Source organism: Xiphophorus maculatus, chromosome 13 (genome assembly GCF_002775205.1).
Source record: "Xiphophorus maculatus strain JP 163 A chromosome 13, X_maculatus-5.0-male, whole genome shotgun sequence".
NCBI lineage: Eukaryota > Metazoa > Chordata > Actinopteri > Cyprinodontiformes > Poeciliidae > Xiphophorus > Xiphophorus maculatus.
The window spans coordinates 21,919,154-21,980,101 of NC_036455.1; the positions used below are offsets into that span (position 1 = coordinate 21,919,154).

General features: G+C 38.4%; 1 protein-coding gene across 1 annotated transcript; it reads left to right on the plus strand.

The window, feature by feature from the left end:
• Positions 1-20,005: 20,005 nt before the first annotated feature.
• On the plus strand, positions 20,006-60,367 carry cdk6 (cyclin dependent kinase 6). The gene is made up of 8 exons (XM_023345530.1): positions 20,006-20,290; positions 21,143-21,492; positions 28,254-28,389; positions 34,162-34,329; positions 50,581-50,690; positions 59,533-59,583; positions 59,722-59,857; positions 59,980-60,367. The coding sequence occupies exons 2-8, from the start codon at positions 21,269-21,271 to the stop codon at positions 60,130-60,132; spliced, it is 978 nt and encodes a 325-aa protein (XP_023201298.1). The 5' UTR covers positions 20,006-20,290; positions 21,143-21,268; the 3' UTR covers positions 60,133-60,367.
• The last annotated feature ends 581 nt before the right edge of the window (positions 60,368-60,948 follow it).

The window sequence follows — 60,948 nt, forward strand, 5'->3', positions numbered from 1 at the left end:
TTCTGGGATGCTTAATTCCAGAGGAAAATAAGCAAAATTAGAAGCTTGAGAGATATATGCATATATTTAAACAGTTCCAACATTCCTTAAAGGGAAAGCATTGTGTTGGCAGCTTTTATCCAACCTTAAGCCCAAACATAATTTCTGGTTTTGAAGTTTTTATACTAAAATTGAATGAAAGTCAGATGTTTTTCATGTTTTCCCTTCTAACAAACTGAAACCTCTATGTGTGTCTCTTTTTTTTTAGTCACCAGAGACTGCATGGTTCTGTTTTGCCTGTAGGTGGGGTCAACACATCAGATATTCACTCATGTGTTCTAGCTAAGAGACCTTCACAATTTTAATACTTAAATCCTACTTTGTGTTGTAGCTGCTCAGTTTTGGTCGGCTTTATCTTGAGAGCTATTTGCTACTTTTATTTTGACCCTTGTAAAGAGTGAATGTCAATGGTTTTTCATACATACTTTGGAAAGACTTTTTCCAGTTTCATAATTTTTTTAACTGAAAAATGTATTATTGAGAAAACCAATTTCATTATCACCACTCAAAGAACTGTCTATTAAACTGTCTTGTGATCATCAGGGCAGACAGGATTTATCGAGTTTTGTTGTTTTGATCCTTAAGCTGAGATACTCCAGCTAAAATGATAATTTTGTTACAGACGCTCAAGTAGATTCAATGCAAGACTATGTAATTGATGTTTACAGTTACTTCCCATTTTGCAAAGAAAAACATATCTAAACGTTTGCATGCTCAAAGCAGATGGAAACATAAAAGACTTGCAGCTGCACATGCAGTTACAAGTGGCTGTACAAAGTCTTGATTCAGGGCAGAGAGACAAAAGCAGGTTGTGATTTGTAAAAACAGAAAAACAATTAAGTATTTCCACCTCGCAGTCCACTTGCTCCCGTTACTAATAGCTACAAAAGAGCATACAAGTCAGTCAGTTGTGTATATTTTTAGTAAACACTGAACATTTCAGCATAAAATGAAGGGATATTGAGAAACGCACATAGTTCTTACCTAATGACTGGGTCAGGATGTTTCTCCTTCTATTCTAAGCTGTTGAAAAAACTCTAAACTGAAGAATGATCAGCTAGGCCAACCATTTAAACGATACAAAGTGAAAATGTTAAGGAAATAGCCAGCATTACTTTATTTGACAGTCAGGTGCACATATCTGCCGACACAAGGGGGAAACTTTCTTGTCTGATCAGTGACTGAAGCTCTGCAGATGCTTTTCTGTCTAAAATGATCTTATGTATCGGTCTAAAATCATCCAGTCACTATTTTTAAAGCAAAGACAGTCACTTTTGCAACTGTCAGAGGGTTCTTGGATCTAAAGTGATCTTTAGCCAATCAGCTTCCGCCTCAAATATTTCACCCTAACTCTAAATCTCCTTTCGAAATCACTGATAAACTGCACTTCATCTTCACTTATGGTGCCTTGTTACTTATTTACTCTCCCATGAAACTTCTCATCTGTTCTCCTCACTTCTTAATCTTAGTGTTTGTGCATGCTTCCTCCTTCCGTTGCCTTCTCTTTCATTTCTCCTCTCTTTTAGCAACCTTGGCCTCCAGCTGCTGACACTGAGAGCAGACACAGCACACCAGCCCACATCAAGGCCATGCTATTGGCATACAAGTGTCTGAATGAGCATGTCTCTGGAGCAGTCGTTATAGTGGGGCCCCATGGGGTGTCACTGCAAGCTCTTATACATATTATTTTCTCCTTTCATTGCGGTAAAAAAAAAAAACAGGTAAATATAGCTGTGTTGTAATGTTAGAGGGCCCAGCAGTTTCATCAGAGAGGATGCAGAAGTGTGGAAGTAGCCACCGTACATATATATGTTTATAATCTAATATATTACTCAATGCCTTGCCAAATGATTCATATCCATTAAATTATTGAAGAAATGTCCATGCTACATCATCAAGGCTGAGTTAAGATTGCTTTAATCAAGGAAATAGCCAGTAGGCCCATTGTGATAGCACAGGAGGAAAAATCCGTCAGCAAGACAACAATTAGTCGCTCCGCAAATCTCGATTTTATGGTAAGCAGAAAGCCACCGGTGAAAAAAAGTCACAAGAAATCCCTTGTGACGCATGGCAAAAAGGACACATGGCTTCTGTGTCCTTTTTAAAGACACAGAGGCCATGTTTAAGAGGGCGCTCTGGTCAGAAGGGATGGAATTGGAACTTTTCGACCTACAGCTCAAAACAGTGTGAGGCAGAACGCTGACTCTGCACCTGAAAATGCCTTCCCCATAGTGATACATGATGGTGGCAGTGGGAAAGCTTTTCTTCAGCAGGGACAGGGAAGCTGGTCAGAGTTAGTAGTTTGAGCTAAAAAAAAAAAAAAGGCAGGATGCAGAAGAATTTATATTGAGAGGAAGTTTATCTTCCAGCTGGTCCGAAAAACATGACCAGAGCTAAAAAGGAACAAGTAGTTCTGGAGGACTGCTGTTCTGCAACTTTTAGACACAACACTGGTCCAACACACCTTAAAAGGGTTAATTACTAGATATCTTAAAGCAGAAACATATCTAAGTTGCATGATGCTGGCGGTCACAGACTGGAGCAGCTTGATTTAGATCAAAGCATATTCCTGAGAAAGAATAGTACAGTCGAAGCCCAGACCTACATCCAAGAGAAAATTTGTTCACAGATGCTCTTTCGCTAGTCTGATTGAGGTAAAATTATTTTTTCGTACAAAATTGCCCAAGTTTCCGCTAGATTTGGTAGGAACACATCCCAAAGTTGTAATTGCAGCTTTCAGATACACGGCGGCTGAATTCATATGCATTCCACACCTTTCAGATTTTTGAAGGTCAAAAATATTTTTCTCTCTCCTTTTGAAAACTCTGCACTGCTTTGTGTTTCTTTGTCAAAAATTCCAACATACGGTGAATTTCATGGCTCTAACTTCAAAAATGTGAAAACATTCCTTGTGCAAGGACACTTTAGCAGGGTGTTGCGTATGAAGGCAGCGGGTGGACACTTTCTGATTTAGCTGACTGTCAGTAGCAACACAACAAAGTCTTCTTCACTTTGATTTATGTGAGCAGGAAAAACTGAGTGTTAGACTGTGTGGGTGTATCCAAACAACTTTTCCTTATGTTCTCATGTGAGCAACCATTTTTTTTTCTTGTTTTTTTTTTTTTTTCTTTTTTTACTGCTGCACCATTGAACCCTTTTATCACCCGGGACCTGACTTTTTGTTGCCTGTGTCAACTTTTCTACATGAACTGACTGTTTTCCCCAGAATGAATGAATCAGATGAATCTTAAAGAACTTCTTTCTGTCCCCCAGTAGCAGCCAGTCAGAACGGCGTGTGTTCAGACTGTTGTCATGCACTGTGTTGATAGTTTTTCCCCTTAGTGTGTATGTGCACAAACCTCACGCCTTTAGCTCATTACACTATCTTGCGCCCACGCAACATGTGACCAGCAGTCAATGGCAGGAAACAAGCCGACGTTGAATCCTGCTGCCTGCAACCCAGATCCTCTTCCAGTTTAGCGCTTAACTTTGAATGTTCAAAATTGCATCCAAACATTGTAAAGCTCAGTGCATATCTGTTATATCTGGTCAGCGTGGGTTATGCTTATTCAACAACATCGCTTGAGTCATTGCTATTCTTAATTCAAAGGCAGAGCTGTGAAAATAATTAAGCTTACACCTTATCTTGATCTCTTACCAGCCTCAATCCACATTGACCTAATGCACGTGACAAAATTTGTCAATGACAGGTGTAGCACTGATAAAGCCTTTCCTCAACAGTTGTGTTTGCATAGTTTACACCCATATAATCCTGTTTCCTGCTCTTAAGGCTTTAGGCATATGGAAAATCAGATATTATAACTCTGGATGGATTTTTCTTTTTCTTTTTTTGAGTTGTACTATCATGCAGGAAGGTAGTGAATATGAAAAAGTTTAGTGTTCGCTCCAGACATGACCGAGCAGTATGTCTGTGCAGTGGAGCATTTATATTTACTAAACTAGAGAAATGAAAGTGCACGCTTATTCCATTTAAGCCGCAACTCTTTGATTAAAACTCCAGCAGGATTCGATTCAAAAACACACATGCACACATTCATATAGCCAGATTCATCCATTTGAAAAAGGTGACTAGTGTTTGTGTGTGTGTGGGTTTGTGCATGTACATGTGCATGCATACAGAGCTGAGTGGACACAGCCTCCTCTATGTTCTCTGCTGCAGAAAACTGTTGGCCTTCAGGACAGATCATGATCCCAGCGTGAAAGTCAGTTCTGGCTTTACTCAGACCTGAGCTTTGTGGTTTCAACTCATACTGCGGCCCAGAGCTCAGAATCACATCATGTCTGCAGTAAGGTAAAAAAACTGACCAGCTTCTTAAGAGCAACCTCAAGAAGAAGACAGAGCAATACTTTAAGCCTTGCTACGTCACTCCAGCACATATTTGCAGGTATGAAACACTACTAAGACGACACATAAACCAAACAAATGCATAAGAGTGGTTTCCTCTATACTCTGTAAAGCAGTACAGAAGATTTATAAGGTCATAGTGTCTTTGTTTAAAAATTACAGCAGTGTACTTGCATTGCCTCACAAAAGTATTCATTCTGCTTAAACTTTTTGATGCATCACAATCATATAGTTAGCTATTTTGATCTTTCAATTTTGTCTTTTCTTCTTCGAACAGTCACTCCTGCTCATTCAGATGGGATGGAGAACATATCTGAACACACGTTTTCAAGTCTTACAAGGTTCAATATATTTAGGTCTGGACCCTCCTTGAAATATTTCAGCAATAACTGCGGTAATGACAAGCAAAACACTTAAACCTCACCCGATCTTTTTAAATGACGAGAAAAGGAACCCTTACAGTTGCAGAAACCCTGGTTTAAACAGACTCTGCGTGACCCTGACCTGCTGTCAAGTTTCCGTTCACTGATCATTCAACCACAAATATGACTAAGGGGTTATTCCCAGCAATTACTGTGCATACCCCTGTCATCAAAATACATATGTGTGCAACTAAATTAGAATATTATTGAAATGTTCATTTATGCTTAGAACACAACATTTAAGATTAGATTATTGCAACATTTTTAGACAGAAATATTGGCTTTGTATAAAGTATGTTCAATGCCTGTTGGTAGGTTGAAAAGGTACTTTTAATCTGACATAAAAACCTCATCAGAATGCATACCTTTATGCGATAATGGATATTTATGGATATTTTAGACTGGTATTACTTGACTGTGTGATGTTAAATGCAGTTAAGAAATCAATTTCATCCAGATTCTGTGGTATCTGCTTGTTAACTGCAGCACTTAACACAAAGCAAAAAGCAAAAAAGGGAAAAAACAAAATCTTTTAATCCATTGAAAACGATCAATCACTTAGATGCATCCTCCTCTCTTTTTTTTGGCAAGTTCTGAAAGATTTAAGACCTAAGAAAAAACCCAAGTCATGCTGTTAGCCTGTTATAAGCTTAAGTGAGGCACAGAAAGCCAAGAAAGGCAAATTATCCACAGAAAACAATAAACCGTGAGGAGTAAATTTAAAATGGGTGAAAATAAATCCTGACCCTTGAACTCTGTGGATGTCCAGGCAGTCATGTTTTGCCCTGGTTTGATTAGAAAGTGGGTTTAATAATATTATTCAAACCTCTATAAGTCTAAATTTTGTGTTGAAAAGCAGTCCATACTTCAAAATCCAAAATGGCTGCCGTGTGTATTAAACTTTATGAGACTGCAGAAATAAACTGTTAATTTGCACTTCTGACAGTTAGTAACTTATTAAATCATCTGAAGCATCTTTAACTTAACTCAAGAACATGTTGCATTCATTTTTGAATACATGGAATAGAAAAAAAAAGTTCTGCTGTGTGGTTAGCTTTTTAGCTAATTCTATGTATCAACAATTAGCAGATCCTTTTGGGTCTTGGGTTGTTGTGACATAAAGATTCAGGTGTGATGTCATTCCTAAATCCTGCTTTTGATTTTTTTAGGAAAAAACTAAGATGTCAAAAGATGGGTTTAATTGAAAAAAAAAACAAACAAACACAAATACAGTTCGGGCCAACTCAGACAAAGCATCTGTTGCCCGGATATAAAAAATAGTCTCTTGAATTTAGGAGAGGTTTGTGTTTAATTCTTGCTCCTCCAAAATTCCACTTTGCCCACAATCTTGGAATATGTGTCTCAATGAATGCATGTGATTTTTAGTATAAAAGGACTGATGCGATTAGTGCCTTATGGTAATTACCATAGATTAATCTATAAATCCTTTTTTGGGTGGTTCATAATTTTATTCCGACTACATTTCTATTATTTTGAGTTGAAACCTTTCAGCTATGCTGTGCCATAATTTTGCCAACTTGCAGAAAAAGCTCTACCATTTACTCCAGGCAGTAGTTCTGCCTTCTGTTCTGCTTAAAGTGTATTAATATAAAGAGCTGAAGGACCCACAGTGAACTTTACATCCATTATAGTGTCAGAAACCTCTGAAAAATGAGTTTTAAGATGGAACCCTAGCTGGGAAGGTTTGCATGTCAAGACGTCTTTCTAAAGAACTGCATGTGTGCTAAAATGTGGTCTGAAGATCTTGACATTCTGATATAGTGATGGGAAACTGCATGGTTAGGTCTGTATTTCTTTAAAGCAGTGACAAATGAGTACCACTTTGGTCAGGGTCAGCCCCCCAGCCCTCCAATTGCATGCAGATGAACATACAAACACCTCTTCTGCTATTCCACTGAGAGGGACGGAGAACAGGCACAAGGAGAGGATTGCAGCGCATATCTGTGCGGTTCATATGCAAGTATTGCATGACTTAATGTGAGCTGTACAGAAAAGGACCAAATGACTAATCTGAACCAAATGCAATGCTGCAGCATCTGGATGGTTTGTTTTGGTGCCAAAAACAAGTGAAATATATTTGCCAGAAAAACATGGTATTCAAAAAAAATATATATATAAAATAGCAAAAATGAATAAAAAATATAAAAGATCAAACGTGCGAACAGTCCACACATGTCAATTGAAATTATAATCAAAATCTAGAAACAATTCTAACTTTGACAATAAAATTTTTATTTTATTTTATTTTATTTTATTTTATTTTATTTTATTTTATTTTATTTTATTTTATTTTATTTTATTTTATTTTTCTACCAGATAAAAACCCATTAAGATTAGGACCTCTATCACTGGGGTCACCTGGCCAAGAAAGGCAGCAACTCAGTCATGATTCACAAGACAAGTAAACAGGAATAACAAAAATAGACATCAGAAATATATAAACGCCAACAGTTTGACAATGAAGGGCAGTACTAATGTTAATAGAATACTTTTGACAGAAAATTTGTTGTTAGTTTTTAAAATTTTATATATATATATATATATATATATATATAAAAAAAAAACCATTCAGTGAAGCAATTTTAATTCAGCTCCCAAGGCATTTCAACCAGAGGGGACAGAAGAGCTAAAAACATTCTCTTTTCTAATTGCACATGAGGAACATAGAGATGCAAATTGTCATTACCGCATAAGGCATAACTGCTGCCTGTTTTCCAAATGCATGCATAAATAATAAGGAGGCAGGCCAATAAGAGACTTGTAGATCAGAGTCATCCAGTGTCTATATCGCCTGATATACAGGAAGACACACCAGCTTTAGACTACAGATCAGATCAGAAGTGGTGGGTGACGTTGCTACAACTGACAGCTGTTTAAAGGACACATATGAACAACATCACCATAATCAAGTACACACTTAAAAAAAAACCCATCTCTAATTTAATTCACTTTTTTTTTTTAAATAATTGCTTTATCTGTTGAATCTGTAGAACATTTAATGAATTTCTGTATTTGTTGGTCAGAAACATTTAAATGTGACCAAAAAACCCCCCAAAAACTATGTGACCATCTTTTCACTTCAGAGAATATCAATTCTTTATGTTTTCCATCAATTTTCATTCTGCTTAAACTGTGTGGGATACTTTTAGCAAGTATCAAAAGGAACTGCATTGTGGCATTCAAATAAAGTGAGCCAAAGTTATTCTTTTTTCCCCAAGTCTGATGGGTGAGATGTCATCAAACAGACAGCAATTTATTAAAGCTCCAGCAGACCCAATAAAAGCTCCAGTCAACAGTTGTCAGCTTGGGGTCAGGCAGCAAGCTGAGGCTTCCTGCGTCTTCCTGTTGAGGGCTGAATATTCTGGAGAGACTGAGGAGTGAACCTCTGGTGCCTGGCTGCTGTTCATTAAGAGTATTAATGATTAACTAAGAGTGCTATTGTCCCCCTGGGCCCAGCTGTCCCCGCTCTGCCGTTGATCCACTCTGATGCCTCTGGGCCGCTAAACTGGCTCCATTCATGTGCTAAAGTGACAGCTGCTCCTTACATTCCACAGAAAATTAACTGCAGGCACCGGAAAACAAGCCGGGAGAAAATAAATAACATTTGACAGATTTGCTTTGTCTTTTTCCTGAAGAGATGGATCGGTGATGAATGAGGGCATCGGAAGGATTATTTCAAGCCTGTCTGATAACAGTTAAAGAGGTGCAGGGGGGAACAGATAGCATCTGCTGGTGATTCAGAGAATGTGCAGGCAAAGTACCAAACATCTTTCCTGGTGAGGGAGACGCTGTCAAAATCATCAAGCAAATTGGTACATTCTGAATTTGTTTTACAGCTAAATTGAGTTGATTTTAACTGGTGCGAAATAATCTACAGTATGTGGCAAATATATTCATAACCGTTCTTCACATACCTCATATTTATACCTGATAGATAAACGTAAAACATAGATGTGAAGTGGAAGGAAATTGACACCTGACTAAATTGTGTTTACAAAAACACAAACTGTGCCCACATCTTTTGAATTCAGCCCCCCTGAGTCAGAAATGTTGTTTGTGCTGGCAATTACAGCTGCAGCTTTGTACAAATAGGGACTGAAAGTTTTGTTCATTCATCTCTGAAAAACAGTTCAAGCTTAGTCAGGTTGAATGGAGAGGTTACTGTGTAAATCAGCTTTCAAGATTTTCCCTTGGCCAAATCATATCAACTTCTTTATTATAAAGAATAATATTACAAAATAAGAAGCTCGAGATTTTACATGTAGAAGTTTTGTGGCTTGCATGTTAGGTGCCACAAATAGAAGTATAGTGAAAAGTTTTATCAAATCAATATCAAAAGTGATATTGTGAGTGTAAAATGAATATTGTTTTATTGATTAGTGTGCAGGACACAATTATTTAGCTGTAAGAGTACCGGTTTAAAACAATGGTAAGCTAATTGGTCTTAATGTGCAAGCCATAAATCTAGATATGCTCAATGTATTGCATGCACCAGTGCAATGTGGCTAACAGCATGGCAACCTTCTATTTTGGCAACCTTATATGTTGGGTTTAATATGTGCAACAGGAAGAGGACAATGAACACTGTCAGTAATGTAAACCTGTATCACGTTGGATTTTTTTTTACAACAGCTGTCGATAAGAAATCCGAGTTGCTTTATCTTAGCGCAAGAGGACTTTAATTGGCCCTTGAAAAGAAACCGCAGTTTGTTTTATTGGCATCTGTAGCTCGTATACAGTCAGATACTTTTGATTCTTTGACCTGGGAATGATTACTCCATCCTTCTTGTTTGTAATTGGTTGAGTGTTCACAGATACTATGACTCTCTGAAGCAGGTTTGTGTTACTAATGCATATGGGCTTAGTATTTTTACGCCAACACTCTTTGCTCAGAGGTGGGATGTCACTACAGGCATGACGGTCATTTTCACTTTCTGTTAAAGGGCCTCAAAGTACGGTACTATTTTTGTATGCATGTAGAAATTAACAAACACGTTGTATTCCAGCTGTTTACTTAGATTTAGCCAGAGATATGCAAAATGCGAGCACTACTTGCAAGACACAATAATTGAATTTACAAACAACAAGGCTTTCCCCAACTAGGTTTAAGTATATGTATTATATTCAATAAAATTTTTGTCTATTTATAAGGAGTCATTTCAAGTCAGTTTAGACTCCTCCTGTGTCACTTCCTGCCTGAGGCCTACAACAGATCTGATTGGATCATCACGTGGTGGCTCCACCAATCCCTGAAGAGGCCTCCCTAAACCTCAACTTCCTAAGAAGATGGGGTTGTTTCTTTGTTGGAGCAGTTTGCCTCTTTGCTCTGTGTTTTTGATTGTTTTAGTAGCTTTGACTTGCTGTGGAATTTTGTGCACCTTGAATGTTCTCCTGGAGTTTGTTTGTAGCTGGATTGTGACCCATGTTTAGTTTGTTTTAATTATTTGTTTCACTTCTGCTGGTTTGTTTAGCTGTTAAAGTCTTTGGTCAGGTTATGTTAACAGCTCTCGATTACAGCTTTGGTTTTAAGACATAAATTTAGTTTTGTGTGTTTTGGTTTCTGAGACTAGAACTTTTGATTAACTTTCACTCTTTAAAAAAAACTGGAAACTGGATGCCCAACCAAATACATCAAGCCATCAACTTTGCAACAATCCATCCTGTATGACAGATCATATATGCTGACAGTGGAATGTTGATTACATTGAGTGGTTAACTTTGCAGCAATCCCTCACACTGAAAAAGTTTGTGGTGACAGTGGGAAGGAACAAAGAAACCTCCAGCAGAACCAGATTCAGTTCTAGTAGATTGAGGATTAGAGGTGACAAACAAAAACACTTAAGCACTGTTCCAGGAATACTTCCTGTGTTAAAGAAAAAGTTCATAGCAACAGAAACATCTAAATGATTTCACCTAGGAGAGAAACACAGGTAAGCTACTACACTATCTCTAAATCAATTTTTTTCAGTGTGCTGACTGTTCATCATACGTTACAATTCTATTTTAGAGTTAAAAACACCATATGTTGTTCACAGTCGACTAGTCAAAATGTAATATTTGTCACTGGTTTCATGATTGTTGACTGAATGTTGTTTGTATGACTTCTTATTCTTGTTTTTATGATGTAAATCACTTTAAAAAGCCTTGTTGCTGAAATATGCTTTACAATTAAACTTGATTGTTTAATTATAAAAATATTATATTAGTGGGATTGGGCTTCTAAAGGATGGTCTTGCCACATAAATAATTTTTTGGCAACATTTTTGTTGATCGAAACAGAAATTCTCCTCATATTCAGTCAAGTTGATAGTAGTTCTATAGAATAATTATATAAAAACAGTCTCTTGCAATATTATTGTTAAATATTGATTTGCATTTTCCTCTATCTCCTCAGTCACTCCAATGCTTCCATCTATATGTACTTCATCATTTCAGCCCGTAGATGATAAAATGCAATGAGAGTTCACCTGGCTGGCCAGGTACAGTATGTTACAAGCATTCTTTGCATCCATATTGTCCATATTAGTTCTGGAATCTTTTTTTTTTTTCTTTCCCATTTTCCAGCTTTAAAATTGCCATGAGTGCAATTTTCAGCAAAAAAAGTTTTCGATCAAGTGATCAGAATCGTTTTTACTGTTGATGCTTTATTTATTTATTTTTTCTTAAACTCATCTTTGTATTTGTTAAAGTGACAGACCTAACTGGGATGAGTTGCATTTACAGAATTACAGCAAAAGTAAAGCTAGCAATTTACAAAACAAATTATTCTGATTACTGTTCTTTTAACCACTATCTGGTTTTTGTTAGTTAGTTAGTTTGTTTGTTTGTTTTTTAAATAAGAAGAGTAAAAGGCCACAAAAAGAACATTTAACTTCTTGAGATGGACAAAACATCATTTACTGGACACTAAAAATTCTTTTATATTAACTCTAATAATATTTAAAACTGACCATTTTACCTAACACCAATTCAACATTTTCTTGTTAGCATTTTACTTGTTAAAAAAAACAAACAGGTGAGGAAATAACACACCAATCCCAGTCTTCCTGAAGGAGATAAATGAGCTTCTGAAGAGGAGCAGATGTTTGGTCTCATTTGAATGTCACACTGACTCTCTGTTCATGACTGAATATGTGACTGCATGCATTTGTATGTGACTGCGTCCGCACGTGGCTGCGCGTCCAGTCCGGCCCTCCCCGTTGCCCGAGGTGGCAGGTGTTCCTGTGTCCCCTAAAAGAGCAGGTTTTATGTCGCCTCCTCAAGTTAGTGGCTTGGTTGCCATGGGGATGCCCCAACAGAAAGAGGCCTGTGTCTGGGGGGCCGGTGGTGGGGAGAAGAACAGGACGAAGCAGAAGAGAGAAGGGGCTTGTGGCACACTCTGCGCTTCATCCTGAGGGGTAAAAAAAAGGAAGGATCAAGCAAGAGATACAAAAACATAGTCTTTGAGTAACTGTCAGGACATTATGATTGTGATGCTTGATATTTAAAAACATGGATTACCATAACCTCAAGTGATGCCTGTGAGTCCAGACAATTGGATCGGAAACTTGAAAAGGCATCCGATATCACACATCCTATCGGTTTTCCCTGTAGGTGTGACAGCTGTTTGCCTCAAGACATCTGCTTATTATTACTACCTAATGCCTCGGAGCATGGACGTCCCCCTCTATTTAGGTTGGATGCTGTGGATCGGCCCCACAGTCAATGTCTCCTTCTGAATCCATGTAGATCCTTTGCTGTGTGTGGGCAGTGGGAGTAAGCAGATCTGGGACAGACTGGGAGTCACCTGTCCCTTGTTGGCCTCTATCATGCCCCCATGGGAGAGCTGTAATTCTCTCTTGGCCAGGCTGGTCAGCAGCTGCCATGTGCATGAGCACAGTCATACAGATACACACAGACACCAGTGATGCACATGTGCAAAGTGAGAACTGCATTGAACCACAAGAAACTTCTTGCATTCTTATCCAATTGGCCATGAGAACGAGATTAAAGCTGATTATTCTACATGTACAAAAAACATGTTGACACTGGCAAATTAACCCACCTTATTATTAAATTTTACATAAACAGTTTTTTTTTAAGTTGGCTGCTTGTTTTTACTTGTACAACTTCATTTTGTTGATCTAACAAGTCTGGTATTCCCCCAGCAATTTGTGTTTTCAGGCTTTTTTTTTACAGTGTTAATGGTGGAAGTGAGACTCTTTTTGCTTCCTGTCATTCGGCGATCTGCTCTGTTTTGCAGTGCTCAGCTGAAGCACTGGTCTTTAAATTTGTCGACTTTCGGAAAATCTCTTGGCTGTCAATATTCGATATTGTCTTATTACACATTTGGCAAAGTAACATCCACAATTTGTTCCCCAGCTAACCAAAGCTACCAAGCGTTTATCGGTTTCGTCCAAAAATTGTGAAGTCTGAAGAGCCATCTATCTACTGTGTATTTGACGAAGTAACATACAGAAGTCCAATGCATGTACCAGAGCAAACATTCAGTACTCAATTCTCTTTCTTACTGCGTTATGCAGACGGTCTGTCTGCACCGATGAAGCTTTACCTACCTCCACATGCTGAACAAGAAATTAATACTGTGATGCAAGTGGCGCCCAACATGGCTTTCAACGGAATAAATTACAGATATTGCTTCACTGCAACCCGTATCAAGAGGATGTGAAAGAAAAAATAATATTCTTCAAATTAAAAGGTTTTAAACAACTAAGCCAAAGCTATATCAGAGATAATTATCTCTGTATATACCGATAATAATAGGTATAATGAAGGGTAATTCAGTTATTAAACCCTGGAAGAAGATCACCTTTCACTCTAGAGGTAATACTGACTGAAGCAGAACAGGTAGACCTGTCCAGGATAAAGATGGTGGCAATCATTCAGTTGGTATTTAATCAACTTACTAATCATTTTAGCAGAAGAACAGATTGTCTTAATACTGTTGCATAGAGATTGAAAGGTGTGTCCCCATCAAACGGTATTCCAACTATGCTTTGACGAAGGTACCAAACCTTTTGGGCCATGCTGCAACTTGCATGTCATTCCACTTACACTCTGAAAGTGTTTATCTAATGTAGTTCACATGTGTAGCCATGTAGTTACTTTTTATAGCTTAGTCCAATTAAACCAGTCATTTTAAGTTAAACTAAATGTTGTTGAATATTAAACAATCCTTTCAGCATTGCAATTCAAAGAAATTAAAACATTAGACACCACTGGATGAAGAAAATCACTTACTGTTCTCATTTATTATTGTGCTCAGACTCATAACAATGTTATCTCTTTAACATTAGCATCTTACTGATAGTCATAATGAGAGTACAAATTGACACAGGAAAATGTCCAGCAGCCAACAGTTCAATTAGGTACAAATTGCAGAAGGGGTAAAATGATCATCACTCCTGTCTTACGTAGTAAAGGAAACAGTGGCCATGTGGCTTCTAATGAAGCAAGTAACATTAAAGAACAAATTGTGTGGCACAAATTATTACAAAAATGGTGAATCTAAGCTTAGCGTGACATGTTGAGCCAGAACCAGTGGGAACCTAGTTGATCACAAAACAAAATGTGATGCAAAGTGACTAGAAACAGAAATACTAAACAGGGCTGCTGATAATAAAGTCATTGATTATCTAGACCACAGGTGTCAAACTCCAGTCCTGGAGGGCCTCTGCCCTGCAACTTTCAGATGTTCCTCTGTGGCACCACACCTGAATAGAATAATTAGGACATTAGCAAGGCTCTGGAGAACTGATCTACACAAGAAGCAGGTAATTACACCATTTCATTCCAGTGTTTTGTGCCTGTGGCACATCTAAACACTGCTGGACACCGGTCCTTGAGGACTGGAGTTTGACACCCCTGATCTAGACATTTTCGCATCACCTGAAGACGGTTTTCAACAGTTTTGGTTAGAACAGAAAAGTGGTTACATCTGTGAATGCACAATTCAGTTCAGTTCAAAAGTTATTTAAGAATCCCACTTGCAGAAATTAAGTTGTGTACAAGTCAAAACTATACAAGTATTCTTGAAGCGTTATTATAGATGGTAATGGCTCCGGACTCACTTATTTTTGCTACTATGAAATGCATAGAAGAAATTTAACAATCAGAATTCTTAAAATATTTTGGAGATGAAAAGCCTTTTTTTTTCCTTCAGACAAACTCTCACAAATGAATTTACATTTATCCGAATTCTCCATAAAGTGATTGGTGTCAGAGAATATTTAAGAAGCTGGTATTGTATGCAATTCTTATTAATAATGTTATAGTAGTAAAATATTTTTTTTGTGCATGTGGGTTGCATTTTAGAACATTTCGAAGTTAGAGCTAGTCTAAAATCTAACACTGCAACAAAACTATACATAGTACTAACTTGAGCTTTTAATTACTTATCCCCTTGTTTTCTTTTCCCCTGTGCAGGTGTTTTGCACTTTAAAGATGAAAAAATCAACCCAACGTGTTTTAAGAAGCCATCATACAAATAATTCCTCATCAACCATCTTTGAGCAACGGCTTCTGCTTTAAAATCCAGATGAACTGGTTTTGTGTTTTCACCATGCTCAGATCATGATGACAGAATTATGTTAATAGTTCTTTCCAAATCTATGAATAGAGAAAATAAGGCCATAAACATTATATCATGATGAAGGAAGACTAATTGTGTTATCTTCAGAGGTGGCTCTTTTAGAAGTACTTTATTACGCAATACTTTTACAGTACTTTTAGTTGAGTAATGTTATCGTGAGGTATTGCTACTCTTACCAGAGTAAAATGTCTGTGGAAAAAGTGCTTCTTTTTTCTGAAATTGTTAGTTTGTGATGATGTTGTTTAGTTTACTTTTGTTTCTCATTTTAGTCGTTAAAGTAACATAAATTGCACAAAACAATTTATTGTCTGAATAATTACAACATTTTAAAATTTTCAAACAGATGTTATGATCAAGTATTAATCAGTTACTCTGTACTCGAGTACCCTTTCTACAGAATGCTGGTTTATGCTTACTTGAGTAATTCCTCAGATGGCTATAATTTACCTTTGCTTGTGTGAAATATGCTGAAGTAGTACGACTCTTACTTGAATGCAAAGCTTGTGTACTGTTTGTGGAAAATTAATGGACAGGAAGCTACTTTGCACTTCAAAGAAATTTGCAAGATTACACATAAAGTTATATTCCAACTATGCAATTCCCAGTGCAGGATGTTCTCAATTTGGACCACCCTGTTCCTGTATATTTTCTTGAAAAAAAAAAAGAATTCCCTACATGAGTCCCATCAAGGTAAACATGAGAAAACCAGTTACTGAATAACTGATCACTGCTGTGAGGGTTTATACAAAACAGTTTCACTCTCTTTCACAATGTGTGTGTGTGAGTGTGTGTGTGTGTAAATGTCTGAGGTCTCTCACCACTGCTCCACACATCTAATTGGTTTGTTCTACTGCCAGAACAGATGTATGCTTGGTAATATATGCAGTCTGAGTGATGGCTTTCAGAGCTGATTTCACATGAACAATAATAATGAAAAAATGTAAATGCCCCATTTTACAGTAATTGGTCTCCATCGGATTGTCTATATTTAGTCTTTTGTGATGGAAATTTTTCAATTTTAGTGGGGGAAGGTAGCCCAAAAAAGTTGGGCATGAGAGTTTGCCACATGTCATTATCCTCTTTGTTTTACATTTTCAATAGAAATAAGTGGACTCTGCAAACGACAAAGACATAAAAGATGAGTTTGTATGAAAATCATAGAGTTGGGGCGGGGAAACAACCTTCTTCTGATCTGCTGTGCTTCTCTAATGCATGCCTTCCAATGAAGCTACAATAATGGGGCTTGGTTACACGCCTGTAATTGGCCTTTTATTGGGATAATCCGACATCAAGCCTTGTCACGTCTAAACCGTGTCCAGAAAGAGAGAAAGGAGAGTTAAAGGTTTGTCAAGAACTTCCCAGACAACTTTAAATTGTATACAGCAAAATATATCATATAATAATCATATCAAATTGAGTCTTTACCTAAGTGAAAAAAATAAAATTAAATAAAAATGCCCTATTAATTAATTAAAGTTTTCAAAAAATACCATTACCTCATATTTCATTATTATTCACATGGACATTTTCTAAAACTAATGGAATATCAACTAAAATTAAAGAGAATGATCATTACAACCTACTTAAAATATTAATTAGAAACAGATATTCTATATAAAATTGTGCTTCCGATTATGAAGCTGATCATATTTATTTGTGTTTTTAGATTACTTTTTCAATGTGGACGTATTTTTGTTGGTAATAAAGTAAAGGTTTCAATAAAACTATTTTTGAATAACCATCAAATATAATAAATATATATACATTAATGACTCAGATTATTTTATTTAACACGGAAACAAGACATGCGATTTAAAAACTCTATTAAAATTGTTAAATTGAGTCAGTATCAGTTGCACAAACTCATATACAAAATTATCATATACTAGAACAAAGGGGTATAGCAATAGCAAAAAGATTTTGATCAATTTATTAGCATAATTAGACATTGATCCTTAGAGTAAAGATGAACACTCTTTATTGTTGATAAATGTTGAAATGAAAACGGTATTTTGTTTTCTTCCCTTGTGTAAGTTTGCCTGATAGGCTGTGCTTGTGGAGGGGCAAATACTATAAAAATTATTTGAGATATTAGCTATTAAATTTATTTCTATTTAAATTTAACTTTCTCGCTTATTCCTTACAAATTCCATAACATTCTGGTTAGAATTTAAATGAAGATGTCAATTGCGATCATTTGTCATGCATAGTGTTCAGCAAGGACAGGTGAGGTTTTGATCTCTAAGAGGGTTCTATTTTAATTGAATTTATTAACTCACTAAAAGTTCAGAGAGTTTCTGTACTGGAGCAAGAATTTAAATTTGCACCTGCCTTTAAGTATCGTCAAACCTGAAGCCAGGGTCACCGATGAACAGGACATCTTAGCTGTCGTCAACAAGGATAAGGTTTTCATTTTCCTTGTTGACCTTTAGCAGGTTTCTGTAACATTTGTGTCATAATCAAAACCAGTTCTCTTTTTGGTGTCTTTCTTTTCAAAAGGCAAACCCGATGATTGTGAAAGTGGTCATGATTCTCTTGTGAAGGAGGACCAAGAACAGAAGTTGATTGTAATTTTTTGGATCCTTTAATCCATAAAACTAGACTGTCTGCATCTAAGATATTGTATCTATTATGGTAAGGTATATTTGGCATTGATCAAATCTGAATTTGTAACTTTTTATTTATTTTAAGGCAGATGATTAAAGACAACGTATTTGTAAATAGTTACATGTAATTATTACACATGCCAGTTTGCAGCTGCTGGGTTTACAGTGATGGTATCTGGTTGTGTCCTGCTCTAAAGGACTGTATTTTATTGTTTACTCACTACGTTTAACAACATGATGATTTAGTGAAAAAATGTAAGTTGTTAGTTACGATAATTATTTGTTCAGTTATTAGATATTTTTTTCAATAAATTATATTCCACAAATAAACTGACTGGATGCGTTCAGTTGTTTAATGAGTTTGGACAATGTCTGGTTACCTTTCATATTAAACAATTCTTTTCTCAATTGTTGGGGGATAATTTAAGGGATAATTACAAGATTTAAAAAAAATTACAAAACTGAAAATTAAAAGATTGTTTGATTATTTTATTTTTTTACAGAGAAATTTTAGCTCTTAAAATACTGTGACTGTGTCAGTTTCTCTTTTCTCTTTTCTATGTATTTATTAATTTTATTTTTTAAGAACAAAACACAACACAAAATATATATTATATATCTTATATATTTTCGTTATTTTAAAGTCCAAGTCTAAGAGTTAATAAATACTCAAGACAGGATGGTGGGCATGTGTTCTTCAGCATAGTCCAAGAAGGGCTTCCATATGCATCCAGGCATGTTAGAAAGTCAAATGGAATATATTCCAAAATAAGCTTCTTCCTGCCTTAGTTTATAACCAACATGTAAAAAATTATTTTATTCATTTTACCGATGAAATTATTTGTTTAGAAATTCAACTCTGTTGATAATTTTGCAACAACAACAACAACAAAAATAATCTTATCCTGCGTACAAACTGAGAATAAATTTGAACAACAAATTAATTATTTATAAATGGAGGCATATACTTTGTCCAGAAAAGTTGGTCGTTTAAAAATAATGTCAAGAGAACAATTTTAATCATATACATTAGAATAAATTAATTACTCTGAGATGATGATAATAATAATAATAATAATAATAATAATAATAATAATAATAATAATAATAATAATAATAATGTTTCACAGTGTTTACATCTTAAAAACTGACTGGAACTTATTTACTGAACAATCTTAATTTATAAATTTGCAAACATTTTTCCTCACAAATTTTAAATAAGCGGTTTCACTAATTTATTGGTTAAACTCTAACAGTTTGTTTTATCAGTGTAGGAGTCATGCATCACGACCACCCGAGCAGAATTGTTGTTCCCCCCTCCAGCCACAGATCAAACTACCGGGCCTTGAACCTGACCCCACAGGACCATCTTAGGGCGAGCTTGTCACATTGCATTCCCGCTGGCGCATTGTTGCCTTGAATAATAATCATAAAAAAAACAGGAGTTCATCAGCGCTTTGAGGCAGATAGATAGTGTGGCCGGTGGTTCCAATGCACCTCCTCTGCCCCCTCCCCATCCTCTGCTCCCTGCGGTGCTCCCGGTTTTGACACGGGAGGGGGACAAAACCCAGGGAAGGGGGCCACTGTGAATGGCAAAGCACTGAGGAGGCCGAGGGAGAGCAAAAAGGAGGCGGTGTGCCTTTGTAGTCGCGGAGGAATGCGGAAATGTCCCCGCTCCGTGTCAAACCTCTCTGAAGGGGGTCAGGCCACATTCAGCCGGCGTGGGAAAGCCAGCCAAAGACGTAGCTCACACGGGCGTGCGGGGCCGCAGTTGCATGGGCCCATCCGCGGATATGTGCAAGACAAGAAAAGAAGCGAATCCAAGAGAGGAGCGTGGTTTTGGAGGGCTGTATCACGCGTTTGCCTTTGTCCTATGACCCCCCCCCCCCCCTCCGCGCACCACCACGTTCACCAAACACCCACCAAGCAATCCTACACACCCCTTTTCCCCTCCACACCTCCTTCTACTCAAGCTGCAAAGAGTGTCTATGCGCAAGTTTTTGTTTTTTTTTTTTTTCTCGTCCAGCCCTCCCCTCGCTTGTTTGAGAGTCCTCTGCTGGGGCTGGTGCAGTCTAAGGAATGGGGGGTTAGAGCCAGCGACGTCAACTACCTGTGTGGCCCCCGCATGGAGGAAAGTGGACAGGGATGCGTTTGATGGAGCAGTTTTATGCGAGACTCGAATGCCTCCTCAGCATTTCACTGGGCATGCCGACGTCACTACATTTTACTGACTGCCATAAATAAGGTAAAGAATAATAATAATAATAATAGTCGCGGATATTCCTGCAAAATTTCTTCAATGAATGGCTGTCTGATGCTAAAAATACACACTTCACTAACAATAACATCCCAAAGTAGCAAATGCATGTTTACAAATCTGTTATAATATGGGCCATTTTATTAGGGTTATACTAGGGTGCGCGCACAGATAAATTAGAAAAAATTCGAGGAAGCAAGGGAAGCTAATGGAAATATGATTAAAACTAAGCAGACACACTGTTTTATGCATTTAAAGTGGTTTGGAGCTATAAAAGTGAGTTTTGATGCGTTTTAAATGGACTTTTGCTGTAGGAAGTTAAAACAATGCAGCACGTGCTCACAGTTTGGTTTCTCCTCAAACAGAAACTTTCACGAACGGACATTAAACAGTTATGTTTTTGTCCGTTTTTTAACGCTAAACATTCCTGTGTCCTGCATTCGGTCTCTTTTCCTGTGTTTTCCATGTTTTTCATTTGTTTTAAGACGGCAAGTGAACTCACGTGAACAGCAGTTCTGCAACGCTGCACGCGGCGTTAATTGATAAGTGCTCGAGACAGTTTATTTAACGCAAAACTACTTCAGTGTGTGAGCTAAGGGTGGCTTATTTAGATTTTTTAAATTATTATTATTTTCTGTTAGTAGGAGGACAGGAGTTGTAATGCGTAACAGGAGGAGGAGGAGTGGAAGCTGGGAAACGCAGCGGAGGGTCGCTTTCTTTTTTTCCTGATAGTCCGAATAAAAACATGATGACAGTCCTGTTAAAGCCCACCTGGAGCTTGATTTCACCAAATGTGACAGAGATGGTCTCTTCCTCCATCTGTGTGTCTCTGTCGTCTAGGCATTGCATGTGCCAACTATATTCTGTGAGTATGCCTTTGTGAAGAAAGCTCGTCACCCTCGCCGGGATTCCCCGTAACATTTTCAACAAGAGACAAGGGAGGAAAAAAAAAAAAACACAGCAAAAATGGACAAAGAAAGTATTGGTACTCAATACGAGCCTGTGGCCGAGATTGGAGAGGGTGCATACGGGAAAGTGTACAAGGCAAGGGATTTGAAGAACGGGGGACGCTTTGTAGCCCTAAAAAGAGTTCGTGTCCAGACGGGGGAAGAAGGCATGCCTCTCTCAACCATCCGGGAGGTGGCGGTACTGAGGCAGTTGGAGGCCTTTGAGCACCCCAATGTTGTCAGGTGAGTGAGGGGGGGGGGGGGGGGGGGGGGGCGGAGGTGGGTACCGGTCTAACTGTTTATTTGTTTGCATGTTGTTTTAATAGGGGTCGAAGGTCTGGCGATATGGGGGAGGACAGTTTGCATGTGAACACTAGACAAACGCTACTTCCTTTTTGATGGTCTCCTATGACCTTTGAGGGATGTCTGCACTGAATATAATAAAGGAGAAGTCCAACTTTGTCATTTTTCGGTGCAAAAAACAGCGAGTTAAATAGTAACATACATGTGCATCACCGCTCAGATGCATTCATACCGTTTTTTTTTTTTTATCACAAACACTATCTATTATACTATACTATTAATATTTTTGGAATAATTGTATGTGAGAAATCAAATCAAAGCCACACATTATCCAAAAGTGAAAGGAAAACAATACGTGGTTCTCTAAGCATTTTGTGAATGCAAATCTGAAAAGTGTGGCATGCATTTGCAGTAGGTTTCTACCAGCTTTATTCATCTATTGTGAAACTATTGGCTAATCTTCTTTACTAAGACACTTGTGAAGATGATAATATGGGTTTGCAAGTCTTGCCACATATTCAAGGTGTGTTTAGGTTTGACTTTGAATCACTCAAAGATATGAATATGTTTGGTTCAGGTGTTTCGTTAACTGAATGATTTCCATCTTTAACCGTTGTTTTGTTTTTTTTTTAATCCATGACAAAAAAATCTGAAGGCTATCTGTCATTTTTGACAGATTACAATTCACACCCCTGACCACTTGGTACAGACAAGAAAGACATTTTTAACTTTATGCACAGAGTTTAGGTAACCAACGCAATTGAAATAGATTCCCATGCGAGCCTCATCTCTGACCTGGACACCATACTCAATGCGTCTTGGTATCTGGAAGCTGACAGCGCATTGAAGAGTTATGGCCAAAGAGGCTTCGGACCGTGTCCACTGCACCAGTGGTTCAGCTGCATCACAGACCGATGCAGCTGAACCACTGGTGCAGAAGGAGCGCATGCTGAAGCGAGTTCTTGTGGGATCAAGGAACCGCTCATTCAGAGGGTCTTGCCGCCTTCCGATCACTTCAATTAAAGAAATGTTCCCTGATTTTAAAACTTTGAAGTGGTGCTTGTAATTCCAGTCTCAGGTGTGTCAGCAGAGTGAAGATTCAGCCTCCAGAACAACATCAAAACCTCCATGAGTAGTCGTCTGTCCAAGGCAAAAGTCCAAGACCTTATGAGAGTAGCCTCTGCAGAAATCCTCCTTGAGACATTTGATTATATTCACAAACTGGTGCACAATTCAGGTCAGTGTGGACAAGGAAGACGTTATAAGACCGTGCGCTTAGGCCCCAGCAGGTGAACTGTTTATATTTTGAGTAAAATAACTTAATTGGATTGTTTATAGTTACTGGGACCACAGTAAATGTAGTTTTTTTGTCACTGTGGAGAAAACATTTTATGTATTCATCTTCTTGAAGTGTAATGGCGTGACAAGGAATCTCTTTTCAGCTTGTTCAGATTGAACATTAAATTGGATGAAAACTAATTACTATTGAATATGTCATTATTATAACTTAGAAAAATTAATAAGTTTAAAAAATAGGTTAAGACAGGATTTTTTTTGACCCTGTCAATCAAAATGACAGTAAAAAAAAGTCTAGTGTGACCTCTGCCCTGGGTTTATGTTTAGGGTAGCTGACCTGATGGAAGGTGAACCTGCAGCCCAGTTTCAAGTCTTTTGCAAACCTTTAGAGATGTTCTTTCTGAACCTTTCTCCTCTTTTCTGCCAGCTCTGATCAGCATTTCTGTGCCTGTTAAAGAAAAGTGTCTCCAAAGTATGATGCTGCCAACCTCACGTTCTACCTTCATACAACAGATAGAACGTTGTGTCAAGGTTCAACCGGTTGTAATTTTATTCAGATAAAATTATGCATACTGTAAGTAGACTCTCTTGTACTGTTTATGTGACTTCTGAAGGCAATTGGGGTATCAGAGTAAACCTTACACTATGATGCACCTTCTAATCTGCAACTGCTCTGAAAGGTCTACTCTGAAAAGAACATACTTTTTTCACTTGACAGTCAATCTATTTTGCAAATACTGACTGTGTAACTTGACGTCAGCTGAAGACTGAATGTTTTCTATTCAAGGGGCAAATTTCCATGTCATGTGACAGCCAACATCACACCTTTGTAAATTGGCTGTTAGAACCCCATTTGCAAACAGTTTTGAAAACCTGTTTGTTGGCCCACACCTCAAACACCTGCATGAAAAACCTCCACTATGTTTTTCAAGTTTTCTCATTTGGAAATAACCTCTAAGGCTCTGCAAATACATCGTTTTGTAAAGTCATCGAAAAGACGGTGCACTCTAAATGTAAAGCCGACAAACTGGAGAGATGCCAGTAGTTTCAAAATTCTATATAACTCCACAGATCCCAGTAATTTGTACAAAATACTAAAGAACAACGTGAAATAACCCAGGGTACAATAGTTATTCACATGGATACAACTTTGTTTATTTGCATAAATAGAAAGGAAGTTCCAGGGGGTGAAATGGCAACTGACTTCTTTATGCATACAGACTCCATTCATGTTACTTTTGTAACCTTTCCTTGAAAAAGCAGCAGCAGCAGCTCTGACTCTGCAAACCTGACTCTAATTGAAATAGATACGATTATTGGAGAGGCATATGAGCAATTGATGTCTTACTTTTTGTCTGCTCTCCAAACAGATGTCATTTGCTTTCAGTCTTATTCGTTCTCATGGCAGTAGTCAGATACTGCGTCATACACTGGCACAGGCCAAGGTCTGACCTTGTGCTTGTTTTATTGTGGAATATTAAGTGTCGTGGGATTGAAGAGGAAGTTCTAAATGAATGTTTCAGAGGCATGGCTGGTGGCCTTGTGCCTCCAACAGTAAATCTCGAATGTATCCGTAAACATTGGAGTATAATTGTAGGCTTTTATTTTACTAATACCATGGAGGCTTTTGTCCTATTGGGTCAACAGACACACCAAGCAACGTTTTTGTAATAAATCAGTCAGATTAAGCAACAGCATGTTTCGTCGTTTGTATGCTCAATTATGCATTTTACATTTTGTATGCCCATAAAAGATTTTTAAAAGCTTCTCAGAAGTTCTCGTGACCTAACCTGTCAAGATTGTCCTGCAGTTCAGGACTGGAAAAATGCGTTGTGGGGCATGTGTGGGAGTCCAGGCAAACCCTGGATGTTTGTAATGAGGTCCATTATTTATTCCATATGTTCAGAGTCTGCTGAGAGCTTCCATTGTATTCCAACGACCAAGCTGTGAGGGGCGTTTAACCCCAGCGCTACAGAAGGAGTGTGCCTTTCAGAATGACATCATATTCAGCACTAATACCTAGAACAAATCATATCTTTTTCTTGGATTCCATTGGTCCCCGTGCTCTGATTATGGGACCCATATGTTTCCTTGTTAGATGATGAAGGATTTTGTGTCAGATTCCTTTTAGTTACCAAGTCAGATTGAAAAACGAATAGAATTTAGTACATTTCTGTGAGATGTCGCAAATGCATCTAATAAATTCAAACAGTAAAATTACATAGTTTATATTAGGTAAAGAGTTGCTATTATTAACTCATACCAATTTCTGGTTGTCTTTAAGATCTGACTTGCTTATTCTGCTTTTGGTGAATCAGACAATACTAATAATACTATGACACACTTACAATGACCCAGCTCAAAATGATTTCAAATTAGTAACATATTTAATTAAACTGGTGTGTGTGTTTTTTTTATTACATTTATCTATGCATCACTATGTCAGATCAGTGCAATCTAGTCATATGCAACCTAAATTTATCTTCAGTTACCTGTACATGCATTCAGATTTGATCCTAGTCATAATGCACTGCAGCTAGAATCACTTTATGCCAGCTGGTAAAAAAGTTACCTTAGTCTCTGCCTTTGCAGCCTCTTGCTATCCTGGTTAAGCATACGGTGACAGTGAAAAGGAATGTCGCTCTCTTAAAATGATGAAACCTCCAGCAAAACTCATCTCAGTGTGAGCAGACATCTGCTGCGACTGAATGGGGATTTTAAAAGACAGATCAGACATTAAAAAGATGGATACACTGACCTAGCGGTATTTCCTATCTTAAAGAAAAAGTACACAGTTGATGGCAGCAGTAACTTTAGATGAACTGAGAAGCAACAAGTAGTGGATGTATGGGGTGATAAAGAGTACGTATAGTCAATGCAGAAGTACTTTCAATGCTGTTGTGCAGAAAAGAAAGATGACTTTATCAATATTTAGTGAAACTATAAGCTACAAGATGTCAGATGTGAATCCTTCATTCGGTTTTACATCCTCCGTATTTTTGTGGTGCAAGTTTCCAGTTCTGCTGTAGCTACAGAAATGCTTTTCTAGACTACTCAGAGTTTGAAGAGTTGTCATAGCGCTGGGTGAGGAATGCTGTTTATAGTCCCCAACCCTTTGAGTTGAACATACTGGGTAGCGTTTTTTTTTTTTCCAGCTTCTCATCAAAGCTGGCTTTGGCAGGTCTGCCGACATAATCGGGATTCTTGGCTTAGGCTGGATGTGTAGTAAAAACATATCCAGCCTCAACACCGATCTTTAAGGTTGGACAGTTAATATGTTTGCAAAATCACTGCATCATTATCAGAATCAGTGAAATATACAACAGAAAGTCAAGATTCAAATAGATCTTTAAAAGATTAATGTCGACCAGTCGTTAACTGTTTTGTCCAGTCACATGACTTTGAATTCTCGGGTTAGCTCCATTACATACAAAATTCCAGTGAGTTTATTATTGCAGTGAGATACTACTGTCTCATTAATCTCATATTTTGAGGAAAAACTCACTGTGTTGGCAGTGGCATGATCAACTGGTCCTTGGCACCGGCGTCCAAGACTCGATTCCTTGGGCGAGTTTTGCATATCTTCCTCACTTCCAGGCTTATTTCTTTACATAAAGCATAAACCATAACATCTTATAACATTTTCTATTATTTTATTGCAGGTGTGTTTGAAGTATTGGTTTGCAGAAGCAGCAGAGTTGTTTCTGTACTCAATATCTGAAAGAATTTGTAATTACAGTGACTCATATAGTCCTTGGTTGTCTGGAGTACTTTGAAAGTTTTTTTTCCAGGTTTTATTGAATATAGAAAAAATGGATGAAAATTTTAATTCCAGATGCTATTACCTGTTCTAATTACTAAAATGTTGTTTGTTGATCTAACCTCTTGAATTTATTCCATCCATCCCAGGTCTGACTATTTAGTCATATCTACTTTCACTAAACTTTCATCATGACTTCAGATCTTGTCAGATTAACCTCTAATTCTGTAGAAAATCCCGATACTCTAAATATATGTTTTTATAACCTCATTATGCTGTTACCATTAAAGCTGTTTGCTTGAGTCCCTGTAAATACTCGTCAAAGTTTCCCTTAAATCGAATGATTTTTTTTTGTACTTTAGAAATTGAGAACAACTTTAAGAGTCCGTAAAAATTTTTATAATGATAATAATAATAATGATTAATTCTGACTTCAAATGATAATTCTGTTAATTTCTAAATGCAAACTCCAGAGAGAAATCAGAAACCTTATAATCTCAGCGTTCATTCCCTATCATAAATCTTTAAGTGATATCAATTATTTTTTTTATTTGTAATTGGAAAATAAGAACTTAGTGGGAATAATAATAAACATAATCATTTAATACATGTAATTAACTTGATAGATGTACCAAAATCTTTTTATTTTTTTTATTTATTCAGTAAGATTGTTCTTTGATTAGGAGGATTAATTTTTAAGATTAATTTTAAAAAAATGAATAACAAGACTAATATTTAATCTGAGGGATGCTTTAATGATTAATAGTTGAACAAAGCCTGTCAGTATCTCTCTATTTGTTCATCGGTTTAGCTGTCTGTTCTTGTTGTCCATCCATCTTCCTTTCAGTCTTTGATCTTTGTAGGTTTGATGATTAAATACTGATTACTGTGCTGATATTTTATTGAGAATACATTTCATCATAAGATTATTTCCTAATGATGTCCTATATTTGGCTAAAAGTACCGTTCCCTCCTGCAGCAAAACACTTATAACATGATGCTGCCTCCTCTCTACTACTACTACTACTACTACTACTACTACTACTACTACTACTACTACTACTACTACTACTACTACTACTACTACTACTACTACTACTACTACTACTACTACTACTACTACTACTACTACTACTCCTCTCTACTCTACTATATACTTTATTGAATATAGAAAAAATGGATGAAAATTTTAATTCCAGATGCTATTACGGTACCTGTTCTAATTATTAAAATGTTGTTCGTTGATCTAAACTCTTGAATTTGGTATTCCCAGTGGTCATTATGTAAATTACGCAAATTTCTTAATAAGAACGTGTTTAAATATTTGAATATTTAAAAAATAAAACTTATTTTAGTAATCCTAACCAAAAACAGGTAAAGATTGACTTATTTTGGATAGTTAAGGAAAAAAGATTGCTTTCTACGATATATTTAAATATGTGGTTTCACAATAATCTAGCTTTCATGGTGAAAATGTTGAATTAAGAAAGGTAGAAAGCCTGCAAGTAAATAATGGTAGAGGAAAAATGTTTTCTTTTTAATAAGATAAGCTGATATGCTGCATTTACCTTCTTTTTTCAATACTGTGGCCGTCCTTATAGCAGTGACTGTCAGTGATTATTATCCCCTTGTTCTCTTGGTTTAGGTTGTTCGACGTCTGCACGGTCTCTCGGACTGACAGAGAAACCAAGCTCACGCTGGTGTTTGAGCATGTGGATCAGGATCTAACCACATACCTGGAGAAGGCTCCTGACCCCGGCGTACCACCTGAGACCATTAAGGTAAACCATCATCTAGTAGAACCTCGTGACATTTGGGCGTACACCTGTTTGAACATTAGCGAAGAGTGCAGTTATGTTGATACCCAATTTAAAGTACTACGCTGTTTCTGTTTGAAGTATAAAAGCAGCTTTGGGCTAATCCCCTGCGGCTGCAGCTCTGGTTGAACACAGCTATGTCTCTTTGGTTCTGAGAATTTTTCTTGACCAAAGTAACAGCAGACATGAAGGACTTCCTCTAACATCAGAAGAACCATCGCGTTTGGAAGGGTAGCACATGTGGCAGATGGACTCCAAATTAGAGGCTCCCTTCAGTCTCTATTTTGACCCTGCCTGCCAACTTTCTTACAGATGGAGACAGAACAATTAAAAAACAGTTACTTTTGTACTAAAAAAAAAAACGATTACCAAATACAGTAGATCAGTCAGAATAATGTTTTTATCAACAGTCAGTTTTATTGAACCTAACAGGAAGTCTTTGTCCTTTGTAAAAAAATAAAAAAAAACCATACTTAAGAGGTTTCCACTTACAAGTTCCTGAAAGGTTGGAAGTGAGTTAGCCTCCATCTTGTTTTCTCAATTACTGTCTTCTTTTATTTAGACCTCTATAGCAAAAATCCCCTTTCTCCCTTTTAAACATTTGTTTATCAGGTTTCTCCCCCTGAGGTCTGCAGATGTGCCCCAAACAATATTGGAAATTAATATTATTTATGTTTGAATGAAGAGGCGTGGGAAGTTTGGAGTGTCAAATTTAAATTGGAGGCGTTCTAGCAGCATAGCAACCGCCGACTGTCACCTGAGGGCCGGGTTTATGTGTGAATGTTTTTTGTCAGGGAGAAATGTTGTTTAAGTGCAGATGATTCAGGTGGCTTACGCCGGAGGCTTTAACCGAATTTGATCCCGATTGTTCATACGAAGTCTCTTTGAATGAATCAGTTTATTGTTAATTTATGTGATCACAATGGCATTCAATGTAACTTGGCCTCAATATAAATGCCACTGTTCAGTGGGGGCCATATAAATTTGTTAAACAACATTACTGAAAAAGCAGCATAACAGAGACGAAGGATCACAACCAGGAAGCCCAGGGATGAAGATGTGGAGATGTTTACATCATGGTTAAGTTATACAACATTGTTAAAAATTTAGAAGCTCTTCATTAGCATTGTTCAGTCAATCAACTGAAGCTGGAAATAATATGGCACAATTGAAAACCTGGGGTAACTCTGGAGGATTTGAAACAAAATTTGTTTGTTTCAATTATGAACTGAGCACTAACATTCATCAATATATGCCAGTAAAATATATTTAACTATGTGGGTTTAACTTGAACAACGTGGACGTTTTTAACTTGCCGTCTCTCAGGTAATGTACAGTATACCCTTAGTGTATAACCTTTGCGTTGAAGTGCAATAATACAGAAATGGACCTTTGAAGACACAGTCATAAAATCAATGCTGTCTTCAGGAACTATAGCTCATATAATGAAGGTGAAATTAGCAACAAACCTGTACCCCGTCCTGAGATGTTACAACAGCATTCATTTAGAAAAGATGCAGATTGGTTTAGGTCTGTATGGTTGCTCTGTGTATGACTATTCAAGCACACTAAGTTGTTTCTTGAATGCAGTTTTATGCCTGTAGCATCTTATTTTACCACTTGGGGATTTCTGGATCCAAGAGGCACAACAATGTTAGTTTTATCTACAGTTATCTTTCACACTTACTGATCTATGCAGAAGCAAATTTTGGACTGTACACTAAAGTGCTTACAGTTGTTCTGTCACAGTCAAGTCAGTGGTAAAAAGGGTAAAGCACCTTTAAGGGACAAAAGTTGATTGTTTTGTTCCAAGACCAAAATCTAATCTTCACAATACAATCAACACAAAAAGGGAAGGAAGATGGCACAAGGAAGGAAGGCAAATAAAAAAAGATTAAATCCTGCCTTTTTTCTTAACCCTATCATTGCAGTCCCTAGCTGCATGACACACTGTAGTTTTCCATTTTGTAAAGTTACACATCGTCATGTTTAAATTCATGCATATACTATTTTATTTTGGGTGAAGTTCAAGGAAGATTTTTAAGCACTGAGGAGCGGTTAGACAACTTGTCTTTGCAGCATGAAGACTCATTAGGCACCCACCTCCTTGTGCTTTCTCCCAGCATCTGTTTATCTGGACTCTTAGGAAGACAAAAGGACAAGAAGTGTCGGCACATCATAGACACAGTCCTGTTATTTCTAGGAGAGTGGACACTGCACACTGACCTGAAAGTGACCCCATTACCCTATACCCCCTCCCAAGCGACTTTAGTTGCACTTGGCTATACCATCTGACAACATATTGTTAACCCGGTCATCCTATTAGTTCCTATTTGTGTGTCAGTGTTGAATATGTGAACATGTTTTCACTCAACCAAGAAGAAACGTGTTGAGCCAAAGGCCCTAAACTAAAAAGAACAGCCACACTTTTCCTCAAAACCATCCATCCATCCTCCGCAAGAGACACCCCCACATTGGCCCAGCTTGTCCACTTCAGCACCCCCATCCTCCACCACCCACTCAGACTCAAGACCCACCACATGGTCATTGATGAAAGAGGCCCTCCTCCAGGAATCAAATGAGCTGGAAGGACATCAAGCAGCCGGGTTGCCCCATGCTCGGCTCTCCTCAGCCGGGCCGGCGCTTGGGTCTCGCCCACCCTCTTCGGCTGCCATCATCCAAGCTTCTACAACTACACTCTGTGGGCCCAAGAAGGGGGAGGTTAATGAAGCATGGGCAGGGAATTACACTAACGTTAACCGGCAGATGTCCTATATTGTGCCAAACTACAATAAACAATATGGCTGCCTCTGGTACATTTGCATCAGAAAAGGAGGGGACCTCCGAAAGCCATGTTTTGACTGATTCTTGCAGTGGGGTGACTTTTTTTTTTAAATGCTGTTCCTCCTTTTATTTATTCAGTGTCTAACGATGCTCCTATTTTTATTTCCCATTAGTGATGTTTACGGCCTTAAACAAAAATCCACATCAGATGAAGCAAATATTTTTCTACCTTTAACCACGCTGTTAGATATAATATCAATAACATAGCATGTAACCAATATTATACAATGACAGCTTCATTATTTTTTGTTGGGATTTTACATGACAAACCACACTAAGTAGGCAAAATGCTTACAATGAAAAATCTGTGAAGCGTTGAATTAATTTGTGCTCAATACTTTCTGTTCTGATACCTATTAAAAATGCAACCAACTGCCTTTTAAGGTCACCTTATTAGTAAATTCAGTCCACTCCTGTGCATTTTATTGTGAGTACAACTACAGCTCTGATGGCATCTGAGTTTTTTTAGAGGACATAAATGAACAACCACCATCTTGATGACAAAGGAACACACCAGACAGGTCGGGGAGAAAGTTGTGAAAAAGTTTAAAGTAAACCAAACTCTATAACTTTTTAAAAGATTTGAACATCTCACCAGACTCCAAATGTACCACCACTTGGTCGTCCATCTAAAACTTGACAGGAGAACATAATGTGGAGAAACATTCAAAAGTCATGTGATAATTTAGAGGCAGCCACAGAAATCCTTATCTCATGTGAAAGAATCTGTCCTCTGGATACGTAATAGTTGTGCAATTCACAGATCTGTCCTTTATGGAAGATTGTCCAAAAGAAAACAATCGCTGAGTCAAAGTAGGCCATCTTCAGTTTAGCACAAGCCATGAAGAGAACACAACCAAACATATTTTTAACCTGCATTAAGATTGCTATACATGATTGCAAATGAACACGTAGTCTCATTGTGAACACACCAACCCCACTGGAAAACATGGTGGGGGCATCATCATAATGTGGAGGTTCTTGAGCAGGGACAGCGAGGCCGGTCACAGGAAGATGGAAGGAGAAATCCTGGGAGGCTACAAAACTTTTGACTAGGGTCATTGTTGCAGTTCATTATGCACAACTTTGTTTGGCTATTGCAATACAAGAAATGCAAATACAATGCATAGAAGTTTGTGATTGTAATGGGACAATGTGGAAAAGCTGAATTTCAGCTTTTCCACATTGTCTACAAGGCACTGTAAGTGATTCTTTAAAGAAGGGCAGGAAAACTTGGGATTGTTAACATTTAAGAGTCACACTCATGAGATAATTAGTGTTTACGAGGAAATGCTGTTGAAAGGAAGCACGGTGAAATGACTATTTAAAGGAGAGAGGAACTGATGGGTGGGGGAATGCTATTGTGTCAGCCCCCCATGATACACACACACAAACACGCATGCACACAAAGTGACCAACTGCCTGCCTCCGTCCTATGGCCCTGTCTGTCTGCTGGCCTTCTCTGTGGGTCATGGCTGGATGGAGATGCAGAAAGGAAGGTCTGTTTTTGCATCCTGTTCTTGGTCACACATACGCACATGCTAGCACACAGACCAGTGAGCCTCCTTCTCCCCACAAAAACACACATACGATAACACAGATATCGCATCGCGTTTTTCTATTTGTTTGTGTATATGTGCAGCACGACAATCATCACATCCAGAGTTGCGTAGTGTGACCAAAACAGCAGCCAGCCCAGTACCATTTGCTGGTCATTTTTGCTTGAGTGCGCAGACCCCTTTCCTTTGACTCACACGCCAGCTGGTGGGCTACTGAATAGAGTTGTGGGCTCAGGTCCATGTCACTTGTGGGGTCTCGGTGTGGAGCTTTGAGGTGGTTTACGGGGTGTACATCTGTAACAAGAATGTGTTTCTTGAAGAAAAGCAGATTACAGAGACTGTGAGAGAGCAAGATCAGTTGAACTCTTTGGTTTTTCTTTGTCAAAACTACCTGCAATAACTTATTTGTTTATAGGTGTTGGACCTGTTTGAGAGTATTTCGGTCAGGACAAGTCTGAGCTAGTTTCGACACTGTTCATTCGTTTTCACAACAATTGACTTTGAAAGTTCGTCATAAATGTGGTGCCTATGCTGCAGCCGTTTGAGGTCAGATTTTGGGCATATAAAGAAAGCAAGCACCAATTAACTAAAGAAGGACAGCTGCTTAGTAACAGAGATCTGTGCTTGCACAAAGCAGGGGCCTCTTTCTGACGCTGGTGTATGTGTGTGTGTCAGTTATCAAACATCTGCCACAGTCGATGAGAAAAGACACGGGCCTCTTCATGTTAACTCTCTCACTCCCAGACTGTCTTAGCTTTTATTTTGAAGTTCAGCCGTTAAGTTGTTGTCTATCAGGCCTTTTTATTGTTGAATACTTTGCTGCACAGCAGAAACCACATTGTTTCAGAGGGTTTTTGAAGATACCTGTTGCTAGCATTCAAATTGAACAGCTCACACTGAGTCACTCAAACCTGCACATGTAAACAATTATCTAACACCAAACATCTGGTGTGTGCTGTGAACCTTAAACATAGACTAGTATAGTGGTTCTAAAACTTATAATTACCAGTCTAGTACATACTAACTTTTCTAAGTAACACCATATTGGGGGGTCACAAAAAAAGAAAACATTCGGAGCCTTTGGCACTTCATCTTTTATAGAAAGATGCAACAATTCCAGTGGGAAAGGTTCATTTTCCACTAACCATGACTTCAAATCCAACATGGCTGCCATGCACATAAAACTCAGAGAAAGCTAGAGTAAAAAGCTATCTAAGTGTCCTTTTAAATGTTTTATTAAATGTATTTTTATTTTCAATTACCTCCTTTTTTAAGTGTCTTTGTAATATCCATAATCCTGTCTACTTTCTCTTGTCATTTCGTTGACTCCCAGGATATGATGTACCAGCTGCTTCAGGGGCTGGACTTCCTGCACTCGAACCGAGTGGTTCACCGTGACTTGAAACCCCAGAATATTCTGGTGACCAGTGGAGGTCAGATCAAACTGGCAGACTTTGGTTTAGCCCGCATCTACAGCTTCCAGATGGCGCTCACATCAGTGGTAAGTTTCTTTGGCTGTCTGAACAGAAATGTTATCAAACCAAGCATTCCATGACTAACAACTGTGTGGTTTCTCTGGTTAGGACTTTAAAATAGGAATGCTCAAGGATGTAGAAGTTGCTACCCTCTAGGCTCAGTCAATCTGTGCAGTCACTTTTTGATTGAAAGGAAACAGGAAATTGATCTCAAGTTTTAAAATAATAAATATTTACTTTAATATTTGCTTTCACATTATTAGTCTACACTTGACAAAGAGGGTACCCTTTCGAGCAACATCTTTTGATTGACAAAGACGCACTCCCTTGAACCCCTCCACATGTGAATTAGAAAATGTCTAATGTGTTAAGGTTGGCACTTCCAGGGCATCAGAGAATAGCTTGTAAGAGCTCCGCCAAATGATTGGGTTTCTCTGTGTAAAGTGAGAGTGAGGCACCACTCCTCCCTCCCTCTGTGGCCTGCTTCAGCAGTCCCTCGGTGGCTGTTGCAAAGAGGGATGGGACAGACGAGGAGAGACAAACACCCCTCCCTTCCCACTGTCTGGCCTTTGATGTCTAACTGTTGCACTCGAGGCTCTGATGACCTGATAATATAGAAAGAGACTCTGAAAAGAGTCATTGGAAGAACTTTGAAGGAAGAGAGATGTGACTTTGAAGATGAGAGTGGGCAGCCACAGAAGCTCCTTACCTGAAAACAAACAAACAAACAAACAAAATAGTGTCACTAATTTTATGTCTAACATCAACAAACAATAAAAATCTTCTGGACCTTACTACAACTCTTCATACAAAGTTGAACATATCTAGATTATCCAGGTTTTTTTTAGTTCAACATGTCAAACAATTTACATTCAGCATCTTGCAAAAGTATTTATACCCCTTTAAGTTCTCACATTTTAAAGAGAAGTTTCAATGCATTTTATATAACATATAAAATTCATTATATAGAATTTATGCCATAATTGTTAATTTTTACACTTATTCTTAGCGCTCCCATCTGTTCCAGTGCATTGAAACACTTTGTCATCTCTCCTCTTTTAAAAGGTGTCAGGCACTCCATGTCAACTTGACAGAATTGACAGAAAGTCCTGGACATATTTGTAGTCGCCCTGTTAAAGATTTGTAAAAAGTCATAAGATGAATTTTATTGTAGTAGCATATTCACATATTGACTGAATGATATAGGAAAGTACATTGTTGGACTTTATCCAGAAATATCTGGTACCCCTAAAAATATATTTTTTAAATAAATATTACAAAAAAGAATCTTAACAGCTCACACGTCTGCAGAAAAGGTTGGCATCTTGGGGTCATTGAGTCTCTCACAACAACTATTACACACTACCTACTCATCAACCGGCTATTTAAGAGTGTTACCAGGGGCAATCAATCTTATTGTGAGTTTGTTAAACTCTACTGGATGTTTAAGAAGAGGCTAGATTGATTTTTTTTTAAGCAACAAGCACTCCAGGTGGTTGAGTAACAGAAATTATTACGAAAAGCATGTCATATCCAGTGTTAAGCATGGTGGAAGATCTGTGATGCTGTGGGCCTCTTTCTTTAACAAATTCCCTGTAAACTGTTACTGCGCATGGCATCCTGAACTTTGTATAACAGGAGCTTTTCAATCAAACTCCACTGGAAACTACTGATGAATTGAAAATGAAGCATCGTTAGGTCTTTCAACAGGTTAGTGGTCCAAAACACATGACTAACTCAACACCAAGATTATGCTACAGCAATAAAAGATTGATTTATTTTAAGGTTAGGTGCACATTGATCCTTGGGGTACCAATAAATAATGCCAGGACAATACACTGAAACGTCCAAAGCTTCCAGAAAATAAAAGTGCTTGCCCGATTATAGCAGGAAAGAAGGCCTTCTGCTAAATGTTGAGCAGCTGAAGTCCTATGTATGTGAGTATGGAAGGGAAACCTGCCAATTTATATCTGCAGTAGTTACTTTTCTCACTTCTTGTTGGGTGTTTAAAAAAAGTGGCCGCAGAGTTTCAACACAGAGGCAAACTTTATTCCACAGTCCAAAACATTTCTGATAGGTTCATTAATGTCTCGAAATAGCCTGTAGGGGTGTGTGTGTGTGTGTGTGTGTGTGGGGGGGGGGGGGGGGTGTTTGTCCTGTGTCTCCGTACAAAGGGGATGGATGGATGGATGGCCCATTTTTTCATAAAAACCTAAAAGGGTGTATATGCATTTTTAACAGTTAAATCAGCATTTAATGTCATTTAGAAAAAATATTTCACTTTAAGTTTTAATTTTATGAAGATAAAACTTGCTGATTTGACAAGTTTTCAAAATATTTGAATCGTTTTAAAGAGACAGTGTCTTTAAAAAAAATTGTTATAGTAATGACTCCAGTCAATTATGCAAATCGAAATTTCTCTGAATTATGAAGGTTTTTTTTGATTGAGTTAAGTATTTTGTCAGGTATTTCTGTAATTTGTCACCATGCTTGATGATTCACAGCTAAGATTCACGGGAGCACACCGTTTACCATTAAATTTACATATGTGTTACACAATAATCATTGTACCTGTGGTTTCACCAAAGGGTTAAGTCTTCTTTGGTTTTTTCTATGACTAGACGGGGACACTTTTTGCTGCTGGTTAAACACCTCCCCGGGAATTCACCATCAGGTCAAAGTAACAAGATACCAAGTCCCTAAAACTACTCTCAAACACCACATTGCACTTTTAAATGTGCTTTCATACTCATTCACATACTCATTTCCTTCCTCGGTTTTACAGATTGGGCCACAAAAATGAGATGGATGCGTGTGCGCATGCGTGTGAGTGTGTGTGTGCATTCGCAGAGCACTGCAATGTGAGCATGGGATCTTTGGTTCCAGATGAATGTTCCTGCGTCTGGAATCCCCCTGTCAACCGGACACACACACTCACACACAAATCTCCATTCACCCGTTCTTTGTTTCCTTTTGCTAATAAAAGCACCTAATCTACACTGCGCCCTGTGCGTATGTACACAAATACACACAGAGTTTAAGAGGATCTTCCCCTTTGCCCAACAGACCAGCAGTTACTTATTTAGTCACCTAAAGCCACCGTTACTGGTAGACAGATGGGCTTTGGAGAACTGCTGTTGCTTAAGCGAACTGGGCGATTTTCTCACTTTCAAAGTGATTCATTTAGGGCTTTTAGAATGACAAGATGGCTGAAGGAATCATTTGCATGAAGATGTCAAAGAGTCCCTCACCCGCTCTTCTAATGTTTTTTTTTCCAGTGTCGCTAACTGAAAGTAGCGCCGTTGTGCTTTCTGCTGATGAGATACCAACACTTCTCTTTTTGCAATGCAGTAGCTTTCTCACCCAGCCACATGCCTGTTTGTTGAGATGTAATTGACAAAGTGTGTGGTCAGCGTTTGCATGTATGTATTAAAAATGTCGGAGTGGAGTTTTGGTACTGCCATAGCTTCGGGTGACCTATGGCTCCTCCTGCATCAGTCACCGATCATGTCGTGTTTTTCACCCCCCCGATGGGGAGAGGAAAGGAAAGGAAGACCACCCATTGGCTGGTATGAGGTCCAGATTAGGCTGCCCCGACAGTCCCTGTGGGATTGTTGTTTTGTTGCTGGTTTTTTTGTGACCCTATGCTGGCTACAGGCTCTTTGTATGGCTCTGAATGACGGGCAGAGAAAAGAACTGGATGAGTTAACTGATGCTGGTGTGTTGCAGTGGTTTGATTTATTTCTTATTGGAGCACTGATATTCAGTTTCCCTGAAAAATTTGCAATGTTTAAATTTTTTTTTCAGTTGGCATAAGAAAATCAGTTTCATCTTTGCGCATTTGATCAAAGCATTACCTAAACGATGACTATCCAATCGTCTAACGGTTGTTATGTCATTGGCCACAGTATGACTGTTTTGGATCTTTTGGCTCACCTCCAACTAAATTTGTACCTCTAAAGCTGTCCAGTAAAATCCTTGCTCACTTAATTATGTCGCACGTGAGTTTGATTAACTTATCTCTCTCAAAATTGTTAAACAGTCATAACAACTACATCAGAAAATTATGTGTTAGATCGAACGATATTCATATAAATATATTTGTAAATATATTTGTAACGTACATTCTGTAATGCTAGTTACAGAATGATCCTTGTCTGTGTAGAAAACCTGATTGATTATTTTGTAGCAAATTTGCAAGATTTTTTCTTACTCAGTTTCCATATTATTTTTGTGATGCCTAATGTACTCAAACCCCTTAAAATTTTTAAAGTTAAAATCACAAAGCTTCTTTTTTCTAGTTTTTTATGTATATAAATAAACAAAGTAGAGCACTACTGTGAATTGAAATAAAGAAAATTATATACAGTTTTTAAAATCTTTTATAAATCATTCAGATTTTTTTAGCTGTATCAGAGTTTTCTCCCCCCGCCTCCCTCTATTTTGATACACATTAAATTAAAGTTTTGGACAAGTTTAAAGCAAAAATAGGCTTTCAACATGCCAAGGTGTGAATACCTTATGAAAATGACAAAGAGAGCATTATTCAGAGAAACCCATTAGGCCATGATCATTCTAGAGGAGCTCCATAGATCCACAGCTCAGCTGGGATAATCTGTTGACAGGGGCTATTATTAGCTGTGCTTTCCACAAATGTGACCTTTTATAGCAAAGTGGTAAGTAAAGAAAAGACATTGTGGGAATTATGACACAGGAACCTCCATTTGTAACTTGCTAAAGATAGTAAAGGTCTTAGTCCACATGCAAAACAATGTGCAGACATCACCCTGAATGCACCATCACATAGCCAACATGTTTCATACCTGTGGTAGGCTATGAGAAAGGTATTTTCTTCCACTAGTCATAATAAGAATATGGACTGATCAAACTTAAACCCTGGAGGAAATGTAGAGCCTACAAAATGCTTGAGACGAGGGTAAAGATTTACCCGCCAGCAGAACAAGTCTAAATATCAAACAGAAGCTACAATTGAATGTCTTAGGTTAAGCTTTACCAAATATGCTGCAAATTTAATAGCCTGTAATGTTAATGTCAAAAAGATCTGTTCAGAATATTTTTACTATTATATTCCAAGTGCAAGGAATTAATGCTTTGAATGGCAAAAATATTTCTAGCTTTTTGAATGAAGCCCCACTGCAGTAGATGACAGAGACGACAGAAAGCAACGGACGTCCTTATGTTTATATTTTACAACATAATAATTTCATGACTGATCAAATATGTTAAAGTCCCAGTTTAAATCAAAGCGTCTTTGTGTGTCAGAATCCCACAACCAATCTCCATACTTCTTGAAAAGTAAGCAAAAACCATATAGACAGTGCACACTTAATTAAAAAAGGGGAATATAATGGTAATGTAAGCAAAGTAGGTCTGCTGTATATAACAAAGTCACCATTTTCACTTGTATCAGTGAGCAGAAAAATAATCGATACATTTTATAAGAAAGTTAATAAAAAGAAGCTGTGGTCCATTTAGGAAAGCTCTTCCTGTTAGAAGACGTTCAGTTAGGAAAGGAAACATCCTCGGATCTTAAGGTGACACAGGATTAGAGGTCAGGTGAGGTGCTGTGTTCAAAAGATAAACTCCATTATGTTACCCATGGGTGGTCCATCTACACAATTTGAACACTTGAAATTATTGTGATATGAAGTGGAAGGTCCCATGAATCTCATTAGTTTGCACTCCCGTGCACGTCATGCGCATGCGGTTGCTTGTCAAATTAGATTTGGGAAATCTCAAGGGGAATGCCATCAATTTTGTGTGTTGGCTATTTTTGTCAGACTCTTATTTATGTTATTTATGTATTCACAGTAAAAAGAATGAAGGGGTTATGTTTCCAGGCTAGATAAACTCAGAAAGTTTTCTTTTTTGTCTTTCTTCTTTACTCATCTAAAGTCCTATGTGACTCAAAAGCCAAAGGGAATTTCAACACTCTTCAAGCTAAAGCTTTTTGAGCTTTGACTAAAATGAGGCCGACTTAAATGTGATCAAATGAACCATTAATTATCACTGTTTTTGTAAGCATCACTCAGATCTGTACTGTCCCACTGCTGATTTCCTGTAAACTTTACTTGTCTGAGTCGGAGTGAAATTGTTACCTGATTAAAGGTATTTTCCCAAAGCTTCCCCCCCCTTTGGTTCCTTCTGCTCACAGCCCTCCCACTGCTCTTACCAGAATAAGACACCCATATCTCAGACGACATTAAACAAATTGAAACCAGATTTCCTGCCTGCGCTTAAACAGCAGACAGGCTTTTACAACCCAAGAGAGGCAGTCTCACTCTGTGCAGTATAGATTGTTATTTTTGCTCTTACAACATTTACTTGTTTGGCTTTGCAGTCGCAGACTGTCGGCTCATTACAGCAGTGCAGATTGATGTGTTCTCACCTGTCCAGCGTTAAGTTCATCCTAAAAGTTATGCTGATTAGGAGCATTGTTGTGTCTAGGATGTTTTTACAGCTCATCGCTTTTGCAATACATTTATCTATCGCCCCTTTAGCGATCGGCGGTTCTGACAGATGAAAGCAAATCAAGTCTGCAATGGTGAGCCTGGATAAGCTGGATAGTTGTCCTGATGCTCAAGGCAGAGAGAAAGACAGGAAAGCAGGCAGCAGCAGGGAGATGGAGGTGGGGAAAACCCTTGCACTGCACGCAGAAGAGCACGTGCAGCTCACTCTGGGAATGTTTAGATATCTCCTCAAACGGCTCCATATGGGAAAAAAGGAAAAGTCAATCCTCAGTGCTTTGACTGCAGTCGACTGGAGCAAAGAGAGTGGCCTCAGCTTGACATTAGCAAACATGCGCAAAGTTCACGTACATATGATCAGACATACTGTGCTTTGCGAAAGTATTTCCAAACGCTTTGAAGTTTTTTGGGTTTTTATTTATTTATTTTCTTCATTTTTTTGTTTTATGTAATTTTCACAATTTACTTTATAAATAAAAATCCATAGAGTCCAGTACACATTTGTAGTCACGCACCTTTTCTCTGATGTCTCTAAGTAAAATCCAATGCAGCCAGTTGTCTTCAGGATTACATAGTTAATGGTCCAACTGGGTCTGATTTAATTTCAAACCAGCTTAGGGAGATGCTTGAGTGGTTTAGTTAGTAACTAAACCATATCTGAGTCTCACACAGAGCTGTTTGGTCCATAATTAAATAATGCAAAAAGTATGGCTCAACTGCAAACCTACATCAGTCATTGCTGTCAAAGTAAACTTAGAGGACAGGCAGCTAAGATGTGTGATTTGAGCAGCTGAAGAGATTCCTTGGTCAGGTGGGAGCATCTACTGAAGGGTCAAATATTTGCAGCTTACAGATCTGGCTTCACTGGAAGAGTGGCAAGAGAAAAACCGCTATTACAAGACAACCAGAGCAGGTGCTTTTTTGAATTTTTGCATTACATCTCATACCAACTAGACCATCTGCTCTAGAAAACATGGTGGTGGCTGTATCATGCTGTGGGAACAGTTTTGCACCTAAAAGCTGTTAAGAGACTTCAGACTGGGGGGAGGATTTCACCTCACAGTTTACTTTTGAAAACACATTTTGCTTTATATTAATTATTAATATCATTATTGCTTTATAAATACATTGTGATTGAATGTTACTCAAGTGTTAGAAGGACCCAGTCAAAGGCCAGTGTGACTGAGCTTGAGTTATTTTGTGAGGACTGCCATAGATCACTGTCTCTAGGTGTGCAAAGCTGGTGGAGACATAAAAGACACAAAAGACTTAAAGCTGTAGCTGCAGCTAGAGGAAATGATTCATATTCACTCAGACGAGCTTACCAAAAATTCTCACCACACATTTCTGAATTTTAGTTGTAAAGAAAAGCATTTTCTCTCCACTTCATAACTGTGCACCACTTAGTTAGTCGGTCTCTTTAAAGGCTAATAAAATGCAATATTTGTGGTGGTAACGGGAAAAAGTTCAGAGGTGTCAATACTCTTAAAAGGGACTGACGGCTCTCTCTCTCTTTTTTTTTAACTTTGCAGAAACACATGTAGTGAGTTATGTTACACTTCTGTTCAGCAGCACACCCTCATGCACATATCATTTTTACAATTCCCTATAATGTATTCATTGGTCGCGGTGTCTGGGCCGTCCTCCAAGACAGTTGGGGCGTTGCGTTGGTGTGCATGCGCTGCGTGTGCACACGGTCACCTGGATGTTACAGCCCAGTCTGTACCAGCATCAGAAAGGGGAATAGGAGGAGAAAAAGAGAAAAAATTACAGCATATATCAGGAATTTTCCAGCTAATGATGTGCGGATGTGGTAGCACCGGGGAGAGAGAGCCACTTACTGTGCTGTCTTTGTTTCATTCGCTGAGGGCCCCGTGCTGCATTCCTGTAAGCTGTGCATACTTTGGCAACAGTTGCAGTGCTCCCCCTTTTTTTTTTTTTTTTCCTGTTTTACTGTATACAGTCTGTGTGCTGCTCTTGCACTTTTCCTTCTCATGCTCCCCCCAGCAGCCCCTGGTCTCCATCTATCCCCTCCACCACCCAGCCTCCATCTTATATTGTCAGTCTTTTTCCTGGCCTGGGGAGGCGACATTATTAGAGCTATTGATTGTCTTTTTTTGTTCTTTTTTTTGTACAGAACAAGTAAAAGTAAGTGAGGAAAGTGAGCGAGGGGATGAAATAATGGTGTTTACAGCATGGCTGACTGCTGGAGCTTCTGGCCTCTCTGGAGACACAACATCACAGCCTCTGTTCTGCCGTGCTCTGAATTCGGTTTTATACTTATTATTAGGACATCCGCTTTCCCTCTCTATGTAATGCCCGCATTCATGCTTTGTATCCTTCTGAGATTCAGAGAGGAAGGGTTTAATTAGTGATGGATCGCTTTCAGGAATGTTGTCATAAACCAGCTGAGGGGATAAGGAAAGGATCACGTTTCCTGAACTTGGCTTTCCTTTTAGGTAGGGATTGAAACTGATCATGATGTGGATTGGTTATTTTAACGTCTAGGACGTATAAAACACTTTCTGAGTGTGTGCGTGTGTGGGTCTGTGTCCAGTGGTGTTTTTTCATCCTTGGTTTCCTCAGGGGGAATGTAAACATGGGCCCCCTGCCAAACTCCACCAACCTCAGTGCTGTGGCCCAAAGCTTCAGTCATCCTAATCACATCAGGTCACTTAAAGGGTCCTTCTCAATAGATCTGAGCTTTGAGGGGGGATAATGTCATGGGGGTCAAAGTATGTGGCCTTCATCATTTTCAACAGCTGAAAATATTTTGGTAGCAATGATTTAATCCCACATTTTCTACTGTTTTATTTTTTGCTTAATTCAAATAAAAACATTTTTATTACCTTTTCAGCAACTATATATGTCAAGAATTGTAAGATAAAATAGTATTTTATTCCAGTGGGAACATTATTTCTTATCTTTACCTGCCACTCCATTGAAAAAATAGAGATATGTGAGACAGATTCTGACCTTGGACCAGGACAGTACAGTCCACTTTGTTTCTTATTTAGAACTTGAGCCTCAGGCCTTAACATAACTAATTAAAACATATCACATTTCTCAGTCTTTTTGTAAAAGTTTTTTTTTTTTAAATGAAAAAGCTTTTTTTAGGACTTACTTGTTAATTTGGTCATTAAATCTTTGCCACTTTTCAACTTCTACTGATCCTAATCTGAGCAGGACTGACCTCACAAAAGAGTCTTCAAAAGTTATGCAATTTATTTTCTTCCTTTGGTCTTTCTGCATGCAGATCAAAAGTCTTGACAAATCCAAAAGAAATTGAGGAGTACTTGAGTTGTTGCTACAATCCTTGATCCAAGGGAGTGTAGAAAATACATTGCAAAATGAATTTTTAAAAAAAAGGTCAGACTTTATTAAAGAAAAAAAAAAGGAAGTGCAGATTGTTATGTGCTAACGTTAATCTTCAAACACATGGTGCAAATAACTTTCATACACTTCCAGATACCACTTGGCAACGAAACACATTCATCCAGGCAAAAAGCAGGTGCTCTCCAAGTCACGTGCAAGCCCTCACACATAACACCAGCCAAACGCCCCTGCTCACTCACACTCATGTGTCCTATTGTCATACCAGCCCATTGTGCTTGCACGGGGCTCTTGTAGCAAAATCCCGGATGTTGCAAAGCAGGCAAACTTGGAGGTCTGGCCCTGGAGGTCTGGAGGTCCTGTGGGGCAGGAGAAGCCATTTCCTCTGTCATGGGGTGCGGGAATGAGAGAACAGCAGTGCAGGCTGTGGAAGATCGTCCTGGTGGTGAGCGGGAGGATGCTCTCAGCAGAAAGGAATTCACAGAATGTTGTCCTTTTAATCTGGAGTCAGCCCTCACACACTCTTTCTCTCAGTCTAACCTCTTTGCTGCTTTTTTATTTTTCTCACTTGCCTTCATTTGACCTCTCTTTAGCTTTCAGTTACCATGCCAAAGGGAGCAGGGACGTCTGACAGACAAAAAGGGAGACTACAGAATGCAAAGCAGCAGCCTCAAATGCAAAACACTTTAACTTTTCCTTTTTTAAGGCCGCCGCTCTCTGTGTCTATGACTCATCTAGAGCATGCTGTATGCAGGAGCCTGTATCCGCTTTCATGCAGCCAATACAAGGGAGGGAAAACGGGAGTGGGCAACGAAGGGATATGTGAAGCAGAACAGAGAACAAGAAGGGTGAGAAAGGGAGACTAAGGAAGTAGGAATGCAAGCGTGGTCGGAAGAAGAGGAGGGGAACGGACACACGCAGAAAAGGGAACATTGCAGTTGGGGAATGTCCTTTTCACTGTACCACAGATGTGTTGTTATAATCATCTCAGTGAAAACAGTTGTTAAGCTGTTTGTCTAGGCTATGACTCAGATTATTCACCTCTTGTGAGAATAATAGTTTGAGATACCTATTTGGACAGACTTAAGATTCTGGCACCCTACAGAGAGTATGAAGCTCTCTGTGTGATCATAATCCATTCATGGATATTATAAGCTCACCAGCTGTTCGGTGCTGGCTCTTTATGCATTTTGGTCTCACAGTATGTGTTTTACAGACTCAAAGGGAGTTTCACAGGAACAGTTAAAGGAGTAGATGCGTTTGGAAGATTGAGGATAGCTCAATCCTCCAAATTTGGGGAAAACGAATCAATAAACATCTTTTGAGGGGTTTGCTTTCATTTATTAAGTCTGAATATCTCTCAGACATCTGCGTGAGCAAATTTATAGAATTCAATTTTCTGATATGTGGCCCTCCAAAACAATTCATAACTAGCCCCTAAAGGGCTAAAAGCATGAATGGGAACACATTTTGCTTTAGAAACCACAGCTGCTGATCATCTCAGTTCCTCTGAGAGCTGAGGTGATGCAACATAGTGGTAAAGTTGCTTCTGTCTAAACTTGTCTTAAATGGGCTACTTTGCATACACAAATATTTATAAACATGCATGTAAAAAAAAAAACTTTTAAGCTGTTCAGGAGTTGCACATCATTATGGTTGTATTCTATTGTGGAAACAAGGTTCCTTCTTGCAGCAAACACAGTGATTGTTTGATTTTAGAAGTTTTATTATCTAAAACTCTAGCTGAAACAAATGGGGCATTGGGTTCAGGATGAACAGCTTATTAGGGAAGCTAAACCCAGCTGCTATGGTAAATTTGAGGTAGTTAATGGAAAATTTTTTGCTTCAAGAGAAGCAGATGAGTTGTAATCTGACGCTGGATTAAATCTTTTTGCATCTACTTTCCGTAGCCTCCCGTGCATGGGTTATATATATGCCTTAATCTGCACTTGTGGCTGTGTTTTCGAATAACTGTGAGGCGGATATACTCTGAGCTCTAGGTCTGTGGTTCTTCCTAGAAGGCTTTGTGTGTGCTCATATCAGAGCTGTCTTTTGACTCTGCTGGGTGTGAAATTAATGCAATGTGCTCGAGTCGTGTGCATTTGAGCTGCAGCTGCAAGAGTTTGCAGGAAGAAACTTATTTTTAAAATGCCAACCCACTCTTCTTACCACAGTAACATGCTGCCATGTTTTAGCTGGGAATTGTCTCATTATCTGCAATAACCCACTGATACAACAAGTTAGATCCTATGAGAAAACAAACAAAGGAACCAACTGGAGATAAACGGTAAAAGATAACATGTAAATGAGACTGTGTAGCTTGAACTGTGGTTTAACTTCATTCATGCTTTTCTTTGAGGTTTCATTGTTTAAAGATTCGTCAGTGACCCCTGCTATCAGTGTCTTCATTCTAGACTCGTGTCTTGTTTCTGGTCACATGGCCTACCCCCCACGCTGCATCTCAGCCAACTAGCCTCAACTTCCGCTCCGTTTCCAGTGAAGCAGGAAGCAGAGATGAAAGTATCACCATCTGCAAAATGCACCCTCTGGCTCTATTAATAGAGTCATTCAGTTTTTAAAAAAGTGTGACTGAATTTTTTTATTTTTTATTTTTTTACTCTGTTGGATCTCTGTTGACCATTGGACTCGTCAGCACGCAGTGTTCCGCGTCACTGCATTGCAAATGTTAAACACTTACTTTTTTGAACAATTTTTGGATAATTTTGATTTGCACAAATCTGATATTCCAAAGAAAAACAGTCCTGCTTCACATGACATATATGTGGCAGACTTAAATTTAACATAGGTATTTAAAACCTATTTGTAGTCTCCTATGTTTAGAAACAGTTTCTAAACTGTCATGCTAGACGACATGTTAGTTTTTGAATTTGCTTTCCCATCAAAGTAATAACTAAACAGTTTCTGGGAAGATGAAAAAGCTATTGATATTTTTTAAAAGAAAAGAAAACACAGATGATAACATTAAAGACAAATTGGAAAGTGGAAAGCTTATTTTAGTTAAGTAAAAACTGACTGCAATGAACACCAGCCATCTGTCCATCAAGGACAAAACCCCTACAAGCTAAGAAGAAACTTTTCTTTGAAATCTCAAACAAGGTGGCAGTAATAGATCAGCCAGTTTTCCCTTCTCCAGCAGTAATTAGAGTTGGGAGGTCACAAGCCAAAAATCTTACCATTTCTTTTTATCTTAGGTTATTGTACCAAAGCAAAAAATCATCACTTAATGGCTTGCACATACATCAATTATTTGTTTTTAGTAAAAATCAGATGAAAGTTAGGCACACATGCTATGATGCATAAAAAAGACAATACAAAAGCAGGGATGTGTGTGTTATAAATCATAAGTTCTATCAATTTAAGTTTTCCGTTAAGCAGTAAAAATATTGGAACCTAAATCTGTACAAAAAAAATATAATATTTCCAAAAGTTGTGATTGGTTTGGTAACTTTTAGATCCTCCCATTAATTAAGAGATTAGGACTGTGTTGGAGGGTGTGGTGGAGATGTTTGTTTGTCTAATTTCGGGTGCGATGACGAGCAGGTTTCATAAAATATTTTTGGACACTTTTTGAACTTGTGGTATCAGATAACTGGGTCATCGCATGGAGAAAAATAGAAGCTGCAGACCTCCCGTCTTTGGTTCCTTTGCCACATGTCTTTCCCCCCTTCCTGTCAGAGTACTTGGGGAGACAAAGGCCACTAGAGCTGAAAAAATATTCTAAAAAAGATTAAATTAACTTTTGTTTACAATTAAGTTGTTTGTAAATATTTGTTATTATGTTCTCAATGTTTTTGCAAATTATAAACAACATACATTTACCAAAGAAACAAGTCATAAACCACCTGTTGTCCTCCAAGGTTTTTTTTTTATTTTTATTTTTTATTTTTTGAGTATTATAGTTTTTGGCCTTTAAAAGGCTGTGACGGTGTCTGACAACACCCATCGTGGACAGACATCATGGTTGGATGCAATGACCTGTCAATCAGCTTAGGTGGCACCTGGGGTTTCTTAAAATGAAAAAAAAAAAAATCGAAAGGAAAGAAGAGTTCCCCCCTCTGAACCGTCACTGTTAGTTACCAAACAGAGATCTGTGATTTTTGCTGAAACATAATTGTATTAATTCTTGCAGGAACAAAAACAGCAAGATGTCCGTTCAGTCTTTCTGTTCTTAGACAGAAAGTCAGTACCTTCTTAAGCTAGTCTTATCAATGAGGTTTCTCACAAGGAGTCTGGGAACCAACATTTCTGGCTCGGATTGGCAGCATTGTAACTCTTCATTAGGATGTTGACAAAGACCTTCGGAACCTTGAAAATAGAGGAGCGCTCCATCGTTATCTCTAAACCCTCCCTAAGTTCCTGCAGCGTGAAAGTACCATGAGCTTCACATGAATCTTAACCACAGCTGCAAAACGTAAAGTGGATTTTTTTTCCCCCCAAAGTCATACAAACATTTAAAAAGAAACATTTTTACTAAAATTCCACTAGTGGTGTCTAATCAGGATCCAGAGATGGCCAGTGCTACCCTGGCAACCCCTCTAGCTCTTTGCCATTTGTCACAGGTCCACGATGTTATGATTGTTTGGGTTTCCATTTATTTTCAACCATAACTTGTGAAAACAATCCTGATGACTGAAGTCTATTTGTCCCTCATATCTTGGTGCGCTTCAACATGACCCAAACATTAACTTCTGTAAGAATACAGTTCTAAGTCGCCAAGCTATTTGGTGGTAGAGAATAGCTTGTCTCCACCAACTGAGTACATTATGTTTTTACCTTCAATCTCATTGCCAGCCGGTTTTATAAACAGATTGTCATCACTATGACACTCTGTAACCACAAAGCTACCTCACACTTTCAAAAGCTGACCATTACACCACTGCCACGGACTTGTTGGTTGTTCAGAGCTGTGTTACTGTAGTGGTACTTCAGTACCATGTGCAACCAAATGATTTAGTTATTTCTTCGAGCACCAGATATCTTGAGAGAATTTGGGTGTAAAGGATGTGAGTTTGAACTTTATTGACCACTTGAGATGCAAGACGTTCAGAGCAATTTTCAACTTAAAACAGCATGTTTTGTAGTTCGCTGTGTTTTTTGCTTTGCTTGACGTCGAAAAACCCCTTTTTGCCCCTGGGAAAGACATACACAATAATGCATTTTAAAGCAGTGTGTAACACCCACCTCTCCCAATGTGAATGCCTTTGTCCAAGAATGCCCAATGTACCAATTTGCAAATTTTAGATGCATCAATGCTCAAACACACCTGAATAAAATAGTCGAATCCCGTCACCAGCAGTCATTCAGCACTGTAGAGTCCTGGTAACTACCAGTTCATTTGAGGTGTGTTGGAGAAGAGATGCATCTAAAAGTTGCAGGATTATAGCTCTTGAGTACTTGGATTGGACCTTTACCTTAGATCTTTCAAAGATCAGATAGCAGGAAAGGAGAACTTTTCTGCTGTCGGTAAAAACATTGTGTTGAGAACCATCACGATGTTGGTTCGATGTAACACGATGTATTTACTGGTTTCTTAAATTGATTATGAAAAAGAAATCAATGCAGTGTGTTTTGAGATAGGATATTTAAAACTGTTGTTACCTCATGATATATATTCAAAAGAATTTAAGCGTGTGTGCTGATCTAAAACAGTCTAGAGTTTCGTCACGGATGAACAAAACCAGTCAGGTTAAAAGTATCCGGGTGACACTGCACACTTTTTTCTTACAAGCATTTGCCTCAGAGCTTAACATCCTGATAAGCACTCTCCAGTCCTTGAAGAGGGAAACTGCAGCCAAATGCTGTTGGAAAGAAACACTACAGAGTTTAGGAAAGCACCTGGAACCAGTCCACTCTCTTACCAGGGGTCACTGAGTTTTGTCTGGAGGCTTTCCCTACTGTAGCTGTTAACAGAGACAGAGGCTGCACACAGAATCACTCTGAGAGGTCCCAGGAGTTTCAGGGACAAATTTGGAAACCACGCTTAGTGTGAAGTGACACAAAATGGCTGCCGTTAGACTTCAGGTGCGTTCAGGAGGTATGGTGAAAAACAGGAAGAGCTTTTTTTTTTGTTTTTGCATGTTTTCTACTGCGTCTATCACATCAAGAATACATACATTCTGTCTGCATGTGATTTTTTTCTGTTTATAAATCAGCTTAAAGCATTGTGTGTAGCTGGTTGGCTGCTGTGAAAAATTTTAAAAAAAAACAGAGGCTTGTAAATCAGAGCTGGAGGCATGTCCTGCCAGATATGATTTCATGTGTTGCATAAGGCCAAGATGGAGGCAAAAGCTTTTAAGTGTGCTACCTCTGTGTGTATGTGTGTGAGCCCGCATCGACGATGACATTTACCTAATGCTGCTGGCAGTCGATCAGCGTTCAACTCTTTGTGCTCTTACAATGAAGGCTCAGTAGTTTTTTCTGCTGTTTGCGGTGCAGGTGGTGACGCTGTGGTACAGAGCTCCTGAAGTGCTGCTCCAGTCCAGTTACGCTACACCGGTGGACCTGTGGAGCGTTGGCTGCATCTTCGCTGAAATGTTCAGGAGGAGGTGAGGTGTGCACAGAAGCAAACACGGCCAACAAGCCTCACAATTTAGAAATGTCTGTTTAATCCGCCCAGTGTATGTAGTGTTGATATCTCTGATAGGCTCATGAGAGGATGAGCAGAAATTAAAATTACAAGAAGGAAAAAAAACTCAAGAGTGGGAGTGAAGGCACCAAACAGTGATTTTTTTGTATCAGTACCAAATTACACTGCATCGGTAGCTGCTATATTCAGCTTGTTTTTTAAAATACTTTAAGACTGTGTGAATCCAGCCAGTTTTATTCCAATATAATCACATGCTCCTTGGAAACTTGGTCAAGTGCCCATACTGGTTTTCAGTGCACAACCTGCCCCCGTTGAGTAAATTTTAGATCTACAGGTCCCAGAATACCGTGGGACCCATCGACATGGGAATACTTTCTGTAAAACGTGTTAAATGTCTAAGCACAACATTTTCTTAACCTCATCAAGTTCCACTGATGTGCAACAAAGATAAATAGGTAAGTACAAAAATAAACTAAAACTAAAATTTATAAAAACAGGATGATTTGAACAGAAATCCAATGTCTGGGAGCAGAGTGGCTGTCCTCCCATATCTCCTCTCGCCGTCCTGTGTTTTCCCTTTGTGACATACAGTAGGTGAACACTGTAGACTGATTGTCTCTATTTATTACTTAATGAGGTTGAGCATTAATTACATTGTTGAGGACCTAATATGTTATGTTACCTTTTAAAGTAGTTGTGTGGACCATGTTCGGACAACAAGCAAATGCAACGCAAATCAGATTTTTTTTCCCCATATTGAAGCCATATTTGACTTTTTAGTGATAGTCTAAACAGACCAAAGCCAAAATTTTCCTCCTTCCTTCCTGTCCCCCTTCAAAAAAATCCCAATTTGTGCTGCTTTCTATAAGTGGTACTAAATTGGATACATATCCAATAGTTTGGAAAGCAACTGGAGTCTCAGTAAAATTATTTTGTCCTACTTTTATGTCGTCACCATAGGACATGCCATAATTCTGCACAAGCAGAAGCTAGTCATGGTCAAACAACCCATTCTCACTCCCAACTCGTCATATATTGACGCATGGGACGGTCCGTCCTCGTCACATGTTGACGCGCAGGGTACCCCTTTCGCGTCAATATGTGACGCGAGGTGTTTTACACTATGCCTTACCGTAATTTTTGCCCAAAACCTAACCAAGTCGTTGGGTTTTGAAGGTTCGGCAGCGGTTACGAGAACCCTTCGCGTCAAAAATCCACGTAAAACATGTGACCTGCCCAAATCGTCAACATGTGACGCTGAAGGACCCTGCCCAAGTCGTCAACTTTTGATGCGAAGGGGGTACCCTTCGCGTCAATATGTGACGCATGGTCAGAAATTGTCCTAACTCGTCAATATATGACGAGTTGGGAGTGAGAATGTGTTGGGTCAAATACAGACGGAAACAATGGCTGAAAATTATCATTCTGATAATTCTGAACTTATGAAAGAAGTCTGTGTCACTGAAGCGCATCACATCACAATCCTACCACTCCTGGTTCCCATTGCTAACAGCTGTGCTTTCTTTTTTGACTAGTCTTCCTTTAGTCTTGTTGTAATCTCGTGACATTGTTGGCTGTCCTTGCTGAATAAAATCGATCCATAAATGGCAGCATCCATTATTACTTCCATAAACAATTCGCTGCTGTGTGACTCCAACGTTCTTCTTCTTCTGCAAGAATGCGGGTTGCTTTGTGGTTGTAAACCATTCACACAGAAGTCTGAATGCAGTAGCATTCCATTAGTAGTATGAACGACCACACAAAAATTTTTGATTTTTACCAAAAATTTGAATTGAGCATGAAGACCTGCTGTATGAGTGTAGCTTTAGTCTCACTAAAATAATTAGAAAAAACTTTAACCTGTGACTTAAATTCATTTATTCAGAAGAGGAAAAAAATCCTCTGTTACAGAATAATTGTTCAATAAAGCTGCTGGTGGCACAATTATTGTTTAATCTTGTATTGCTTTTAAAATGAATTCAAAAAACTCGAAAAGTAAAGTGTAAATACATGTAAAAATTGCATTTGTTAGAGTTCGTAAAAATGTTCTATTTCCCTGGGATATAAATACAAAATGACACAAAAGCCTATTTCTTTCAACCACTGGTCACAAGACTAGATGAGGACCCTTATTCATCTTGTCACCACCCACAATGAGCAGGATTGTAACAAAAATTAAAAAGAAATTCAATGAAGTTACAGAATACAGTAAGTAGTTACATCTTGGAGTCACTAAGTCTTCCTAGCAGGCATTAGGTGCCATCTGTGTGTTGTTTTTGGTGTGAGACTGGGAAAAAGACATTTACTTCCTACCATAACAGATATGTTGCTTTTTCTAATTTTTTCTGGGAATTAACCACACTTTAGGAGGGGAAAAATGTGGAAACACACCACATAACCACTGCAATGTATTGTAGAGGGAGGTCCTGTGATCCAGTGGGCCTTTTCCTCAATTACTAACCGTGGGAACCTCCTAGGAGTGTGTGACATTGTGGAGCCTTGAGAAGCAGTGGTAGGCTTCGTCTATCTGTAGTGTAATGGTCAAACCATTTCTCAGCCAACACAAATAATTTGCTTGACAAAAATAACCTTCCTCCAAAGTCGTCATGAATGTGGTCGGCACTATAGTTGTGGATTAGCTTGTGCAAAGACCCGTTGTGTTAAAAACTGACATGAAGGCTTGCTGGGCAGTCATGAGGATGTGATGACCTGCAGGATTGGAAATTGCTCAGAGAGATGTTGTACTCTGCTTTGGTTGCAATTTGGCTGCCACAATTTTTTGTTTTTTATTTTTTGCTTCATTTGGTAAAAAGTTTCAAATAATTTTCAGCCATTTAAGATTTTTTTTAAATCCCCGAAACAGTTTATGGAGCTTTATGAATGTAGACTCCAATTATAAGCAATCCCTTGGACAACATAGGCTGCATTTTAAAAGGCTAATGAATCATAGCATTACTAAAGCTAATGTTTTAGTCATAGTTTAAGTTATCTTTACAATCACTAACTGCACAGTGTTTATGTGTGTTCATTCTCCTGCTTTTGGAAAGTACCTCTTCTGAACCCAGAAGACCCAGAGTTTCCCTTAATAGCACTGACACATGATTACTTGATGTTTGCCTTCACGCATTGGTGGTTGTCTGTTTCCTTTCAGTTTGAAATTAATTTGAATGTCTTTGCTTATAATAAACTCTCACCCATAAGGCAAATTATCAACACACTACTTGTCTTACACATTTCTTTAAGAATAGACTTAATACTGATGGGCTAGTTGTAGCATTCCTAACTCAGAGGTCATGAGAAGGGTTCACATTTTAAATTTGCGTAAACTAGGATGTTTGGGAATTCTTTCCACTATCTCACTGGTTAGGCTTGGACATCTCAGCACTATATATAGTTGTTAAGTCTGTAGAATCAAAGATTTATTGATAATCATTAACAATTTTTAAAGTTTTATATATATATACTGTATATATCTTCTTTTTTTTTTTCAAAATATGTATCAGTATTGAAAGGGAACTTAAATGTCCACCTTGTATTATGTCGAGTCCAAGCCGTTTAACCCAAAAGTAGGAAGTGAAGAAAGTTTGAAATCTCTACAGGCTTCGTTCACTTTTGATTTTTAGCTTTAGATGGTCCAAACAAAGTTTTCACACAGTTTACACATTGAGTCATTTTGGGAATTTACTAAACCACTTATCATCACCTCAAATGACACCTGACAGATGTTTTTGAGCAATAGGCAATCACATTTCAGTTGGCTTATCAAACCATTACAGTAACACAGGCTGGCTGTTGTGGTTGAAGCATGCAAGTCAAGATTCTGGTTCTTGGTCTAGGTATTTCAGTTTGTGGTTTAACGAACTTCACACTGGGGGAGCACACTAATAACGGATTTGTTTTTACATTAGGAAAAATACACATGGACTTTTTTCATGTTGGAAAGAAAATGTTTAAATTTATAACATTTTATAACATAATCATAGAATAAAAACTGTTCTGTGCAAGCCTATGTAAAGAAAAGTGTGTAATCCAAAATAAAATGAGTTTGTTGGTCTATACTTGTGGGTGGGAGTATGTGTGTGTGTGTGTGTGTGTGTGTGTGTGTGTGTGTGTGTGTGTGTGTGTGTGTGTGTGTGTGTGTGTGTGTGTGTGTGTGTGTGTGTGTGTGTGTGTGTGTGTGTGTGTGTGTGTGTGTGTGTGTGTGTGTGTGTGCAATAGCAGATAAGAACTGTCGTTCTGGGGCAGGGCTTATTGCCAGGAGGAGCAGCCCTGCTTCCTTCCCCAACCGTCCTCTCACCCCATCATGCAAGCATGTGAAAGTTCATGAGCTCAAAAGGTCACACAGGGTTAAAACATTTTGTTTTCCCTTTCAAATCATACTTTTTTCCAGCTTTGCAAATTTACCTTAAGAGCCGAGGAGTAAAACTATTTGCCAGCCAAACTGCACCCACTCTCTTCTTCATTTGTTTTTTTTTTTCTTTTATAATTTTTTTTTGTATTTCTAACACCAAGAAAGTGAACAAACATAAGAGAACCACTTTATATGTAAAGGTAGACCCCCAGAAAGCTTTGTCATATCCAAATGGTTCCCAGTATGCCATTATGATGAGGATAAATGTGTATTCACTTAAATAGAAATTCCACTTAGATTTGCTGACATACTTAAATAAACTCCTATTTGGATTGAATTGTCTGTAGCTTGGCACTGTTTTACATTTGAGAATTAGAAGTGAGAGTTTGATCTTTATTATAAATTCTACGTGTAATCTATAAAATGTTCACACACTTGCTAATATCAGTATATTAGTATGAGAAATCTGGTGACTTGAAACAATAATGTTTTGACAACACCCCTATTAACTTGCGGTTTTGGTGACATTACCCACAGAGTGTGCAACGGAGATAAATGACAGACTGCAAAGCAGATGTTTCTGTCAGACATTTTAAGTTGGCGTCACAACAAATTATTATTGGCTCCTTAAAAATCTTTCAAATGAAATTGCAAATAACACAAATTGTGTCGTCTGTTTAGCAGCGTACATACCAAATTAAAGCACTGAAAAATGCTGGATAAGCGATAAGATCTTACTGTCATCTCAAAACCTTTCAAAACTGTATCAGTTCATCACTCTGCACAGCACCAAAGTAAATCCAACTGTTCAGTGCAGTATTGTGCAGAAATTATGTTCACTGGATAATTTTTCCTGTTGAACCAAGGCAAGAATAATTTCCCCTTCCAAGTAGCACTTCAAATATCTGCTGCAATCCATAAAGCATATACAAATGTCTTTTACTGTTTCTTTAAAAATGTCCTTTTCTATATGGAGCTCTTGTAGAAACAAACAGACATTGTCTGAATCTGTTGGAAATTCCTCCTTGACAGCAGGTAGTAGACTGTGTGTGTCATCTAGGCTAGGGTTTCCTTTTGTCTGTCAGTTTTGACAGAGAAAGCTGTTAAAAGCTTTGCTGTGTATTTGTAAATGTGGGCGTCTTCATATTTTGGCACCTGACCAGTTTTTCTTTGAGCTGGAAGGTGAGGCAGAGTCCTTTGATGACCATAAACGCAAATACAACTCTCTTTTAGTGATAAAGATGGCTTTTTAAAAGGACACCTGTCGGAGATTAAAGGACACCTGGAAGAAGGGATGAAAGAAAGCAAAGGGAAGATTTAGGGGAAAGTGGAGAAAAGACAAAGATGAGGAAACACAGCAACTCATATTAGCTTGCACCCAAACTGTGTTTAAAGGTTATAAGTCAAATGTCTCTGGAGCTACATTTTATAAATTCCATGTTTTGTTTAAAGTTTGCATGGGTTGCAGTCTAGGTTTAGAGCATTCGTGTTCTTCGTTATCTCATGTTACAGAAAAGCCCAAACCTTTACAAGGACTCAATATCTTTAAATTTTCCCCATTGCTATTTTCTTTTATCTTCTTTCCAAACATCCAAACATGCCTTTGTGGAAAAAAAAAAAGTAAACAACTACATACCATCATAAGAATACAATGTGTGGAAATTTAAGCAAATATTATACAAGTCTGCATCTGCATGGCAAGGATGGTTTCTGACTCATATTTCAAGAGAATAAGGGAGAGAACGTCTGCTTGTTGACATTCCACAAATCGTAAAGCCTGAACGTGGTGTGTTAATGGTCTGGGAGAGGCCCTACATCCTTGTTGACTTTCTCACAGCTTGAGACTCGATTGATAAATCCTCTGCAGAGCACAGTCATGTGCACGTCCACACAGATTGACAAGAAGGAATCAACCAAAGCTTGCGCAGCACTTGCTGGTCCATGCAGTCAAAGCGGAATATGCATTTTCTCTAAAAAATAATAATAAATAAATAAATAAAATGCATTTCTGTCTATTTCGCCCTCAGACAGATTGACGCTCTTACGTGCAAACATGTGCACACATTCCAGAGGTTGCCTCAGTGGAATGTGGGACAGTGCCGAAATGGCACTAAAGGAAGCGTGACTCAGCTGCCTGTCCCAACCTCGTGTCGCCCTTCGACTTACTCATGCATTTGTATGCGAATGTGAGGTGCACTTTGCAAACGTTTGAGAGGACTCTAGTCCCATTGCTTGACTTAGCATTTTCGCAGCCTGTGTATCTGTATTTTATTGAAAATGTGTAGATGCACAGTTGCGTCAAACTCTTGACTCTGCACATGCCAGTGGTCAAACTTAGGTGAGCTATTCCCACTTATCCTCCACCGCAAACCAACAAAGCGCTCTAGGTTTAAAAATGGACCTCTTGGAATTATCAGCCCTACTTGTTTTGGCATGATAACTTGCTGTAGGTGATTTCTTTTTTTTTTTTTTGCAACTGTCAGAAACTGGTTTGGTCTGATCTTAAAATGCGTATCAAAAGCTTTATTCAAAAGACTTCATGTGGGGCATTTTGTCCTTGCAGTGGTTCAGCAGCAAAAAAACATTTGTTGATTAAAAAAAAGAAAGAAAAAAAAGGCCTACCTTTAAAATCACATAATTAAAATTAAATCTCATGCCAGATTTTATCTTCTAAGCTAGAGCTTAGAGGCTGCTTTCATTGTACAGTTTTGGGTGAAAAATATCTCGGGCTTTGATTGTGTAGGAAAGTGTGGGTGTTCAGCTATGCAAAGCTTCCTGCAAGTGGGAAAACACAGGAAAGTACAAGGTGGCTGGCAGGTTACTGCTGACTTTGCTCAAGTGAGGTACACTTGAACAGTACTCAGGCCAAAAGGGAAAATACATGACCAGCACCTTGCAAAAATATTCATAATCCATGAACTTTATTTACCTAATTAGCAAATGTTCTACAGTTAGCTTTCATCTTAGTATATCAACAGTACTTCTGGAACGGCCTCAGAGGTTTGTTGGAGAATAATAATGATCAAAAAGAATCTGAACAAGAAATGGAAGGAAGTTTGGATCCGGTTCTTGAAGTATTCTAAAAGAATACTTAGGACTCAACATCTCAAAGAGATCTGTTCAACCTGCTCTTCAAAAATGAAAAGATTATGGAAACTGGGCAAGACGTGTTTTTATCCGTAGAGCAACTACTAGTTGTGCACAAATCTATTTTCAATCAAAAATAAATCCATTGTTGTAAGAAAAAGACTATATAAAGTGCTGTATGCATTTTGACACAAAGCACACATGAGACTAAGCAAATTAATGGAAGGAGGTTTGTTCCAACAAAAATCTTAGTTTTTGACCAGTGTGGAAAAACAATGTCTCTGGAAGAAAACTAAAATTTGCACATCATCTTCAACACACCTCCCTTGATAGGACATGGTGGCGGCAGCATCGCGCCACGCTACTTTCGAAAGCAGAGAGAGAGAAGTTGGTCGGAGATGTTGGAAAGATGGATGGAGCTAAAAACCTGTGGAATTCTGGAATTGGAAGAAAACCTGTTGGTGGTTGCAGTAGAATGGCTGTTTTCATTTGCAAAAGATTTTCTTTGCGCTTCACGGTCATGCCCCACTTTGCACTTTTTTATCATAATGTTTTATTAAACTAAAGAGATTTGTAGCTGTTAAATGAAAATTTGTGAAAATGTTCCTTCTGTGCAAATATTTTCAAAAATGCTGTGTGCATATTAACCTGGGTTTTTGTGGAGACTTATCGTTGTGTAGTGAAAGTTTTTTACTTTGACATTTTTTCTGCACTTCAGTAATTCAGAAATGTCCGATTTCCCCCGCTATGCCTTGAGATTTGAGGTGAATAGGTTCATTGAAGCCCTTCTCCTTCCTTCCCTTTCAGAGAAACTTGAACAGGAAAGTCTCATTTCCATGGCTCTTTCGGCATTACAATAATCCAACTTTTCTTCCATAAGCGTTTCAGTCCCAATTGCCTACTCACATTGATGAAGCAGGGAGCCAAAGCTGACGCATGTAGGAGCTAAACAGGCTTTTTCTATCCTGCGAGGCGACTGGTCGGCTTGTGCTGATGATGACTACTGGAATTTGTGCGAGTGCCAGGCCCGAGCCGTGACCGCCCACGGGTATCCGAAGACTGCCCAAAGCCACAGGAACCACCAGCAGTCCTGCTACTGCTCCCCTCCCTCTTTTCATCCTGGTTCCCTCCTTCCTGTCTTTAGTGGTCTTACCAATGCTGCTCCACAGTTCTGACAACATGTGGACTTCAAACGTTCACATCAGCCTCTCACATTCCTATTGCCTTGAGTCAAAAACTTGTATATGAGTTCTGTTCACCTACAGCAGAAGTTTGGACTCTGAGGCTCGTATCTGCAGAGAATTGGTTGCAATGTCATACAGATGGCAGCGAAACTGACTTGTTCTTTTTATTCCCTTCCTAGACCCCTTTTTCGAGGAAACTCTGACGTAGATCAGCTGGGAAAGATCTTTGAGTAAGTTTGAGTATAATTTACTTCAAAATAAGACAACAAAAACCTTCTCAGGACAATGGATTGTGCATAAAAGTCTGTTACTGACACAAATGCAAAAAAAAAAAAAGCTTATTACTCATAATCTTTATTGTTTGACAGTGTTGTTGGAGTACCTTCACCAGATGACTGGCCTCAAGAAGTGGCCTTACCACAGAGTGCCTTCACACCCCGACCCCCAAAACCAATAGAAGACTTGGTGCCAGACATGGATGAGGACGGACGAGGCCTGTTAATGGTAGGTAAAATTAATTTCTCTTCAAATCATAAGAATGTTTCTGACTACTAACTATTCCTTCTTGTCTTTTTTTTGTTTTTGTTTTTACTTTCTTTTTTTTCAATTTTCTCCAACCTCTGTAGCAATTTCTCACCTTCAACCCCTCCAGGAGGATATCTGCCTTCTCTGCGTTGACTCACCCCTACTTTCAAAGCGTGGACAGTAACAGCAGGAGTCTGTACGCTACCCATTCAATCCCCAGCAACAAACCCACTATTGAGGAGAGGACAGCCTGATAGTCCTCCTTACACCTGCAACTATCCCAAACAGTGACTATAAGAAGTATTTTTGTACCCATTTTGTATTTCTGGGTGTTTAGCAACCGAAAACAATTAATTAAGCTTTTTGACACTTACCAGTGGAAGACGGTCTTTAAGATGCCCCTTGCATAAACGTTAGCCTTTTATGCTAACAGACTGAATCTTTGTGCAGCACCTTCATTCTGTCATAATACATTTGATTTGGACTCCAGCATTGTTTTATTTTATTTTTTTTAGCTGGCTAGTTTTAGACCGCTTGAAGATCCTCCTTTTGCCTTGGGTTGTAAGGTTTCTTCTGGAGTTGTATTTAATTCCTTTTTGATCCTAACAAATCCTAAGCATTCTGTTAAAAAAAAAGTTATTTCAAAATAGTGTTTCCAGCACCTGGGTATGCATAAGTTAGCATCCCAAAAAGTTGACATCTTTGCTGTCCTCTTTTATCTTTACCTTACTTTTAATTTCCAGTAAGACAGCGAAGGTTCTTTAGTTTGCAGAAGCTCCTTTGTAGATGCCGGTATATTTAATTTAAGAAACGTGAGCCTGATTCCCACAGCCAACAGCGATGGCTTCAATCAGATGTACAACCTTATTTAGGGTCATTCTATGCAGAGATTTTGACATGTACATGTCCTTGTTAGAAATTGGTATTTTTGTGATGTAAAATGGGAAACCATGTTAAATCATTCAAAAACATGACATTTATTCTGTGCAATCCAATGGATAAGTCGCTCAAACTCTTAAACTAATCTAACTTTATTGATGCACACTTTGATTAACTTTCATCAGCCAGTC

Coding starts and splice junctions, on each gene's coding strand:
- cdk6 (XM_023345530.1), top strand. CDS start 21,269: ATGGACAAAGAAAGTATTGGTACTCAATACGAGCCTGTGGCCGAGATT. Junction 21,493..28,253: donor GAGCACCCCAATGTTGTCAG/GTGAGTGAGGGG, acceptor CTCTTGGTTTAG/GTTGTTCGACGTCTGCACGG. Junction 50,691..59,532: donor GCTGAAATGTTCAGGAGGAG/GTGAGGTGTGCA, acceptor TTCCCTTCCTAG/ACCCCTTTTTCGAGGAAACT.